Source organism: Podarcis bocagei, assembly GCF_964188305.1.
Source record: "Podarcis bocagei genome assembly, chromosome: 14".
Taxonomy (NCBI): domain Eukaryota; kingdom Metazoa; phylum Chordata; class Lepidosauria; order Squamata; family Lacertidae; genus Podarcis; species Podarcis bocagei.
In genome coordinates, this window is record NC_138139.1 from 24731768 (window position 1) to 24803856 (window position 72089).

The window sequence follows — 72089 nt, forward strand, 5'->3', positions numbered from 1 at the left end:
TGTGGTTTTGTTTAAAGGTAGAGTCTTTGGAGCAAGGGTTACCAAACGCTGGACACTGAGAGCCACCCCACTGATTATAAATATGGGGGGGGGGAATCATTCGGAAGTGCATTCTGCCACAAGGCACAATAACCCTCCTAGCAAGTCTTTCAAATTCTCTTAATCAGGGTCAGAACCGACAAGACATGGACTGCCCTGTGAGTTCAGTGGGGGGAAAATCCATCTTCCTAACATAACCCCTTTCCCTTTTAAACTGACTCACATATACACACTTCGCCCTTTTATATATATATATCCCCCCCCATTTCCCTTTCATTTGGAAGGGACCCCCTCATAAACATGCAGAGCAATTTTCCAGCACATTAACCCAGGATGGGAGAAACCTCGCTCTTCAGGCAAGGGGGAGGCTTAAGAAAATGGAGATGCAGGCTGAGCCGAAGATGGATGAGGCTGGGATATAAGACAGGGTGGTTTTTCCACTGTCCTGCCCGATACACCTAGGACAAAAGCTTCATTGAGTAGGATGCTTGACATCAGCCTCATAAAGTAGTAAGCGGCACAAAAGGACTGACATTTGAAAGTGCCAGGCCCTGCCCTCTCCTCATTGCCGTTCCGTCCAAGGGCTGAGCCTAACAGTTGCAGCCCTTTGTTGTCCCCTATGACAAGAGGTGTAAATAAATAGTGTTGACTTTAATGCAGTCACACAACTTTGCCTTCTCTCACACCCCTCTCCTCTATCCACCCATCCCAACAATAACATTTCCTTCCAGCGGTCACACAATTCAACCACATGCCACCTGATCCCTTATATCTGTAAGGGAGCCAATACACTATTGCCACTCTGGCACAGAACCCACTTGGGGCAAACATGGGCATGCAAGGCCTTCCAAAAGGAGTGGAAAGCTAAAAGAGAAAGGGGAGCTCCTTTCCTTCCTCTGAAGGTGGTTCCTAGGAATGCCAGAAGCTGCTTTACACTGAGGCAGACCATTCACCTGTCAAGCACAATGTTGTCTATTCAGATTGGCGGTGTCTCTATGGGCTTCCAGGCAGGAGATTTTCCCAGCCCTGCACCAGAAATTGAACCTTGGGCCTTCTCCATGCAAGGTCAATGCTCTAACACTGAGCTACAGTCCTGCGCACTTCGCCACACCATTTCTTGCTTTTCTAGGTTTCGTCTTCAAAGTGGGAAACATGAGAATCATGTGGAAACCTGGGACCTAAGAGATAAAAGATACCATTTTCTTTTCTCACCTCACTTTGACAGCTAAAGCCAAATAGACATGGGGTGGGGGAAGGCTGTGAAGTGGGTAAAATTGCCTCTTCCCCAATGCTCCATAAAGCTAGCTGCATCACTGGGCAAAGGTGCTCTATAGATGTGTTTTTCCCATGGCTCTTGGAAGCCCAAATGCAGAACTAAAAATTTGGTAAGGGCATCAGTATTATCATCAGTTCGAGGACATTGACTAGCAGTACAGGGAAAGACCTCTTTGCCCGACACCTTGGAGAGCCTCTGCCACTGAGAACAGAGACTAATGAGCTGGATTGGGATCACTGTGTTGTTCAGCTACAGCATTTATAATCCCTGACCATTTGTGTGGTGAGTTCCCGCCTCCCCCCAGTAGGAATAACGACACAGGACACATTATTTAAGGTTAATGGGCTAAAGTTGGCCACAACTTTATTGGTTACAGGTAAGAGTAGTATTGGCTTAGGCATTGGTCCTAACAGACTATCCGGCTTCAGCCTGCTTGCTTGAAAACCGGGAAGGGTTAACACCAGCAGGGGGAGCCCTGCTGATGCACATCAACTAGGTACTTCCCCGGGGTAACAGAACGGGGGGGGGGTGCGTTAGGCCCTGGCCTCCATAGGCTTCAGACGAGGCAACGCCCCCCGGAATCCTTTACCGGACTACCCTTCAATATTTGGGGGAGGTGATGGCGCTCCCCCCCCCAACACATCTACATAACAATACCCCTACCAATGCCTAACCGCCAAAACCAAGGAGTTGCGACGATTTGCTATGAGGTAGGCGTAAAACCAAATGGCTGGTGCCAATTTGCCAAGTGGAAAAAAATCCTACCAGGCCCCTTAACGGTGACCAACCAGAGTCCATAGCAATGTCAGAAAGGAAACCTTAAAGGGCCACCACACGCGTGCTGGTGGCGTGAGCCCGCAACCCCACCTCCTCCTGATGTCGGAAGTGGCTTTGCCACACTGGCCAGGGCTGATGGGAGTTGGAATCCAACAATATCTGGAAGGCAACTGTGTCTGCCACTTCGGTAGATGGATCAATAGGATGATTCATTTTCAAGCACCTTCACTGGGCATGTGACCTAATGTTGTGGACATTATTCATTTATACGTTGAGTTGATTAATTTATATTCCACTTTTCTTCCAAGCACAGGACCCAAGGTGGCTCACAGCATAGATTAAAACAGCTACAACTAAAATACAGTGGTGCCTCGCAAGACGAAATTAATTCGTTCTGCGAGTTTTTTCATCTTGCGAATTTTTCGTCTTGCGAAGCACGGTTTCCCATAGGAATGCATTGAAACGGTTTCCCATGGGAATGCATTAACGGTTTTAAGAAAAAGGAAACAAACTTGCAAGACGTTTTCATCTTGCGAAGCAAGCCCATAGGGAAATTCGTCTTGCGAAGCAACTCAAAAAACGAAAAACTCTTTCATCTTGCGAGTTTTTCGTCTTGTGAGGCATTCGTCTTGCGAGGTACCATTGTACACAATATTCTTTTTTGTGGGAGAAACCCTGCAAATATGAGTAGCCCTGTTAAAAACAGCACTGAAAACTGTTTTTTCAGTTGGGGCGGGGGGAGACGACCCTGCCACAACAAGCCCGTTAGTAGCCAAGGAATAAAAAAAGTATTTGCCTGGCTGCAAAAGGAAAGGGGAGCTGCCTAGCCTCCAATGGAAGGGAGTTCTACAACTGGGGAGCAGCCACCAAGAAGGCCCTATCTCATGCCCTCACCAAACATACCTGTGATTGTGGTGAGTCTGAGATAAAAAAATCACTTTCTCTTCAAGCAGTGGTTGGGTACTAGGGACCAAATAACAGAACTGTAGAACTGGAAGTAATCCCAAGAGTCATGTAAACCAACCCCCTGGAATGCAGGAGTCACAACTAAATAATCCCTTACAGATGGCCACCCAACTTCTACTTAAAAACCTCCAATGTAGAAGACTCCACCACTCTCCAAGGCAGTCCACTGCACTGTCAAAAAGCTCTTACTGTCATGCTGCCCTCTGTTTGACCCTTGGGACTCTCTCCTACAGACTCTGCTTTACACCCTACTTGCATGTTTTTGCCAGGCACAAACGTCTACTTGAACTCTTTTGCTTGCCTGGATATATGTTATAGAGCGGTGTGTGTGGGGGGGAAAGATTTTATATGAAAGACAGTCTATACATGTTTTGAATAAATAAATAAATTTGCAAGGAGGAGGAGGAGGAGGCAAGGGGAAATGTCTTCTGGAGAAAATGGCCGGTTTATTTATTTATTATTTTAAGTTTTCTAACACCCCCACCCCTAAAAAAAAGGGGGGGAACTGTCAGTTTGCAGAATTTTCTCTGGATATTCTCCACCACTTCTGGGGGGCATTTGCCATTTTCCCCACTGCATTGCCCCAGAATGGCACTGGGGTGCAGAGGATGTTGAATGGTGACCACGCTGCCTAGACAATGACTACTGCTGCCACCACTGCTTGGAAAAAGGAGGACCAGCAGTGGCAACAGCAAGAAAGCAGCAAAATGAACCTTGGGGAAATGAACAAATAAGCTGTGCTCCTATGACTGCTAGTGGTGAACTCCACATCTGAGAAACTACGGCAGGTTTTCTCATCACCTTAGAGGAGTTTGACGAAATCCCATCCCTTGCTTTCTCTGCCCATAAATGGGATAGAAAAGATCATTTGTCCCCGGTTGTAGTGGCAAGGCAGGTGTGGGAAACCTCAGGCCCAGGGGTGGGGGTGCAAAAGCCATGTTCACCCCATATATCTAAAGCACTGTGACCCCAGGTACAACAGCTGTGGGTTCTCCCAAATAATTATGGGAGATCTTGATTTTTCAGGGTGCTGAGAGTTTTGGGGAGGCCCGTGTTCCCCTCCCAGAGCCAGATTTACGTATAAGCTAAACAAGTTATAGCTTAGGGCCACACTCTCTTTGGAGCCCCTCCCCCAAAAAAAATTAAAGGGAAAAAACACACCTGGATGTACATTTTCAAAATATAAGATAAAAAAATGAATAAACTAAAACCTACATACAGCAACAGTGTTTTGTGTTGTGTAGGCTCCTATGATGTAAGTAATGGGTCCCGCCTGCTAGCCTGCTTCCTAAAATATCACTGGTTTGCTCATTTCTATATATAGGGTGCCTACATTCTGTATGGACTGGTTACATGGCATAATGTGCAAACGGCTTTAGATACCTATTAGGTCCATAAATTACCATATAGCATATATTCAACACACACAAAACAGCAGCAATTTGTTGTTGACAAAGGACAGCTGGGCATATAAAGGACCCCATTACCTTCTGTAGCTTAGGGCCCCATCAAACCTAAATCCGGCCCTACCCAGAGCTACAATCAACTGTTTTGGGTTAATAATCATTCCCTCTTCACGGGGAACTTTGGGAATTGTAGCGCTGGGAGAGGAATAGGAGTCTCCTCTCAGCAGCCTCTTAAATGGATGGTATACATGTGGCTCAGGTCTCTCTCTCTCTCCAGCCCTCAGGTTCTTCCTAGGCGACATCCTCACAGCAGTGCTTTGTATCCTCCTTAAGTGTTTTCCTCTAGCCAAAACGGGTTCTTGAACTCCGAGAATGCCTCTTTCTTCCCTGGGTGGAAGTTAGGGAGAGGTATGTGTGCAGAAACCAGCTTACCATTCAAAAGTAAAAATCTACTCACTTCTACCTCACTCTCACAACCTTTCTATTACCTACAGGGTTTTGTTTTTGTTTTTTTGAGGTGGGCATGTGAACTGACAGCCCCTCTTTTTGTGATAGTCTATGGTCTGTAACAGCCTGTGGTTACAAGCAATAAATATTTATCTTATTGCCCCCTCATTTGAAAGAATAGAACCCATAGCTGTGTTGATAATTTGCCTGTGGGGAAAAAAGAAAAGAACTTATGATGCACTGCAGGTACACATCTCGATCCAAATGTTTATTTTTGCTTTCTGCACCTCGGCAGAACATACCGTTTGATTTAGGCCTCCACACGAGTCTGAATTCCATCTTTGCTGAACTCTTTGTTTCTCTTGCCATACTCTAAATGGCTCATGCAAGAAAATGCACTCCATCAAAGGAGAGTCATTTTCTTCCTGATTTGTGTCTGAAACATGAAAACAACGTAACAGCTGCATGCTGCGTTGAATAAAGAACATACACATGCATTTAAATCACTTATATCTTACTTTTTTATGATGCAATTGTGAATTATGTTCTTTTTGCATCTGTAATTAGAGGGCAGAACAGATGGCGAAGGCTTGGTTTAAAGTGATGTGTCCATTAAAATAACCTATGCTGCCAAATGATTGTCGACTATAACAGGGGTGTTCATTCAATACAGCAGGCAGTTTGTTGGGCTGAAACCCATTTGTGGGAAAAAAAAGGCCCCTGGACTTCACACAGCGCTTGTTATTTTTAGGGTTTTTCCTATAAAAAGGATCTGCAGCAACAGGGCTCGCCTCATAACCCCGGAACATATGTTTTACCGTAGCGTTATAATTTTAAATATGACCTTGTGTGTAATGATAAGCATTTATGACTGTAAATAATAGGTTGTGTTTGAGATGACAACATGGAATGAAAAAAAATAAAAATGAAATCATCCGTCCTGTATGGAGCGGGTAAGTAACATGTTTGGTGATCTCAGCTAATCTCCAATGGCCAGTTCTATGCAATCTGCAACATGAAACGATGAACGGTCTTTTACACCCCTCTCTTCCCCCAACCCAGGGAATAATTGATCCAATGGTGAGACAAAGAAGTGTTGCTTGGATGGATGGAGGTAGCCTTGCCAAAAAAGCCTGAGGAGGTTTCAAACCATACCTTGCTGCAGACAGATGGTGGTTTTATAAGCACTAGCATTCCTTAGTAAACTTTTAATAACATTTTTTCTCCCCCTCCTTTTTTTTATTTATTCAGAAAAAGGTGAAAGGATCTCAGGAAGTTGCCTTATGCAGCATTAGACCATTGGTCCATCTACCTCATTATTGTCCACACTGACTGGCAGTCTACACTGGCTGTCCTTTCCAGCCTTGCCTGCAGTTGCCAAGGATTGAACCTGGACAGATGTCATACCCTGTAAGTGTCCCGGAAAAAATGCAATATCCTGTCCGCCCCCCCCCCCCCGCCCCAAGAGAGCATGGCAGCCATTTTGGTCACCATGATCTCGCACAGTTTCACACCAAGCTCTTGCCCTGAAAAAAGAGTGCTTTTTAGGGGGTTGCAATATCGTGTGGTGCCCCAAAACATGACCTTTTGGACACCATGAGAACATGTTCCCCCAAAAAATGTGTCCTTGGGGCTCTCCGATCCAGCTCTGTACAGGAGCATGGATGGGAATATGTATGTCCCAATTTGGGGTTTTGGATGGAGGGTATGCCATGTCTTTTGTTTAGGACAGGGGTAGTCAACCTTTTTATACCTACCGCCCACTAATGCATCTTTCTTGATGGCATAATTTCCTTACCGCCCACCAGTGCTGCACTAACATGTGCCGTGGAACCCCCACCAGGAATCCTGAAACACCCACTAGTGGGTGGTAGGGACCAGGTTGACAACCCCTGGTTTAGGAGCTTGTGAAGCTGCCTTATACTAAGTCAGGAAAAAATGATCCACATAGCTCAGTACTGTCTACATCATGGGTAAGCAAACTAAGGCCCGGGGGCTGGATCCGGCCCAATCACCTTCTAAATCCAGCCCGTGGATGGTCTGGGAATCAGTGTGTTTTTACATGAGTAGAATGTGTCTTTTTATTTAAAATGCATCTCTGGGTTATTTGTGGGGTATAGGAATTTGTTCATTCCCCGCCCCCAAATATAGTCCGGCCTCCCACAAGGTCTGAAGGACAGTGGACCAGCCCCCTGCTGAAAAGGTTTTTTGACCCCTGGTCTACACTGACTGGCAGCAGCTCTCCAGAGTTTCAAATAGGGTTTTTTTCATCCCTACCTTGAGATGCTGAGGATTGAACATGAGACCGTCTGAATGCCAAGATGATGCTCTATCACTGAGCCTTCCCCAAAGGATTTGTGAGTTGAGGCAAATTAGGATTGCACCAAACTGAACTGCTGCAGCAAAAAGGTATCAGTGGGTGAAGTTTTCTTTCCTTAAAAGGGGACTGGCTGTGAGCAGCAAAGGGTCAAATTGTGGTGGAGAAAGGCAAGGAGCTAGTAGCTGAGCAACTCAGGACTCTCATATTTCTTATGATAGCTCCCTACCCCTCCACACACAACACACACACTTGCCAGGACCTGTATTTGACACTGGTTTGGTTTAATGGTGGCCTTGAAATGTAATAAACAAATGACAAAACAGACTGCTTTGCCTATACTAAAGTGAGAGTTTTCTCCCCCATCCCTTCGGCATTTGGATTCCCTTTCATGTAGAATTCGGATGTGCTTAGTTCAGATTAAACAGCCTTGATTGTGCCAGATTGAGGCCAGGAATGGGGACGGGGGAATAAAAGGAAGGAAAAAAGATAATATATCAGGAACAAAATGCAGATTCAGATGTTGATGTTTGCAGGCTTTTTAATGCCTCCATTCCATTCAGGGCCATTGATTGCATATAGTTGTCACTTTATGAAGAAGCTTTATTTTGTGCCCCCCCAGCCCTACCCCACTGCCCACCCAGGTAAGCTTTTCCCTCCTATACAAGTGTGTTAGATGAGACCTTCAGCATTGTTCCATCTGACAATACGAGGAGGTGATGAGTGACATGTTGTTGTTGTTGTTTTCACCGAGGACAGTTTTCGGGTCTTCAGGAGACCTGTTGGAACAAACACGCTGGAGATAATAGCATTGAGGAGGGACAAAAAGCAACATCAGTGTAAAAACACCATCACCCTGAAACATTCTGATGGGCCAGGCAAAGAACAATTGCCACAAACTGTCTAATGTGTTGTGTAAAGATAGCAATAACCCTTAATGGCAACTGTAAAATACAGCATTATGCTCGCCTCCAGAAAGGAAAATGCAAATTGATTCTCTTTCTCACTCTATCTCTCTTTCCTCATAGAGGTTTAAGTGCTTATCAAGGTTAGTAGGTAGGGCAGGGCTGTCAGACCAGAATAATATTGTTCTATTTGTGTAAAAAGGTTTGTTTCTTATTCCCTCCCTCCCCCTGCCCCGTGCTGTTGTTCTCTTCTCCTTCTGGATTACTTTCAAGGCCAGATAATGTTAAAAAGAGGTATTCTCTCCCCCACCGCCTAATTTCCCCTATTGATAAGGCTTGGAGCCAATATGGTGGACAAAATGGTTGTCAGGACAGAAATTTTGCTTATATGCCTCTCTCTCTCTTTCCATTGTTCAGACCCTGCGTTAGTAGGCAAGACAGCATAATCACACATAAGAGGAAGGAATCAGCAGGCTACAGAGGATCTCTCAGTTTTACAGTGGAGGAAGCCTTTGTGGGAACATCCCCCCAAATTTGGGTTAAGCCCCAAAACAGCCCTATGAAGACTGAACATTCTCAGTTTTCATGGCTTGCTGACATAGGATGCCTTCAGACATGGAGAATATTGTGTTAGTTTTCCTAATTATAATATTCATTTCGTACTGCAGCACCTGTTGCATTATGGAATGGTGTTTTTTGATCAATATACTGGCATGCTGTGCTAAGTCTCATCCACAGCAATGGGCATGGTGTGACATAACAACAGATGCCATTGGTCAATGTTGCTACTCCACTCTTTCTGCATAGGTGTGCTTCTGTTCCCCCATGAAAACAGCAGGAAAGAACTATCCGCTGGTATACCACCCCAAATTTCTTCAGGTTTCTCCTGCGATTTCCTGAGTTAAGGGGGCTGCAAAAATATTCTTTTCCTAGAATCAAATAGCACAGAACTGAGTGTTAAAGACTCACTATATTCCATTAGTTTTCTGGAAGTGATTTTCCCCCCATCGTGTGAAAGCTCAAATATAATGTGGAAATTAACAGACAGGGAAATGTTGGGAACATGGAATAACCTGCTGCATCAAAGCAGCCTTAGACTGCATACACACAATAATTTCAAAGCACATTCCCAGCACAACCTTTCCCTCAAAAGGAAAATTCTGGTCATAGTGAATAGCCAGGTAAATAATGCAGGCTTTGGCAGAAGTCGAAGTGTAGCAGAGCAGAAACAGCACTTTGACAAACACAGAATGGGTGGATATTGCATGAAATTTAAATACAAATTTCCATGCACTTTTTTTTTTGGGGGGGGGATAGTGCAGAAATTGGATAAACTGAGCTTATGAATGAACACATACAATAGTGACATAAATAAGCCAATCCATCCATCCCTATTGAATCATATATTGTGTGGATTTTTTCATACAATTTCCAACCTTCTCTTACAGTCCAGGATGGAATGCAGCCTATGTAATCTAGGAAGTCCATGTGGCTAATAGATCTTGTCTGATAGGCATGTGAGCTACTAGGGGCAAGCAAATCTCACTCTGTTCTGGTAACTTGCAAATCAGGCTTCAATGTCATCTCAGTGGGAAATGGTATTTTTGTTGCTATCGTTTTAGAAGCTGAGAGCAGAACAGGCCACTAGGAGACCAATGTTCAGATTCCTTTTCCATTTGAAATGCTGAACTGCCATGCAATTGCCCTCTTCAGTGGAGCTATGTCCTAAATGATAAGGATGATTTGTGTACATGCCGGCAATGATGAAGATAGCTGATAAGCATTGTTTCATAAGCTCTTATGCAGATACAAAATGTTACCTGTCATTCTCTTGGCACATTAAGAAATCAGATAAAACAAGGCTCTACTGAAGTGTAGCGTGCAAAACAGATATATTGCCTTTAGAAAATGCCTCCTGTCATTTCCTGAGTGTGGGGAATAATAATAAACCTTCCATGTAAAGAGTAAAAAAGAAGGGGCTTTAATCAAAATCTTACATTAATCTACAGTTAACACCCCCCACCCCACCCTCACTCTCATTAATAACACTTGCACAAATTTCTATATTTTCCTGGGAAGTGTTGAGAGGTGGTATGATACTGATTTTGGTAGAGAGTGGTTGTTTTAGGATCACTGTTAAGAAGACCAGGAGATCATTAAGCACTGGGAGTCCTCATAATGTATAGGGAAGATGGAAGAGCATTGTTTTGGTGCAAGTGTCTTATGAGGATACAGATGGATAATATTTTGAAAACTAGTTCACTGAGGAGTGCTAAATTTATTTAATTGTAGATTTGAGGGGTCATCCCCGCCCAAAACACTGGATGAATTTCAAAGCGAGCCCAAAGTGTTTCAAGAAAACTAGTGGAACTTCTCAGGAGACACGTCTGCACTGCCAAGTTACAAAGTGCACATATAAACAAACTAACACAGATCCAATGCATGAAACAGAATGTTTATAAGAACATACTAAGATCCCTGCTGGATCAGAACATCCATAGTGCTTGATAAGAGTGGAAAAATCAGTTAATTTCAGCACCCCCCTTAAGTTAAATCCATTGCCTCTCCAGATCTCGGGGGGAAAAGTCCTCACAAAAATTGCCAATACTTTAGTGAGCATTTCCCCTAATATACAAATTTGCAAGCAGTTTTTCCTAATATTTTCTGAGAAAAGATGGGAGAAGCAGCAGTGGAGCGGATGCTACCGTCCCCTGGGGCAGGCATGCAGGATGCACCCCGGGGGGGGGGGGCAGAGGGAACCCACTGCCACCATACCAGCCCAGCCCTCACAGCTGATTCAAGTGCACATTTAGGCTGCCTTGGCAGCCCTGCATGTCTTTGCAAGGCTGGGGTCAGACTCCAGTACTGGGGTTGGCCAATGCTGCTGGTGCTCCTCCTTCTCTGACCCCGGGTCAGGCCTGACCTGGGAGTGGAGCTGCAGTCAGCTGGCAGAAACCCACAAGCAGGATTTGAACACTCTCCTCTTCTGAATACCAGCAGCTGGTATTCAGAAGCACTGCTGCCTCTGACTGTAGAGGCAGAGTAGAGCCACCATGATGGCTACTAGCTCTGTCCTCCATCAATAGTCTTCTCCTCAATCTATCTGCCCTCCCCGCAAAATAAATAAATGAATAAAAAGAAAATAAGAATGGTCAAGGCCAGCCTTCTGCAGTCTGAAGTGTTCCAGCTGTTTTGGACTAGAACTTCCATCACACCAGCCAGCTGGGGCTGATGGGAATTGTGGTCCAAAACAGCTGGAGTGCATCAGGCTGGGGAAGACTATCCTTGACCATTCCTGCATTGCTTTTTTTTGTGCTGATAGAAATGCTGTTTTTAAGCTTTTATATTGCTAGTTGTCTCAGGTGTCCTCAGATTTCAAAATGGACTATAAATTTGCTGAAAGAAATCTATTACCTTGTAGTGGTTTATATATATATTTATATTTAACAAAAATTCTATACCACTTGAATGTAAGAAAACCTCTACGGAGTTTACAAGAAATATTTAAATTATCAGTAAAAGTGGACAAAAACAATAAAAGACACTTGACAATAATTAACGGGGGGGGGATTAAAACACACCACCATCTATGCGTTACTTTAACCTTGGTGAGGCCCAAGAGAATGGGTGATAATTTTGATTTTGTTCTTATTTAAAGGTGAACTTACCTAATTTGTACTTTCTGAAACAATGTACCGATTGAAGCCTAGCCCCATCCTTCGAAATCTGTCACACTTATTCCAATTTTGCAATGCAGCCGACTATATAAAAATGCATATACTAATATTGACATGTGCATTACATTTTGGGAAACTGTTTTGCAAAAGAATTGTGTAATTTGCAATTGCATGCCACCATGTGTATATTAGTAGAAATTCACACTAAAATGCTGGTGAATTTTGAGGTCAAATTTTTTTAATTAAAAAAAATTGCAAACTGATGTAGAAATGTGGAGAACTTAAGGTTGGAAATATGAGAAACAGAGAGAAACTGAAATGGATAATTTCACTCATCCCTACTGGAGATGCCCACCGACAATATCAACCTGGAGCTAAGAGGCTATTGCAAGGCTTTCCCAAGCACCCTCCCTCCCTCCTTCCTTCTCTCTCTTTCCCTGTTTGACAGAAGAACCAGGCAGAGGAACTGATCGACCAGGTAAGAATCCTCACCTTTTCCAGAAGCAACCACCACCTCCGGAGAGTGTGTTTTTTTAATGAGCACCATGTCTTTATTTAGGAAAAGGATGTACAGTTGGCAAGTACAGCACAGTAAGGCGATAGTTCAAACATGCTGATAAAACGTCTAGTTTTACGCCAGACGTGACTTTATCATTTACCAAGGTATATTGTTAGTGTGAAAATGATAGCCATACCATGCCAAAACACAGACAGTGAAATGTATAGGAACAAAATGCTCATCGTGAGGAATTCTATGCTGTTTCGTGTGTGGGTGTATGTGTTTGTATGTATAAACATACAACTTTCCAGTATGGAATAAAAGAAGAAACCATGGGGAAAGACCACAGTGAGCTGGAAATACTAAACCGGTGCTATTGGTCAGCAGTTCTCAACCTGGTGCCCTCCAGATGGTTTGGACTACAACTTGCATTGGCCTCTGCTAGCGAAGCCAGGTTGATGAAGACTGATCTAGACTTCCTACTGACAAATTAGGGGAAGAGTCATAGTTTAGTGGTAGAGGATCAGCTTTGCATGGAGAATGTCCAAGGTTCAATCCCTGATGGCATCTTCAGGTTGGACTTCGAATGTCTTCTGTCTAAAACCCTGGAGAACCAAGCTGGTACCCTCCAGATATTTTGTACTACCACTCTTATGAGCCTCAGCCAACAGGGCCAGTGGTCAGTAAAGATGAGAGTTCAAAACATCTGGAAGTCACCAGGTTGTGCAAGGCTACTTTAGATGTTTGGGGCTAGAAGAAAATAAAGGAGGACAAGAGAGAGGGAGAAGCATTTTTGGTTAAATAATTTGCCAGATATTTTCTTCATCTGAATTTAATATGATACCAACACTCTGGAGCCATATACACACCACACATTGAAAGCACTCGTTGTACCACTTTTAACAGCTATGGTGTCCTCCAAGGAATTTGTTAATGGTGCTGAGAGTTGTCAGGGGACCCCTTTTCCCTGCTCTCAGTCAGCCCCCAGCTCCCTGCCTGTGTGGTTTAGTGCCTGTGTGGTGTAGAGCCAGTGTGGTGTAGTGGTTAAGAGCAGTGGACTCATAATCTGGTGAACGGGTTCGCATCCCCGCTCCTCCACATGCAGCTGCTGGGTGACCTTGGGCTAGTCACACTTCTCTGAAGTCTCTCAGCCCCACTCACCTCACAGAGTGTTTGTTGTGGGGGAGGAAGGGAAAGGAGAATGTTAGCCGCTTTGAGGCTCCTTCGGGTAGTGATAAAGTGGGATATCAAATCCAAACTCTTCTTCTTCTGTCTGCTTTCTTACTTACAGCCCCAAACTAGTGGGTGGTCTTGGTGTCATCTTCCTCCTCCTTAGTCTCAATGCTACCTCTTGTAGAACTCAGGAGGGTGGAGGAGGGGAACACAACTAGAATTAGTTGGATCTGCCTGTCATTGGCTCTGGCTCCGCCAACTATTGACACCACTTCTGCCTACTGTTGGGGTCCTTACCTTTCACCCTACCAGTTCCAATGGGCACCAGCCAACACCAGGGTGGTTTACATGACATAAGAACTCTATACAGGTGAAACTTGTTACTTAAACCTTTAAATACCAGTATAAATATATACCCTGGAACTGATGGGGAACTGAACAGATGGAGAAATCATTATCAGTACATTGACCAAGTTGACTCTAACCACAGCCAATTTCAGTAGCTTCATGGTGTACCAATGCTCATTGACTAGCCTTCAAAAACTGGAACCTTCTAATGAGAAAAGTCGCCATCTCCTCCTACCCCCCGCCAGACTGTCTAGAGTAGGACTGAACTGGAGGCCGTGTGGTTGACAGCAAATAATAATGGACGGGTTGCATCCATTTTCCTTGTGAAAACAGCATAAATTGGAAATTCTCCACCGCTGGGAAGACATTTAATATTTAAAGGTAATTTGACCTGAACATGTGTGTGTCATGAATCTTTGATGTGACCTACAGCAAATGTATTTATATAGCATTATTCCAAGGCTACTTATCTCTTATTCATTTTCTAGGATATTATTTTTCTTTCTTTGACTAATATACATTGGGCCTTCTCATTTCTCCACTCCAATGGAATCAAAGCAATCCTCTTATTTACCCTTATTCCCCATTCTCAAGGTCTGGTAACTAACAGTACAGCCATTTGACCCCCACATTGCTAAAATTATGCTAGAGCTATATCCTTACTGTTATCAAGACGGTCCTTTCCATCTTCTCTTGGTAAACATTTCTCTTTCACTTATTTTTCAAATGGGGTTATCAAAGGAAGTTAAATGCTTATTGGAAACACTTTTGGAAAATTCTGATAACTGAGGAGGTTTAGTGCTACTAGCCACCCCCATCCCCCTTGTCTCCATGTAAAGTAGGCCATCAACATTTCAAATATGCTGATGAGGAACTAGAATGCACAACAACATAGATGCCCCAGAGAGGATAGGCTATGGATTTGGACCCTGCATTCTTCATCTCAGGCCCTTCTCTGTGTGCCTTCTCTGAGGGATGGATGGGGGGAGGCAATGTGGAAACGGGTTTTCTCCTTGGTCGCTCCCCATTTGGGGAATGCTCATCTCAGGGAGGCATGCCTGGTGCCATCACTATCTGCTTTTAGGCACCATGCAAAAACAAGAGCTGTTTGACAGTGGAATAAACGACCTTGGAAAGTGGTGGAATCTCTTTCATTGGAGGTTTTAAGACAGTGTGTGGATGCCAGGGATTCTCTAGCTGTGATTCCTGCACTGCAAGGGGTTGAACTAGATGAGCTTTGGGATCCTTTCCAACTCTACAGGAGTATGATTCTCTGATTCTTATTCACATAGGCCTTTGGATTTTAATATTTTAATCACCACCGCCATCCTCATCTCATATTTGTGTTATGGTAGTCATTGGTAAACAACATGGTTTGCATGTAGGTGGTTCCGGGTACAACCCTTCAATCTCCAGTTAATGTAGCAGGTTATCTGAAAGGACAATGTCTGGGATGCTAGAAAGCTTATGCAAAACAAAAAAGACACTATATTAGGGAAGGGCTACGACTCAGTGGTAAAACATCTACTTTAGATGCAGAAGGTGCCAGGTTCAAGCCCCAGTATCTCCATGTAGGACTGGGAGAGTTGTTGTTGTTGCTGTTTAGTCATTTAGCCATGTCCAACTCTTCGTGACCCCATGGACCAGAGCAAACCATGCACTCCTGTCTTCCACTGCCTCCCACAGTTCGGTCAAACTCATGTTAGTAGCTTTGAGAACACTGTCCAACCATCTTGTCCTCTGTCATCCCCTTCTCCTTGTGCCCTCCATCTTTCCCAACATCAGGGTCTTTTCCAGGGAGTCTTCTCTTCTCATGAGGTGGCCAGAGTATTGGAGCCTCAGCTTCAGGATCTGTCCTTCCAGTGAGCACTCAGGGCTGATTTCCTTAAGAATGGAACCTCAGGGAGCAACCATGGATATGTCTCAACATTATTGAGAGAGATGTAGCAGTGGTCTCACCTGGTAAAAGGCAGCTTCCAATGCTCCCGTGTAGATGGGCAAATGGTCTAACTGATCAGTTTCCCATGCAACTCACCCAATAGACTGCATTCAACTATTTCTAGGACTGTATGTTATCTATTTTTTTTTTCATTTTCAGCTCAAATATGTCAATTTCACTGAAGTAGAACTATTTCCTAAAATACTGTTGGAATAAATATTCATTCTCTCCACCCCAAGTTCTCGTCCAGTATCATGGTTTCCTTTGGGTGTTACTTTCCTTCTGACTGCTGCCACCTTAACCTTCCTGGCTTAGTTACCTGGGCAGTCTAGGCAATCAGGGATCATTTAGCTAACACGGTGAGGTCGCAAATGTATATAGCACAGAGGATGAGGTCACAAATCTGCACAGGCAGATGAAGCTTAGATCAAAAAAAGGGCACTGTAAGCAGATAAGCAAATGTTTATGCAAGGGGTGTCCAAAAACTGCCCAAAACTAATGTGTGGGTTTTTTTTAAGTGCCACTGAAAATATTGGTGGGAAAGTAATGTGATTAGTTTGGGCTCACCGCTGTCTCTTACATATACTTTGTTTTGAAGTTCATTCTCTATACGTAGCCAAAGTAGCCTCCATAGGGTTCCTAGATAGTCTCTCATGCAAACAACTTACTGGAACAGACCTGCTGAGCTATAAAACAGAACTGTATCATCTGCCTCCAAACAAGTGTGAAGGGCTACAGCTTCCCTTAGATCTGGCAGCACATCTATGTATTTTATTTCTTGAAAACCTTGGGTTCTAGCCAAGAAAATCATTACACTCATGCACAACAACTGATGTGAGTAGAGCAGAACTTCCTGTCCCTCTCACCTTTGACCCCAGCCTGCCTCCCAAATCTGGTCCGGAGAGATGTTGTGGGGGGACGGGGCCCAGTGCAGATTGTGGGATATACAGGGAGAGAAGTGGGGAGTTCTGCTGCACTTATGCAAGTTGTTCCATGCGCACAAAGAGTATAAGAACATGGGGGAACCTGCTGGGCCCATGGTCCATCTAGTCTAGCATCCTGTTCTCACAGTAGCCAACCAGATGCCCGTGGGAAGCCCACAAGCTAGACCTGAGCACAAGAGCCAGCTCTTCTCCTGTGGCTTCCAGTAACTGGTATTCAGCAGCATTTAGCTGGATACAACCCGTCATCAAGATTTCTTGTTTGTAAGCCAGCGGCTCTAAGCTTCTGTTTAATGTGATGTAAGAAACTGGCTACATTTTGCTATACCGGGGAAACGTTATAGCTTAATGACATTTTCTCTCTCTCTTTTACTTCTGAGAATTTGCTATTTTCCCATACTTTTGCATCTGCAGATTCCCAGAAACAGGAAATGCTGAGAAACCCTTGAGAGTGATTTAATGAGAAATCTAGGCCAATTTTGACAAAGCCTGCTTTTGATGAGCTATTGTGGATAATGCAATTTCCCCTTTCGATTCTGAATTCCTTGGGCTTCAGTGCCGCCATTCCACTTCTAAATGCGTGACCCATTGATGTAGGATCACAGACATGAATGGATCTGTTTCAAAACAGAGGTGCATACTCATGATGACTTTAAAAGGTTGATACGGCACAGGGCAGTTGCCTGTTGCCGTAGAAGAGACATCACCACCTTAGCACCCTCTAGATGCTTTGGACCACAAAATCCTCAACCAACAGTAGATGGCGGCTGATGGTAAATGTAGTGGGTGCCAAGATGGTAAAAGGTGACATAGGTTTAGACTTCGGTGCAAGCTACCGGTATGTGAAAAACCATACTCCCTCATATGAACTTTCCCTTTGGAAGGAGGCTCTTCTCTTGGTCCCACTACTCTCACAGACACACTTGGTAGGGACACAGGAGAGGGCCTTCTCCTTGGTGGCTCTCAGACTTCAGAACTCCCTAAGGAAGCCAGACTGGCTCCCTCCTAGCTCTCCTTCTGCTCATAGGTGAAGACTTTCTTGTTCCAACAGGCTTTTGGGAACTGACTTCTTTTAATGAAATGGCTGGCGCTGTGCTGTTTTCATTGTAATTCTTGGTATGTTTTAAACAGATTTTATATATGTATATGGTTGTAATTCTATCAGTGTTTAATTGTAGTTTAATGGTTGATTTTTCTACAGTTTTCTACAGTTTTTGTTTTAATCTGTAAGCCACCTTGAGTCCTCTCAGGGGAAAAGACAGGTTACAAATCTACAGGGTACTAATTAATTAATTAATTGATTATTAATAATATAGTCATTTTTTATTTATTCATTTATTTTACCTACACCATGCACCCATTGACTAAAGTTCTCTGAGTAGCTTACAAAAAAGAAGAGAAGAACAGTTGCACACCCTACAACATTTCTCCGATGAAAATAGGGACGTGGGTGGCGCTATGGTCTAATTCACAGGGCCTAGGGCTTGCTGATCAGAAGGTCAGCGGTTCAAATCCCCACAACGGGGTGAGCTCCTGTTGTTCAGTCCCAGCTCCTGCCCACCTAGCAGTTCGAAAGCACGTCAAAGTGCAAGTAGATAAATAGGTACTGCTCCGGCAGGAAGGTAAACAGCGTTTCCATGCGCTGCTCTGGTTCACCAGAAGTGGCTTAGTCATGCTGGCCACATGACCTGGAAGCTGTCTGTGGACAAATGCCGGCTCCCTTGGCCTATAGAGCGAGATGAGCGTGCAACCCCAGAGTTGTCCGCGACTGGACCTAACGGTCAAGGGTATCTTTACCTTTATTCCATAATAATATTTTTACTATTTATGCCCCACCCACTGACTGGGTTGCTCCTGCCACTCTTGGCAGCTTCCAACATAAATATTAACACAATGAAACATTAAACATTTTTTTAAAAAAACTTTCCCATACAGGCTGCCTTCAGATGGCTCTGGGGTCAGATAACTCCATACCCCCCCCCCAACATTTATCCAATGAAAATAGGAAAGTCTTAAGGAAAAGCGGAACATCCTGGGATCAAACCAGAAACTGGGATGACTTCTGTAAATCCAGGACTGTCCCTAGAAAATAGGGACACTTGGAGGGTCTGCAGCTGTATACAAAAATAAAACCATAACATCGCATAAAGCAGAGAACTAGCAACAATAGAACAAAACTCAGTGTGGCCCCAAAGATTCACAGGTCTTAAAACTTCTAGAGTTATCTAAAGGAGCTATAATTCACGAAAAATCTATATATTTAAGAAAGAAAGATCTATGCTGAGTTAGATAGACCAATGGCCTGATGGTCTAAAGCAGCTTTTTATGTCTTTACAAATATCCTTTGGTGGAGGGGGAGGGGCACAGCCCAGTACTTTGCAAGTAAAAAGCTCTCCCAAGTTCAGTGTTTGGCATCTGCAGGTAAGGCTGAGAAAGACTCCTATCTAAAACTCTGCAGAGGTCTCAGAAGAAGTGTGGGCCACTGGGGTGGCTTCATAGTGCTAGGTAAATGTGTTTACTGGAAAGAAAAGCAGACATACACTGTCCTTGACCACCCTGCAAATTAAAGGAATCATAAAGCAGCTTGTGAATATGACAGAAAAATGGAACCTTCTTTCCTAGATAAATATCTAGAAATTGGAGAACATGTTTTGGCACTGTGCTAAACAAACAGGCCAGCTTCATACACCATAACTTGAAGCTGGCTTAACCGATGGTAATGAAATGGCTTAATATAAGAGTAAAAAGGACGTCTCTTTCACAGGGGAAGAAAACTTTCAGGACCTCGGAGACTAGGTCTCAACACAACGCCAAGTAAGCAGCCAACTTCACAAACCATGGTTTGAAGTGGGCTTGTTAACCATAGGTAATGAGATGGCTTAATATAAAAGTAGCCAATCTAACTTTCTATTGATTGGGGCATTTCGCTTGGATGCTCAGTCCATTTCTGCTTTGCCATTTATTGCTGGGTGGATTAGCTAGTTAGTATTTTGGTAAATCTGCCTCTGAGGACTTTCTGTATATACTTCACTGAATCAGGGAAAAAAGAAGATAAAAAACCCCTTGAGATCCAATCTCCTGATACTGAACCTTTAAATAAGCTAAATTCACTTCACTGCATAAATCTACTCCAGCACAAGTGTTGGGTCCCCCCCCCCCTCAGCTTGACTAAAAATACCGATGGACTTGACAAGTCGGACCCCTGATAAGTTCGGCATCTTCTAAATTGCTCTCCCCCTTTTTTCCTCTCCTTCTCTTCCAGCTCATGGAAGCCAAAGCTTTATTATAAAACAGGAGATAAGTATATCAGCATGCCTTGGATGCTAGCGGAGCAGAACACAAGCAATGAGAAGATAAGGGAATTTGGTCAAACACACACAAACCATGGAACCTAACCCGAATAGCATCAGATAAGGCCAGCAGTGAGTTTCTATTAAAATGTAATAAATAAGAGACCTGCTTTTTCAGATACTTTTTGTTGTTTCCTTTACTTCTTCAGAGGTGTAACATGTCTGTTCTTAAGAGATTGTTCTCCCATTAGCTCTTGAAAGAGGTACGGGTCAACCTATGGTAAATGCTTCACAGTCTTCTTAAGGAGCGCTTTATTAAACCTGGATAGTAAAACAACATGTACGATCCCACTTTGCCTACACAGAAATCTTATCATGATGTATATCATCGAGGACAGGCAGTGGGAACCTCTAGCCTGTGTATCTAATCTGGCCTACCAGACTTCTCTGTTTGTCCCCTGACATTCTGCTGGTGCAGTACACAGAGATCTAGTGGTCTGGAGTCATGGGGAGTGGGGTCAAAGACCCTTTACTATTTCTGCAGCATCCTAGAGCCTCCCAATCTGTATGAAAGGGGGGCTTTTTAGCCACTGAGAAGATGTCTTCTCACCTTTTGTGCTGGTTGGAGCCAACCAGCGTGAATGGAGGTGAGTCTTCCACTGAGGATTGGCTCCTGGAGTCACGCTGGAGAAGGCATGCAGGGAGAACACCAAGGAGGAGTTGTTCTGTATGCTCCAGCACAAAGCATTAAGGAACATGGAAAGCACAAGCTGCTCCCATTTCAAGAGAATGGTGTGCAAGTTCTGTCACCTACAATGGAACTTCAAGGAAAACACAATTTAAGTCATTCCAAAGAAGATATTGGAGCACTCCAAATCATTTGCCCATGTACGTGCCCAGAAAATGCATCCCTTAATAACAGTAAGGGATGCATTGCAATGACCATTGCAGATGTCCATGCACTACTTGAAAGGCAGTGCATGGACATCTGCAATGGTCATTGTAATGCATCCCTTACTATTATTAATATATAATTCTAAGATTCCTTTTATAATCTTAGAAGGTTGTATAATCTTTGAAAGGGGTGTGGCTGTAAGGTGTGTGGGTGTGGCTATCAGAAAGGAACCAGGTACTTCTGAACCCAGCACTACACTACTGCCAACATCCCTTCGGTTTAGGACATGCCGGTTCCCTGTTGTCACCTCCTTTCACCAGGCCTACAGATTAGTCGCCATAAAGAAGGCTGATCGCCAAAGAATTGATGCTTTTGAATTGCGGTGCTGGAGGAGACTCTTGAGAGTCCCATGGACTGCAAGAAGATCAAACCTATCCATTCTTAAGGAAATCAGCCCTGAGTGCTCACTGGAAGGACAGATCCTGAAGCTGAGGCTCCAATACTTTGGCCACCTCATGAGAAGAGAAGACTCCCTGGAAAAGACCCTGATGTTCGGAAAGATTGATGGCACAAGGAGAAGGGGATGACAGAGGACGAGATGGTTGGACAGTGTTCTCGAAGCTACCAGCATGAGTTTGACCAAACTGCGGGAGGCAGTGGAAGACAGAAGTCCCTGGCCCATGGGGTCAGAAGTGCCCTGGTCCATGGGGTCACGAAGAGTCGGACACGACTAAACGACTAAACAACAACAACAAACAGATTAGTCCTAATGATGCTGGCAGCCATAGCCTCTTCTGCGGCTCTCACACCACAAGCTGTTTTGATCACAACACTTCGGCAACAATTAGAGCTTCTCTTGCAGCACTCACTGCATCTCCAGCAGGCTCTTGCTGTTCCAGACATGTCCAGCTGCTCTTGTGAGTTTTTAGGAGGGCTTCCCCCACCCCCAGAAAATAGGTCAGGAGAGACAAAGTACAATGGCAACTGAATCCATATGGAGAAGAGATGACACCTCTTCAAGGATCCTTGAGCATATCGAGGTGTCAGTTTCTGAAGTCTTCCCTCAACCCTTGCCCTTCCCAATGGCCATAACTCAGGAGAGGGTCAGTGGCAGAATCCATGCTTTGCAAGCAGAAGGTCCCAGGTTCAATTCTCAGCATCTCCAGGTAGGGCAAGGAGAGACCCCCGGAGAGCTGCTGCCAGTCAATGTACTGTTGACAACACTGAGCTACATGGACCTGTGGTCTGACTAAGTATACAGGTAGCTTCCTGTATTCCAGTAAAGCTGGATCTGGAATGAGTAGGGCCCAAGCCTATTGCATCCTTAAACAATATGGAAATACAGTGGGTTGGATCCCCTGTTGTTCCCCTCCCTTCTTGTTGGTGGTCACACTGGGGTGGGGAAGGCACTTTGTCACTTATTTTCCAAAGGGCAGTTAAGGTTCTCCAACCGTTTAGGTGAAGCCCCCAAAATAGCCTAAGAAAATGGCCTAGACCATGAAAGAACCCAAATGGTAAATAGGATGGATGAATCTGGCAGTTTCGTTTTTTCTAAGTTTCTCCCTTTTTCCTATCTTAAATTCAGTTGGCCATATTTTGACATCAGTTTGCATTTTGTTAAAAATGAAACCTGCTAGTTTCACTAATACATGCATTTTTACCCAGACTTTTTCCTAATATACATACTTCAGAAAAGAAAAGAAAAGAAAAATGGTTGCGGAACTGCATTGCAAATTCTAGAGAAGTGCAAATTTCAAAGGATAACATTTTAATTCACTTTTTTGTGAGGGGAGTGTGAATTAAATAAGTCTGCAGTAATATGTGAACTGCACAAAATATCTCCCCTATCCCTTATGGTGGTGATCAGCTTCGGTAGTTAAGGCTCTTAACGGTTATGGGCCTTGCAGTTCCTTGACTCCACTGATTTCTGGTGCTGCTTTTGGCTGCAAGGGAAAAAATATATAAGCCCATTGAGGACTCTGGTTAGAAGAAGATCAACTGAGAATGTAAATGATATAAGTTGAAGATCATCTGTTCAGTGTCTAGTGGCAATTGTCTGTGTCATAAAACAACAGCAATGGTGTTCTCTTTTTATCCTGCAAATTCAGGCAAGCTTAAGTAGAGCTGTTTATATCTATCTTGGGACAGCCACCAGTGAGAAAATATCACACTGGCTAGCTGATATCTCAGCTATTCTGCTTTATTCTACCCTTTTTTCTTATGAGCCTTCCCTGCTTTCTCAATCTCACACCCCAACAAAAAAAAATATTCAGTTGCATTAAGTGACTTTAAGAATTTATTACTTTTCAGTGAAATGGGCAGGGTGAAAGGAAGGGACATTCATCAGGCATGTTAACAATTTAATTAAAGGGATGTTAAATACAATCTCAATACAGAGAGCTAAGTACATTGTGTCCATGTATCTCCCCCCTCCTTCCCCCCACCTATATTTTACAAGCTCAATTCTTTGCCAAAATCACATTCATAAAAAAGTTAAGAGTTGGCTGTAAAAAAATGATATAAGAAGGGGGGAAATTGCTGGGGAAGGCAGCAGGATTCCAGTGGCACTGGGAGGCCATTTTACTGTCATATGGCTTACATATTTAGACATTATTCCAAGAGATAAGAACAGTGGTGCCATTCACACAGGAGAATCGAAATGAGAGCATATGTGTCGCACCCTTTAAATTCAGGTGGCTTCAAGCTGTGTCATATAATCCCAGCCTCAATTAAACTCCCCAAGGTCACCAGTACCCAACCAGGTCAGTCATAAATAAGATGGGTGATAGTCCTAGCCACAGAAAAGCCATATTTATGCTTTGCCCACAATTCAGAGCTATTAAAGGAAGCCTTCACACACAGAGAGAAAGAGAGAGAGAGAGAGAGAGAGAGAGAGAGAGAGAGAGAGAGAGAGTGAGTGGGGGAGGAAAGGGAGAAAGGGTCTTCATTCCAGCAGTACCATGATGCTTGGCACATTTTTGGATATCGATAAAAATGCACAAACAGCCTTTCTCCTGATTGTAAAAAAATTGTACGATGGTCAGCAAGTGCGGAATGCTGAGCATGATATTATTTATATTATAAAAATAACATATACATAGGATATCAGTCAATACTCAGGGAGAACAGAAGAGTATTTTCCCAAATGAAACACCCTACTTCTGCGGAAAAAATATTAGGAGGGCATCCAAACTCTCCCGCCTGCCCCAAATGACAAATGTCCAAGAGCTGTTTATATGAGGAGTGTGCACATACCCCAAGATTCACCATGAATCTCTCTGTGTATGAATATTCCGGTCTGTTTGTGAGTCGCTCTGTGCATTCTCTGCTTCAGTTTGTGATTCAGCTCCTTGACTGCTCTAAATAAAATGATGTTCTGTGTTCTACCATGCTTTGTAATGGGAAATATAACACCAGCTATAACTTTTCCCCTGGTTCGGTCCCCGGCATCTCCAGGTGGGGTTGCGAGAGAACCCTGCCTGAAATTCAGGAGAGCCACTGCCAGTCAGCCTAGGCCATGGGTAGGCAAACTAAGGCCCGGGGCCCAGATCCGGCCCAATCGCCTTCTAAATCCGGCCCATGGACGGTCTGGGAATCAGTGTGTTTTTACATGAGTAGAATGTGTCTTTTTATTTAAAATGCATCTCTGGATTTTTTGTGGGGCATAGGAATTTGTTCATTCCCCCCCCCTCCAAATATAGTCTGGCCCCACACAAGGTCTGAGGGACAGTAGGCCAGCTCCCTGCTGAAAACGTTTGCTGACCCCTGACCTAGGCAATACAGTGGTACCTCGGGTTAAGTACTTAATTCGTTCCGGAGGTCCATTCTAAACCTGAAACTGTTCTTAACCTGAAGCACCACTTTAGGTAATGGGGCCTCCTGCTGCCGCCGCGCCGCAGGAGCACAATTTCTGTTCTCATCCTGAAGCAAAGTTCTTAACCCGAGGTACTATTTCTGGGTTAGCGGAGTCTGTAACCTGAAGTGTATGTAACCTGAAGTGTATGTAACCCGAGGTACCACTGTACTGAGCTAGATTGGCCAATGGTCTAACTCAGTATAAGGCAGCTTCCTATGTTCCTGATGTGGTGAGACAAAACCTACTCTGCCCCATTTCCCATCATGGTTTAGAGGTTCTAAAATATCATGATGGGTGGGGTTCAATGAAGTCAATTTCCCTGCCTGATTATCACATATTTATTAAACACCGTGGGATTAAATATTTTCTGGCATGTTGATTTCTAAATGTTGACTCTGTTCAGTAGTTTCCATGAAATTCATTCATGTCTGTCCAATCTTGAATCTTAGTCATCTTCTCTTCAATATGGTATAGTTCTTTCAAAGCTATGGTATAATTATGACACAAATCCACCTCTATGAAGGCTTTGAGATGGCTTCTGACTGGGAATCTGAAGCTTATTCTGAATGTACTAAATGATCTACCAAATGTAAGGAAGTTTTTTAAAAAATTACTTCTCAATGAAGCACCCTTGGTGGCCAGATTAATTGGAGAGCCAACTTATCTCCCTCTTTGAGATCTTAGTTTTTACGGGACGGTAACTATCTTAGTTGGTAAGATTAGTCCTGCCTCATTGCCTTTTCTGCACAAATGGTTGGAGTCAAATTCCATGCTGCGCAAAGTGAATTGCAAGGATAGACTGCCAACCTAAGCACATTTTACCAGAAAAGTCCATTGAAAGGAGAGGGACCGACTTTTGAATAAATGTGCTTATTGTCGGGCTGACAGGCTTCTCGTTTTTGTGTAATGCCTCTTTTGAGAAGGATGATGCTTTTCCTTGATGGAACTAATGGAGAAGATTAAGGCTCATTCGAAAAAGTGATTCATAATGTGTGCAAATAAACAGGAGCTGTGTGCAAATGGCCCGATCAAAACTCTCCATCCTATTTGAAGGCAGAGAAATGGTGAGCAGGGAGAGCATTTCATCAAATTTCTCCAGGGACAGGATAAATTCTCAAGAAGTTTCTCCAATAGTTTCCTCAACTGTGGCTAGAGCACAGTTCCTACCCCCTGCCAGGTTTTCTTTTTTTGCTACTAATGCCTGACAACAATTGTGCATCATCTGCAATCTCTAAGACTTAGCTTTTTTTGGAGGACACCATGCAAATATGTGGCAGGGGGGAGATGGGGGCCATTACAAAAATAGTGTGATACATTCTGAGAAAACTCTGCAATGTGGCCTATCCTTTGGAATGGGGTGAGTAAATGAGAGATCTCGAAAGGTTTCTCAGATATTTTTTTTAATCCCCCCCCCTTTATTTAGGGGAGGCTGAGCTCTAAAACAAGCATACTTTGTGTATATGTAGTTATACATAGAAATAAATACAAGAGAAAATGGTATATAAGGATCATAAGTGTGGCTGGTGACCATGGGCAGATCCACCCCATACACTGAAAGCCCATCTGACACATATTTAAAGCACATGACTTCTCCAAAGAATTCTGGGAACTGTAGTCCCCCCCCCATAGAATAGCAATTCACAGTACCTTTAGCAATCTACAGTTCCTAGGATTCTTTAGAGACAGTAATATGCTTTAAATGTGCTTTGGATGGGCCTTAAATGGATGGTGTGGATCTGCCCCGAATATTTGGCTTCACATCTTAGCTCAGCATCAGGACAACACCTCCCAAATTCAGTTCCTCATCTGTAAAATGTGTATTATAAGTTGTTCTAAGGCAAGTGAATGGAAGCATTTTCATCAATGAGAAACGTGCATCACATGTATATTACTCACTTGAGTAGAGGAAATGGTGATTCCTCTTTTGATTATTGCTAGAGCAAACAAGGAAGCAAGATCCTAAAGAAGCATGACAAAGACCTACAGGAATGGACAAGCCCCGTGCCTAAACAGAAATGCCCTCAACAGGAAATCTGCACTATTGTGGCAATGAATCCTCAGATTGGCTGATCTGGTGGGGTGGCATAAGAGTTCACAAGCTTTCCAGCTCCACAGGAAAGACAGTAAGTTTTCTGGAATGTTTACGGTCCAGGATTATCATAGGAAGGAAAACTTGTTGGTTTGGATGGGATTTAACAAAATCACACAGGCCACAGGAACAGGAGTAGATTTGTGGAGCAGGCCAAGGACAGGAAAAGTACTCAGAAAGTAGGGGATCTGAGGGACAGAGAGTCCAGAAAATTGGGTGCAGAAGGAAGGGTACCGTATAGACAATGAATTGACATGCAAAAGGGATATATAAGAAATTTGAGGGGAAAGGCAGAGATGACAGAGGTCTGAGGCAAGAGAGGGCTCTGAAGAAACCGTACAGTACCTTTAGGGATGGAGGCAGGAGAGAAATGTGTGAGCAAAGAACTGGGGTTTGATTTCAACTCTCAAACGCCAGTTCTTTGCTCATTGACTTCAATAACCTCTTGAATGAAGTATATCTGTTGCCTGTTTGCAGGCCCCCAGGAGCAATGTGTAGAAGCAGCCATACCCACCTGAAGGGGATCCACTTATATCTGCTAGACCTACCCAGAGTAAACCCATTGAAATTAATGAGCACAATGAATTGAAGTGTATTGATTTAAGTGGGTCTACTCTGAGTATAACTTATTTGATGCACACCCTTGAAAGAGTTAATTAATGGAAGAGGCCATTATTATTGTGAAAATGTTACTTTTGCAAGCACCTCTGTTCCCTGTAGTCATTGCTGTACACTGTGGCAATGGACGGCTTTGAATTCCAGCAGTGGAATCTAACTGTCCATCTGCATCAGTGTGCATGGGAAATCTCAACAAATGTTTTTCTGAGCATTTTATGTGTTTCTAATCCCCGAGCTAGCTTGCCATCCATAATACACTGTGGGGTAATAGCATGGGCTTGAGGATCGAATGTCCTGCGTGAGGGATTAGACTCACAAAAAGGCTGTGGCAACAATGGAAGGACTTCCGCTTAGACTTTAGCCAAACATCACATTTCTAAAGAAGGGGAGGTGGGAAGCTTACCAAATATCTCTCTCCTTTAGTTCTGTTTCCAAAGCATCTTCCTCTTCCCCTTCACGTATCTAGCTTTGAAATCTGTGCACCACAGCGACCCCTTCTGGCAGGCCCTAAGAAAAACAGCTGTCAGCTGGCCAATGCCAAGAGGGTTTTCTAGGCTGCACTTAGAACTCAAGCTCAGTAGAAGAATTAGCATCCATTCTTTTTTCTGTTTGGAAGAAAAGTGATGTGTTTCTCTGCATTGCTTGGTACGGGCAAACTTTCCCAGAATAAATGGAAAGTGTGTGTGTGTGTGTGTGTGTGTGTGTCAGAGAGAGAGAACATGGCCTGATCTCTACAAAGTATTTAATCTCAAGTCAAAGCAGTCCACCCCTACATCTGGGGGAGCCCTGCTCTTCATTTTTTTTTTACAAGCTTTGTGATAAGACAGATATGTCTGACATGCTTAAGACACCAATTAAGGGATACTGCCCAAGTGCATTTCCCCCCAAGTACAAGCAAGATAAGTTACAACATCCAGAGTTATTCATTAACTGGGAAAGAAAAGGGGAAAGCTAGAGGGAGGAGAGTATACACTTCAACAGTTGTGCGGCATTCATGTCAACTTCAGTTTCCTCCTTCTTCTTTTCTTCAACCCTTTAATCCTTTAAGTCAGTGGAATTGGAGTGAGCAAGCATAAAATCTTTCAACCCCCCCGCCTTTCCAAGGGGATTCCCAGGCCATCCTGGCAAATTGGCTCTTGAGCAGGAGAGCTCTAGTTTCATTTCCATGAACCTTTTTTATTATTATTTTGCAAAACTATGAAGCAAAGTATATCGGGACAGTTTATAGCCAGAGACCGTGATGTGAGTTTATGGGCAGTGTCTGGGAATTGGTGCAGAACAGAGGGCATGCTGGATATTCAGCAAGTGTCTAGTCCTCATGGGTATCCTAAATTACTCTGCAGCATTCCTCTTCTGCTGGCAAAAAGTTTTCCACCAGCAGGCAGTTGTTGTGCAAGAGAATGCCTAAGCCGGTTGCTGGCCACACAATAAACTGTGCCTTCTGTAGTGCAATGGCTATCTGTTGTTTTTAAATTGTTGCAATCCGGCTCGAGACCTTATGGGCAAAGTGCCCATAAGACAACAACAATAATTTTCTTCCCCTTTTGCTTTGTTTAGCACCACTTGCTATCTCAGCCAAAACTTGGAGGAGAATTGCAACTCACATGGAGGAACTACTCCGTTCATTCCTCCCACAAATGACTATGATGGGAGTGCACCGGGGAAATAATTTATTGTGATTAAAAGTTAGACTTGTTAGTCAAAGCAAAATATCCCCTCCCCTGTTTCTCCATCACTTCCCTCTCATCTGCACCCCTCCCCTCTCAAGCTCTGGGTGTTTCCTGAGTCAATATGGTTTTCATTTCTCAAGGTGGGAAAAGGGAAAGGGTGGGAAGGTTGTGTGTAGGGATGGGAGAGATATTTGATTCAGTTCATATTTAAAAGAGAACCTGCCCAACCCACACTTTCTGAAACACTAGGAGAACAGCAAGAACAAAAGTCATCTGTTGATGTTTGCATTTCTCTGAATTTTGCAATGCCAGGTAATAATTTTCCAGCCAGGTAATAGTATTCCTATACTATGGTAAAGTGTCTATATGTATGCCTATACGATGGTAAAGTGCCCATAAAAATGCATATGTTAGTGCAAATAACACAGAAATGGGGGGATGACTTTGCAAAAATGTGCATGTTAGGTAAAATTCACACTAAAATGCAGATGAATTTACAGAGCTACTTAAAAAAATTCTGACATTGAAATATGAAGAACTGAACTTAAGGCTGGAAAAATGAGAAGTTAATAGAAACAAAAAAAAAATGACACTCACCCCTTGTTGTGTTTTTAGCTTTTTGGAAAATCAGAGGCAAAATAACTGCTTTTAAGATTCTCTGGTCTAGACACTTTGTTGATGGCATATTCTGACTTGAGAATATGGGAGTCTTCCCCTAATTATTCAGGGGACACATAGAATGATGAACTTCCCTACTGAAAAGTAGCCTGCACATCATCAGCATTGTCTTCATCTGAAGTTGCCTTTGTAGAATGTCATCTGATCATCCCACACGTAACTGGTTCTTTGCTCCACATTGGCAAACAAGTGGGTAACCATTTATTAAAGCCTTGGTTAATGATTAATTAGTTGTTCATATACTATTGATGAGTGGAACCTATCTGCTGTCACCTGGACCTGGGTAGCGTGCAAAGTTGCTATGCAAAGAGGGCTTTCTATAATGCTTCCTCACTCCCCCTGGCTTGCTGGTCTGGATTCAATGCTTTCATGACAGGCAGGAGCAAGAAAACCAATGTTGCTCTGGCAAGTTTGTTGGAGAAGACAAAATGAGAAGATTGTGTTTAGAGTTACACTGAATTGGATTTGGAGAGTCCTGCTCAGGTGAGACCTCTGATGAATAGAATTGTGATAAGACCAGCAAAAAAGGTAAATTAATTAAAATTAAAAATCCTGTGATTTTTTTTAATGAGGGGTGGTATATAGATTATACAGCCATAGCTATGTTTAGGAAACCCTCCTGGTAGTTCCACCACCCTCAAAAGTTTGGGGTATAATGGCCTGGGAGAGGACATTCCTTCCCCACAGAGCTGTGTCTGGCATCTTATTTAAGTAGTTTTTACTTTAACGTTGTATTTTTACATTGCTGTTATCCACCCTGGGACCTTTCAAGGAATGGGAGGTAAGAAATCATCATCATCATCATCATCATAGTCTAACAATCCACCTATTTATCCATTCATCTTATGAAAGCAACAGTTGCTGTTATTACTTCTAGGTTTCCAGGGCTTATGGCTGGAAGACAACAATCACTTTTTCCACTCATAGGTCAAAACTTGGAATTCTCTTGTACTAGAGCTGGCCTTGAATTTTGCCTAAAGGAAAACGTTCAAGGCAAAGTAGATGTTGACTAGTGATGGAGACATCGGGCGAGTTCAGGATGTGAACTTTTCCAGTTCACAATTCTTCACCCCAGCTTGAGGCAAGCTCAGACTTTGCAGTTTCCCCCCACGCCTAAAGGTGTATTTTACTGAAAAGCAAAATCAGGAGCCTCCTCCTTCACCTCATGTACTTTGGCTCTCAGGCAAGTTATCTGAAGAGTTCTGAAGGAATTTTGGGGCTAATGGGAGATGCAGTCTAAGACAGTTGGAGGGCACCAGTTCTAGAGTTGCAGAAGATGGTGGAGGACAAGGAGATGACCCATTCAGAAGAGGTACACTATATTAGTAATGATATGGAGGATAATAATAATCCATAGGAACACGGAAAGCTGCCTAAGAGCCAGATCATTGATCCATATATGTTCAGTATTGTTGACACTCACTAACAGCTATTCTTCAGAGTTTCAGTCAGATGTCTACCTGGGGAATGAACCTGAGACCTTCTGCATGTAAAGCAGATGTTCTACCACTGAGCCTTCCCTGAAATTTGCACACCACATTTGCAGGCAAAGTGCCCATTTGCTGTAGTGGAGTAGCCCCTACCATGGCTGAGGATTTGGTGAATTGTGTGGAAGAAATATATATATATATATATATATATATATATATATATATATATATATATATATGCAGGTTTTGGTGTCTTCGGGTGTCTTCCCGTGTAAGAGTTGGGGTGTCTAGGCGACGTTTCGACGAGGTCGCCTAGACACCCCAACTCTTACACGGGAAGACACCCGAAGACACCAAACCTGCATTCCTGTACCCGTGAAAATCTACGAAAGCAAATATATATATATATACACACACACACACACACACACACACACACACACACACTGTACAAACATACATACATACAGTACATGTAACAAAAAATTCTACCTGTCTATCGATCTACACATAAATAAATACATGTATAAAAGAAAACAATCTTTAGTTTACCTTTCCATCTTCCCAGGGATAGGAAACTTCATGGCAGGATGAAGAAAATGAGTTTATTAAGTTGACTCTAGCAAACGACTCAGGGATCTGGATGAAGCTCCTTGAGCTATGTCAACATTTTGTTGAAAGATATCAGAGATTATTTGATGTTTACTTTTTTAAGTACGGGTATTTGTAAGTATTTTTTTAGAGAAAAAAATGCCAAGGAGCATTTTATTACATTTTAAAATGTAATTCCTGATCCCAAGGTGCTGTCTATATAAATCTCAACAAACCTACAAAATCGCTATCTATATTAGATCAGCAAATCCTCTCAGGCCCAGCGCTGGGCAGTGTGTTAAGAATAAGAGGCAGAAGTGAAATTCCTTGGTAATAAAACTTCTGAGCCCTGACAAGTGTATGGGAATGCCATTTCGTGCAATGATGCCTGGACTTTCATATCACACCATCCTTTATTCTATCTGTTCTGTTCTTCTTCCCCTTAACCTCGGTTTCTTAACTGCACAGCTCACCAGGATCTCAGGGAAAGGAAATATACTTAATTCAAGGTTCTGGTTTTATCCTATAAAGCGTACAGGGGGGATCTCAAACCCAGCAGCTGAATGTGGCCCTGAAAGACTCTTTATATGGCTCTCAGAACTACTCACCCTATTTTTGCCTGTCCTTGGTGTGTGTCCTTGAACTCTTGCTTGATAGTGGCTCTTGCTTGTCTGGTTGGCAGATAGAGAGGTGCCTGTGTGTGTGTGTGTGTGTGTGTGTGTGTGTGTGTGTGTAGAAACTAGCCTACAATGCAACAGTAAAATTGCCCTGCCCACTTTCTCTTCTGGCCCCACCCACCATTGCCATGTGGCCCTCAGATTGAAAAAGTGACACAGCAAACAATGCTGCTGCTCCGTCCCCTTTCTGCACATGCGTGCTTCTGTTCCTCTACCATTCCCCCATGAAAACTGTATACTGTACCTGGTATACTACCCAAATTTCATGACTTTACTTGGGTGATTTCCTGGGGTTCCAAACAGATCCCCCTCCCCGAAACAATTAACATGGAAATAAGTGCCAAAGTTCCACTAGAATTTTGGAAGTGGATTCTGAAAGCTCAAATATAATGTGTAAATTAAAAGTTTGGGAAAGATCAGAGAAATGGAATAAATCTGCTGTGTGAATGCAGCCTTGTTGACCTCTCCCAATTGGAAAGAGAGTATATGCATAGCCAAAGGGAAGATTCTGTTTTCCCTACCTTTAAATCTTCTTGAACTTTTTGAGCAAAAGAAGAAATGATGGTGCTGGTAGGGCTATGCTCCCCTTATTGGACTTGAGGCCACAGCAAATGGTCAACCTCACCACCCTCTGTAGCCTTCTTCCAGGGAGTGGTGGAAATATTTTTGCAATGCATTGAACACGGTAATTATAAACATGCTGGAAAACGCTCTTCCTATTTTCCTGCAGCTGCCTCTGATTCAAACTGGTGACCTTAGCAAAGTAGCAACACGTGTTTATTGAAGAAGGAAAAAAAAGAAGGAAAGAAAGGGAGGGAGGGAGGGAGGGAGAGAACAGAGGGATCATCTATCGCTGGGATGAAAGACAGAGACAAAATCTCCAATCTGTAATGCAGATTTATTAACAGTCATTCACTGGTTTTCACTGAAATACTCTTCACATAACCTTGACTTTATTAAGTAGTCCTTAAGGTGCATTTTGAAGACAGATAATGAGTTTGGGGAATAGGCTTATCTACATCAAGCTAATCTTTAACAGCTTGGAAAGGAACTTGGAGGAACTTCTTCCACTTCTCGCGGAATCACAGTCATTTTTTTCTTCTTCAAAAAAAATCAAGTGTGTTTAAAAAACCCAAAAAAACTGTCATCTTTAATAGGAAGAGTTTATTGAGCACAACTCTGTTTTTATAGGTCCATACACTGGGGGAAGAGGGAAGAATTAGGAGGAAAAGATGGATGGGTATTGGATTTGTGATAGTGTTAGATATTCCAGCAAAACAGAAAAATGTGGGTAAATACAGACACATGAGCAGTAAGGCACCATACAACCCACAATGTGCAATTCCAAACACTGCAATTGGCAAAGTATATTTTGAACTCTTGGTAATATATAGTAGGATAACAATATTTTTTCCCAGCGTTATTAGCAAAGTCACCTTCTTGCATTCCAAATCAGTGAAGGAGGGCTATGAATTCCACGAATTCCACAAAATGAATTCCACGAAGGACAAATGTAAGGTTCTGTACTTAGGCAGGACTAATCAGATGAACAAATGTAGGATGGGGAACACCTGGTTTGACAGCAGTACATGTGAAAAGGATCTAGAGGTCTTAGTAGACCACAAGCTTAACATGAGTTGACACATATGCATTAAAGAAAGAACATTCATTTAAACCACCTAAGACACATGGGAGCATGTGGAATGATATTTTTTAAAACCAGCAACTGTAGAAATAATTTTTTATTTGATTATATTAGTAATGTAATTACTTGGACGTAGTTGGGGCTGTTGGGGGGGGGGCTAGGGGGATACTTTATTTGCTTGCTTGTATTTGATTATATGTTGTTCTTATATTCAACTAATAAAATATTCAAAAAACAACAACCATGAGTTGACAGTGTTATGCAGCAGCAAAAACTGAATAAGAAACTAACTAACGCAATTCCAGACTGCATCAAGAGAGGTATAATGTCCAGAACTGGACACAATTAAGAAGGATATTGACAAGCTGGAACATATGCAGAGTAGGACAGCCAAGATGATTGAAGGTCTGGAAACCAAGCCTTATGTGGAATGGTTGAAGGAGTTGGGTATGTGTATCCTGGAGAAGAGAAGACTGAGAAGTAATATGATAGCCACCTTCAAATTTCTGAAAGGCTGTCATATGGAAGATGAAGCAAGCTCATTTTGTGTTTCTCCAAAGGGGAGGACCCAAACAATGGATTCAAATTATAAAAAAGAAGATTCTGACTAAATGTTAGGAAGAATTTTCTGATGACAAGAGCTGTTTGACAGTGAGATAGACTACCTTGGAATGTAGTGGACTTTCCTTCATTGGAGGCTTTTAAGCAGAACTCGGATGGCCGTCTGTTAGGGATTATTTAGCTGTGATTTCTGATTGCGAGGGGTGGAATAAATGACCTTTGGGATCACTTCCAAATCTGCAATTCCACAGTTCTACTAGGTATTTTAGGAAGCTGTTTGTTTCTTCTATGCATCTGGAGACCTTTGAAGATGTCTTCACCCAATTTGATGTGATGCTTCCTGAGATCGGGGAGGAGGTATTGGATACCTTTGGGCACTATTTTGAATTAGGATGGCAGACTGAACCTATCAAACCTGTACCAATGTTAATCAAATTTTGTATGCTTGTTCCTGTGATGAAGGAGCAGGGTTTGGATACAATCGGATTCAAAATGGTGGACTGAATTATTCAAAACTGCATGCATTTAGACACCTCTTACAATATCACAACTATTTTTTGTGTAATGGTTCCTGAGATCAAGGAATAGGTTTTCTTCTGTGTTTGGCAACCAGTGGACACCATTTTGAATCAAGATGACAGATTGTACCTTTCTAAACTGCACTGGTCCCCCCTTCCCCGTAATTCCTGATCAGCATTGTTTACAAGGCTGCTAGTAGTTAATTTATAAGCAAAACAGAGCCTTTCCTTCATTTAAAATGGGGTGGGGGGGTGGGGAATAGCTTTTGGGGTGAGAAAAGTCTCTGCATGGAATATTAGCAGTAAAGATGGGCAAAGCTGTTAATTTCACCCCGTTTCAGTCTTGCTGGCACTCTGTCATAGATTGTTCAATCTCCTTGCACTCAGTGCTTTTCCATGTATTTTGTGCACACATACATACATACATAAATGCATATGTATTGCATACTTTTCAATGTTTTTCGATGCATTTGCCTGCAAAGTATGGCTGTTGTGTTAGTTGTTCACAGAAAGTATACATTTTGTGTGCATTTTTTGCACATGAATAGTACATTGAAAAATCCAGAGGAGTGCACAGTCTGACTGGGATTTGCATTCAGGAGTGTGAAATTTGGTTGGCCTGTCCTAGTTAGAAGGAATGAGACAGATGAATAGATCGATGGATAGATGGGCAGATCAAAACAATTCTTTTGCTAGGAAAAAAAGCCTGTGTAAAACCCAGTACATTTTTGCAAATTCCAGGCTAGTTGGCTTTTGAACAGATGTGTCATTTGAAGGCAAAGCCTCATTTGGTCTGGTGAGCTTGCCCTGGTTTTGAATCCCAGCTGCTGGTGTACAAAACCATAAATTGGCTTGGGCTTGCTTGAACGACTCCTGAACTTTTCAGGGAACCTTTTGATGAACCTGCTCTGGATTTTGGGCTGGGGGGGGGGGAGGCGTGCTCAGAAGGCAATCATGAAAGCTAACACCAGGTGAGGTTCACTCAGAGCCAAACGTTTTCATGAGCTATGGGTTGGGAAAGGAAGGAGGGGGGCATCTTTCTAATTAGAAAGCAGAGTCTAAAGCTAAGAGACATTAACAAGCCCTGGCTACTGTCTGACCAGCAGTAAATCCCAGAATTGATTTAGTTCTAAGTTTCTAAAAAGTTTAGTGCACAAGTGCATAGTAGCTTGCTCTTTTTTTGAGACAGAGAGAGAGGGCAGGACAACTTCTTAAAAGCTCAAGGGGAGCAGGGGAAAGGAAGCTCTTGTAAGCAGACCCTCAGAAATGCCATTTTGATTTAACCTTATTGTCCTAGAAAGGAAGGATTGCATCTGCAAACATACCTTTCTTTGCTGCTTTTGTCAATAGCAAAGTTGTTTTGCTAATGGTTATCTGCTAACAAGTCCTTGACCTGCTTGTAAACACTTTTTTTTTTTTTTTTGCCGGAAAACCTCAGGCCGTGGCCTCGGGGCTTTGCGTCAACAACAAGAGATAAAGTGACCACAACTTAACCTGCTCTGGCCTGGAGTGCCCTCTGCTGCCCCTTGACCAAGTGACTTTCTAATCTGTGTCCTTCTGAAAGGAATGGGGAGCTTATAAGGGTGGGCCAGAGACTGGGAAAGATGCATTAGCTAGGAGGAAATCAATTTCCTTCACAGTCTTTCCCACCCTCTTTCAGTGGGAAGCACTTAATTGAAAGTGGTGGGTGATTAAATACCCAAGAGCAGGATGGGGTGTCTATGTTTTGGGGAAAAACACTTCCCAAACACCTTGTTCTTTCATTTACTCCCTCTATATATGAGAACTGCACATGGTGGGATCCACCCAATAGTATAATTTCTGCAACCAGAATCTTCAAGATTCTGCAATCAGAACAAATACAGGGGACTTTTGGAGGAGAAGAATTGGGAGAGGAAAATGAAATGGCAATCAAGGCCAGCCCTACCATGAGGCATTGGGTTTCAAAAGCAAATTGAGAGGGGCAGAAGAACGCTTATCCACTTCCACTTGTTGCCTCCTGCCACTCTACCATTTCCATTCAACCTTTGGAGGCAAACTGACACTCATCTCTGGAATCTCAGCAACAGAGAACTGTCACTTCAAATTCCCCAAATTAAACTTCAAATTCCCCAAATTAAACAAGTAAAAGGATTCCGTAAATTCATGGAGGATGTGGCTTATCAGTGGCCACTAAACCTGATGGATATGTTCTACATCCACTGTATAATGAGCGAAAATAATGGAGGACTTCTGAGAAGTAATGGGGAGATGAAATGGTGGTCAAAGCCTTGATCAAAGGGATGGAGCGATTCCCCTATGAGGAACAGTTTGGGGTTTTGTCGTTTAAGGAAAAGGCGAGTAAGAGGAGGCATGATCATCTAAATTTATGCATGGCATGGAGAAAGTGGATCGAGAAAAGCTTTTCTCCCTCTCTCACAACACTAGATCTCATGGACGTCCAATAAAGCAGAACGTTAAAAGATTCAGGACATATAAAAATGAACTTCTTCATGTACTACATAGTCATTCTGTGGAGCACTCCTGCAGGAGGCAGTGATGGCCCCCAAATTTAAAAGGCTATAAGAAATGATTAGACATATTCATAGAGAATAAGTCTGTAAATTGCTGCCAGCCACAATGGAGGCTATGTTCTGCCTCCACAGTGTGCTTCTGAATGCCAGTTGCTGGCAACTGTAGAGCAGGGAGAATGCTCTTATGTTCAGCTCCTGCTTTGCAGCCTTCTCACTGACATCTGGTCAGCCACTGTGAGAACAGGATGCTGGACTAGATGGGTCATTGGTTTGACCCAACATGCTCTTTTTATGTTCCTTGATGAGAAGAAGCTTCCTTGCTTTGTGGTCGAGCACCTGCTCTGCATGCAGAAGGCCTAAAGATTAATCCCCAAGTAGAACTGGCAAGATTTCTGTCTGAACCCCCAGAGAACTGCTGCCATCTGGGGTTGTCAGTGCTGAGCTAGATGGGTTGACTTTGTCTAAGACAGCTTCCTCTGTTCCTACCATGGAATGAGCCCTTAGGAGCTATATCTTCCATGTATTGAATTGTGGAGTAATGGTGGCATCAGATTAAATTTTCTGTGCATTTTCTCTATCATGGTAAGGTCGGAAGCATAAGCAGAAAATGTGGAGCACCCCAGAGCTTTCTTTGCTAGCAACAAATAAGGAACATTCCACTGGGACTGTAACTGGATTCTCTAAGCATATTCAGGTATTGGAGTATATTTCACTGTTATATTCATATTGTCAATAATGGGACCTTTCTGCGGGAAATGAGGACTCTTTCTGTAAACATAATAATATTTGGAAGAGGGGGAAAAGCACAGCAAATGTTGGACCACCAAAAAAGAAAAAGAAAAAATTAAATTGCTGGAGTATTCCCTGGTCAGCAAAACTTACCCAGGGAATGCTTGGTTTCATTCAGTTTGCTGAATCAGTAGTTTTGCGCTTTTTTTTTTTTAAGCAGTGACTTTTCAGATTCATGAGAGTACGGAAGGCAATCTTCATATTTATAAGGACAAGCTGTCAACTTGTTTTCCATAATTTATAAACTCCTTAAAACAAAAAAAAGGGCTTCACTTTCCTACTGTTGGAATGATGGAAATGACCTGTAAATGCAACAGGGGAGACTTAGGGCAGGACCCAGCCAGATTTAAGGACTTCAAAGACTCTTTAATGTCACTGGAAGGGTTAAGCATGTGCTGAAATCCCTCCTGCGGAGATCAGCTTAAAAGTGCATTGCCATGACAGTATCATGCCTCTGCTTTCAATGATGATGATGAGCCTGCTTTTCTGAAACCCCTTAGAGCAGCTAACATTACAAAACACAATAATCAAAGAATTACAGTTTAAGAGTTTGAACTTAATCAAAGCATAGTGTAGCAACAACAGAGAGAGTCTTTTTGGGTTGTTGGCCTGTGAACATAAGCCCTGCTGGATCGGAACAATGGTCCGTTTCACTCAACATCTTGTTCTCACAGTGGCTGACCAGAAACCTGTGGAAAGTCCAAAAGCAAAAGCTGAGCACAACAGCACTCTGATAGAATCACTGAATTATAGAGTTGCAAGTGATCCCAAGGGTCATCTAGTCCAACCCCCTGCCATGCAGAAATCACAGGTGAAGAATTTCTGACAGATGGTCATCTAACCTCTGTTTAAAGTTCTCCAGTGAAGGAAAAACCATCACCTTCCCAGGCAGTCCACTTTATCAAAGGCCTTACTGAAATCCGGATATGTTGCATCCACAGCATCCCCCTGAGCCACGAAGCTTGTAACATTATATATATAAAAGGAAATAAATAAGATTACTGTGGCATGACTTTTTTTTGAGGAACCTGTGGTGGCTCTTAGTAATCACAGCATCCTTTTCTAAGTGATCATGCATTAGTTTAATTATGTGTTCTAGGACCTTTCCTGATATTGACCTAAACTGACCTCTTCTCCCCACTTTATGAAGCTGGGAACAACATTTGTCCACCTTCAGCCTGCAGGGACTTCACCTGTTCTCCAAGGCTTCTCAAAGATTACAGACAGCTTTCTCAAAGATTATTATCCCCCACCTGCAATCCTCAACATCCTGCCTCTGACAGAGCTGTCCTGATAGGGACGCAATCCTGATGGAAAAGGAAGCTAAAATGGCTACAGTTTGCATGTTTGTCTTTGATCAGGAATAGCAATCAGCCAAGCAAATATGGTATTCATATTCCTGTTTTTAAATCTGTGAATGAATGAGATTACATTGTTTTTACTTTGTTTTCATCTTACTTGATCCAAGTTAAATAGTGGGCAGCAAGACAAATTATGTAGTATTTGGTGGACAATGTGGAATGGAAACGGCCCTGAATGTGATTAATACAGGTATGGACAGAAACAGCTGCCTTCTTGCACCCCTAGTTCTCAGTGAGGTCCACCTGGTGTGGACACTGACATCCTTTTGGCACCAGGTTAGGATTTTCCTCTCTACCCAGGCATTTAATGGAATCTGAAAAGTCTTTAAACTTGATTGTAAGTTGATTAAAGACCTGCTCTGTGTTATGTTTGCACCACCAGAGCACACCAGGAATGCTTTCCAATATTGCAAGTGTTGAAAGAGGACTGGGAAGTCCTAGGTTCAAAACCTCATCCATTCCTGAAGCTCATTGTGTGACTTTAGGCTGAGAGATAGTGACTGGCCTATTCTGCCTCACAGACTGAGAGACAGAGCAGGGATAGAACTACCTATGCAGACTTGGGTTCCTGGGAGAATATATGGGTTGGTAGAGAATAAAAAAAAGTGGATCAAATTAGCAATATTGGTAAAACTTGCAGCTACCTGGCATAATAGAAATCTAGCCTGTTCATAATCCCCATGTGTATTTCAAGCCTTGAGTCTGAGTCACCAACATTGTAATATGTTCATAAATAAAAATAAGATTACAAGTGAATTTCTAATTTTCCCTTTCTTGGCCCCTGCTCATGCTCAGATATTCTTCACCTTAACCCTGTAAGAGTTGTTCCATGTTAACCTAGTCTCGAGGTGGGCAATTGACTTGGCCTGCATGCAGCAGTGCTTGGGGTGGGACACATAAAAGTGGGTGTGGCCAGTGGTGGGTGTGGCCAGTGCTGGCAGTGGGCTGGGTTATTAACACACACATTCAAGTCACTCATTTGAGTCCTAACTTTTCCTGCCACGGAGACAGGAACCTTGGCTGCATTGGGAATGTTATATTCAGTGGATTATGTTGAAACTTACTACAAGCTGAGTTAACATGCCCTCCAACATTTATTCGATGAAAAGAGGGACGTCCCATTCCATAATGATAATTTTACTATTTATACTCCACACATCTTACTGGGTTGCCCCAGCCACTCTGGCCAGCTTCCAGCAAATATAAAAACATAGTAAGACACTAAACATTTAAAAAACTTCCCTATACAGGATTGCCTTCAGACGGCTCGGGGGTCGGATAACTCCACACCCTCCAACATTTCTCCAATGAAAATAGGAAAGTCTTAAGGAAAAGTGGGACATTCCAGGATCAAATCAGAAGCCGGAACGGCTTCTCTAAATCAGGGATGTCCCTGAAAAATAGGGACACTTGGAGGGTCTGGAGTGAATGGTTAACAAACTTTATTTCTGAAGAGGCCTGGGAGTCTGCATAAAGTAGTCATCAACTGATCCTGCCAGGCCACATCTCTGAGTGAGCTCTCCATACCTGTTTCTTTTAAAGGGGACATTTGCCAGATATTTAATTCATAATGCATACATTACATCCCCGTCTGTTTCAATGCAATGAAAATAGCTGTTCCTGCATTGCTATGGTTATCCCCATTTTGCTTCCAAACTGGTAGGAACTCAGCGACCAAAGATCGCTATTAGAGGGGATGGTAGTTCTATTACATTTCTGTAATTTGCAACATGCAACATGCAGAAATGGGATGATTATGATGAACTGCTAAAAATACTCTACATAAATATACCAATCCATCCCCATAGTTAAAATTATCTCAAGTCTTCTATTTTTCTTTGTCTACTTTTCTTTCATTGGCACATGCTTTCCTGCCTACACACCCCAAACAAACATCCGCCATGATTAAGTCAATTCCTTGGGGATAGTAACAGAAATATAGAATGAAATGGCATTTTGAATATCACGTAAAATGTATTTTTAAACTCTCCTCAAGCACAGCAGAGAGTTAGAAATGCATGATTTTTTTTCACCTAAGGACATGTGCTAAGCAGAGACACAACTATTCAGCTAAAGTTAAAGTAATTTTAAGTAGCCTTGATTGAAAGGGTAGAGAATTAAGCACATGCTTAGCTCTCATTAAAATAAATCAGACTGAAAAGGGCTAAACCTTTGGGGTGATCATGTTCTATATCTTCCATGTTATTTTGCTTTTGGATAGCACTTCATCATTTGTAATCGTAACAATATTAGTATAAATAATGATACAGCAAGATAAATAAAGATTTGGATGATACTAATAGAATAATTAGGAATGACCATTTAAGACTCTTAAATTTTGCTCCTTAGCCCAGATTGCTGTGACTAAGGAGAATGGACCACTTTTCCTTTGCTTGTTCAGACCCAGATACCTTCCTCCCAAATAAACACACATTTGACTCAAATTTTAGTTTTGGTTTTTGGCAGAATTTAGGCCACAACTTTATTGATTACAGAAAAGTGAGTGGTTGCATAGGCTCTGGTTCGACTAGCTCCCTGCACCCTTGCAGGTAGCGCTGACCCAGGGCTCCAGCATAGGTCAGCCAAGGGTGAACACCTGAGGTAGGTGAAAAGCCCAGGAACAGACTCTGTTCACTCCCCAGATGCTCCCCTGGACTCAAGCACAGACACAACCCCCTCTCAGGGGTTGACCAAACCAAGTTGGGTCCCTGGATTCCTTTAACGGAATACCCCTCACATAGGGATGGCGAGACCGTTCTCCTGTCCCTATCACCTGAACCAGTGCCTATCCGCAACCTTACAAGTTGTGATGATGTGCTGTGTGGCAGGTGGAACCCAAATGGCAACAGCCAACCAGCCAAGTGGGGGAAATTCCTGCCATGCCCCTGTCCCAATGACAGATGACACATGATGGCATAGCAAAGTCAATCACAAAATGCCCTAAAAGTAGGAAGAGGTGGGCGGGTGTTCCAATGCACAAGCCGAAAGAGGAAGCTCTGGGTCACGTGCATAGGTATATATAGGTCCCTCGGTCCATTTAGACTGCACCCCATTGGCCAGATTAAACCCAGCAACAAGTGTTGTGGCTCTCCAATATACCCACCCACAATCAGGAGGTCAGTCTCCAGGTCTCACTGCAACAGGGAGGACACGATTTCTCCCCCCACCCCAAATCTTTAAGTACTAAGGCCATCATGCATGGGGACTTGGCAGGATATAGAGCATATTTTCACCCACACCAAACCCCTAGTTTTATCTCTCTTTGTTGAACTCCTACAGGTCCTGACTACAGAGCTGTGTGGATTTGCGGGCACAGAATGGCAAACTGGGCTCATCAGCATGCTGCACCATCTGACAGGAGAACCCACCTCCATCTGGGTGACAAAATGCACATTTCCTGGTTGGGACAGAGGGCCATGATGTGGGACAGCTTCAAGCCCTTGGTGACATCTCAGTTTGCATCTTCGGGACCTCAAGGTGTGCTTGTCATACAACACGGAGACAATGAGTTTGGCAAGAGGAAATGAATTCACCTCTGTCCAACAGCTGTTGCCGAACTGAATGCTTTGCTTTCAAAGTACCGCATAGCTGTCAACTTACAGATTTGAAAATAAGGGACTAGCAGCCAAAATAAGGGACCTGCAGCCTCACCTGCTCCAGGCACTCCAGTCTTCCTGTCCTCCTGCAGTCTGGTCAAACTCATGCTGGTAGCTTCGAGAACACTGTCCAACCAACTTTGTAACCAGAGGTTCAACTGAATAGAATCTGAATCACATGCACCACAAGGCCTATGCAGCCTCAACTTAAGATGGCTCCCCGGCCTGGCTTTGCACTGCAAAGTTTGCAGCAGCACGTGCAACAAAATGGCATCCAGCATTCAAAAACCTCCTCAGCTTGCATTAACTAGCCACACACAAGGCATGCAAGCTTCACCCCCCAGTCGTTCTTAGACTTCTTATTGGGTGAGCAACACAGCCAAGTAACACAGTTGGAGCCTCCCTCCTCCCTGGCTGGCAGGGAGGGAGGGAGAGGAGCTGCTTCCTCTGAAATTTAAGGGACATCATTTAAGGGACATCCATCAATAAGGGACAGCAGCGGGACATGGCGCTGGAATAAGGGACTGGCCCTTCAAATAAGGGACACTTGACAGCTATGAAGTACCGTCAAACGTTAATTGTCTGGTTTGAGCTCCTTGAGAGGCAACTTTGGAAGAAGGGCCACAGACAGACCCTGCCCAGGTAAATGGGCCTTGGGAAAAAGTTAACAAGGTGATCTGGTGGAATGTGCAGACACATGACAGTTGGGTGATTCAGCACCCAAAGATTACACACAAAGATGGAAGTGTGCAGGCCAGGCTGAGTACATTCATCAGTGACTAGAAACAGTCACAACTGGTGACTGTGGAACAACAGGTGGACATTAATAATGGCTTGATGGAATGCTTGCAGGTATAATGGGTCTGGGGGCAAGTTGACATGGGTCACCAATGCTAGGGGAGGAAGAGGCATTGGGTTGGGTATTTACAGGGAAACAGGTGGGGTAGGGCCCCTCCTGACCCATTCCATGGGTGATCCCCTTAAGGAATCTCAGAGGGCAGCACTTCCTATCCAGATGCCCAGCTCAGGGGCTGAAGGATCATAGCAGCCCCTACCAGTGATCAATTAGGGATCCTCAGTTGCAGCTTTTGCTATAAGGGGACCAACCCCAAAACCTGGTCCACCCCAACTGTTTGTGGGCTGCCTGTTATCCTTCTCTTGGTCCCGCCACCCTCTCAGGACACTTAGTAGTGATGCAGGAGAGAACCTTCTTGGCACCTGCTCCCAGACTTTGGAACTCCCTTCCTAGGGAAATTAGACTGGCTCCCTCCTTCTTGTCCTTCCATCGAAAATATGAAGACTTTTTTGTTCCAACAGGCTTTTGGGAACGGACTGTTTTTAAGGAAAGGGTTGGTTGGTGCTGTGATTTTTTTATTGTATTTTTCTATTAATGATTAATCATTGTTAAATTATTGCTCCCCCCCCCATATTTTTAGCTATTCCTATTTTATATGTAATCCGCCTTGAGTACCTGTCAGGGGAAAAAGTTGGGTTTTAAATAAATATATAATAATAATATCTGATGTTTCCATTCTGGGCTTTAATGCTGTGAGAATGCTGTTGTGTCCTGGGCTGATAATGGTATGCTTCTTATCATGCCTTCACCATAAAACATGACAGCATGTATGAACATCAGATATTCAAACAGTAAAATGTGTAAAGCTATTTTTCTATAATTGGTCCCAGGGCAAGGGGTTGATCTCACATATAAAAGCCTCCTGATATACTCCTGGACAGCTTTTAATTAGGGGACCGAAAAAGAAATTGAACTTTGGAAACTGTGATGAGACCGTTCCTTTAAATAAAGGGGGGGGGGGAGAAGGAGAAAGAGGACATAATCATATTGACCTTGAACTCCAAAATACCCTGAAATCAACTGATTTTTACTCCTTAAGCTCCTTAACAAGCATGGGGATTAAAGATGAGCTGTGTAGAATGCTTCATATTAGATATAAATGATAGCGGACAATAGAAAATTTATCCAAGGTTCCTGCAGCAGGCATGCGGTGCAAATTCCATTTCCCCAAGATGCAGCGATATAGCATTGCAGTGTAACATGTAACCGCTGACAGCAATATGTCTGCATCAGTTTGCAAGAACTCAACTGAAACAGAGCAAGATTTTGTTTTTTAAAGCCTGCCATTTCTTAACATCATCAGTTCAGTTTAAATTAACAATGTAAAAGTATATCAAACATTTGAGACATAATTCATATTCAAGGACTACAGTAGACTACCAACATCCTGGAGCCCCCCAGATGTTTTGGAACAAAACTCCCATTGCCCACCAGTCCAAAACTACTGGAGGACAGCAGGGTACCGACGGCTGGTGTAGTGACTTGGAGAAGGAACTGTCTTCCTCCTCATAAGAACAGAAGAAGAGTTCTGCTGTGCCAGGCCAGTGGCCCATCTACTCCAGCATCCTGTTCTCACAGTGGCCACCCAGATGGACCTGGAGCTGAGCACAAGAGCAGCTGGCGCTCAGAAGCATAGTGGCTGTTAATAGCTTTATTCTCCATGAATCTGTCCTCTCCCCTTTTACAAAGGATCCCACCAGCCTGCCCATTGGTGGTGATGGTGGCAAAGCAACTTTCTTTTTTATACAAGTGGAAGATTGGGTTACATCAAACAATGTTGCCTCCTGAAGCAGCCATGTGAACACATTCTTTTCCCTGTGCCAAGTTACTTTAAATTCTTCTACCTGGATCTGACCCCCCCCCCCCGCTTCCTCGAGCACATAAAAGAAAGCTATCAAGTTGCTCGATCAATGTTAGTTTATTATTGCTTACCCAAGTGTTTAATAAACCCGTCCCTACCTTGGACGTAGCTTTAAATACTTCATTGACTGTAACAAAGCAGCTTTTCCCACTCAGACCAAAGTGGGCTGTATAAACTATAATTAAACACTCATTACCAGCTCTGCCGGTCAAATAACAGAAGGGAAGGTCCATTATGTGACTGGCGGAACCAGCATTTAAAAGGGGATTATTGTTGTCAGAAAAATCGCTCAAAAACAAACAAAGAAGGAGGGGAAATTAAATAGAGGGGTTTGCAACGGAGTAGGGTATGTTTTGCTCTGTTTGTGAGTCTGGAGTTTCTGCCTTTGTAGACAATTACAAAGGGAAAGAACAGAGACGATGGGAAGGAGAGATGGTGGGTGAGACACCTTGGCATTAAGTTGGTCTATTGGTTGTCAGCATCTAGAGGAGGTGTAAAGTTGGAGAGATGCAGCTGTCACAGGAGCAAATAAGGGCCTAAGGGTTGTAAGAAGGCATTGTTTTCTGTTCCACCCTGCAAACTTTGTTGGCAGTACTGTTTTCATTCCACTGCAGTTCATTCACTGCATAATTTATGTAGTTAATTACATCACCGACATTGTCATTACAGTGGTTCCTCGCAAGACGAATGCCTCGCAAGACGGAAAACGTGCAAGACGAAAGAGTTTTCCGTTTTTTGAGTCGTTCCGCAAGATGAATTTCCCTATGGGCTTGCTTCGCAAGACGAAACGTCTTGCGAGTTCTTGCGAGTTTGTTTCCTTTTTCTTAAAGCCGCTAAACCGCTAAGCCGCTAATAGCCGCTAAGCCGCTAATAGCCGCTAAGCCGCTAATAGCCGTGCTTCGCAAGACGAAAAAACCGCAAGATGAAGAGACTCGCAGAACGGATTAATTTCGTCTTGCGAGGCACCACTGTACATAATTTCACCCCATTCATTTCGGTGCAAAGGAACCACAACTCAAATCAGGGAGGGGAATGTAATCAGTTATGTACTGTTTGTGGGCTGAAAGCAAAAACGATAGAAAATGCTGATTTTATTCGTTGGGTTGAGTTCCATTCCAGACATGGTATGAATAAGCGAGCGCTGGCACGTTCTGCTCCTATTTCCATTTTCAGCTAAATGCTCCAACGTGCCTGATAAAGGACCGCCACAAATCAGACTCATAGGTTGAAGATATCCAGTTTCTGAGCATGGAAGTTATGTTAGTAATAATCGTGGCATATACACATTGCAGGACCCATGCTCCATGAATTTATCTAATCCATGTTTTATAGCAGTACTCTTCAACCAAGGTCCCCAGATGTTGAACTACAACTCCCATGATCCTTGACCATTGGCTAAGCTGGCTGAGGATGGTGGGACTTTTGGTCCAGCTACATCAGGGGTCACAAGGTGGATGAACATTGTTTTACAGCCATTGTAACATCCTACAGGCACTCATACACAATTTATTACTTTATACTTTATTTTTCTTGATATATGTTGAGGTGATATTGCTTGGCTTTCTGAGGAGCTTTCTCAGTTCCAGAAGTATGGGCAGCCAGGGAAACTTAAGTGTGCAGGAAAAATGCTTGCTGGGACATCAGGGGATACACAAAACAGCCTTGGCAACTGTGTAACAGCAAGGTAAGCTCAAAACCCCATACTGACTGGAATTCTAAAGACAGTCTAAAGAATTCTAAAGAAAATCTGACATGCCCTGAATATGAGGAAGAAAAATGAAAACATTTTCTGAAGAGGAAGAAAACTGGAGAGAATTTGGAGGGCGGATTTCAGCACAACGCTACCTAAATCTAAGAGCCTATCACCCTCAGCAAGGTCAGTGAATGGTTCTGCCCACAAACATCCACTGATATCCCTACTACTTCAGATCACGCAACACGGTGGGCTTGCATTTTGCTGGAGACCAGCCTGCAAAAAGGACATATTTAACAGTTTATAACTGTCCCAATGACAGTGTGTTCTAATTTAAAACTCCTGTGTAATACTTGTTGGGAAGTTTTAATATCGAAAGGGCAGCCAAGGTCTTCCATGAGAAATTTCTCGACAGTGAAAGAAACTAATCCTTTTTAGTAATGTTTGGCTCTGGCACTGCAGGAGCTGATCTCTGATTTCATATTTTATATCCATGGTTTTTGTTAATGAAATTTTCTCCTTTAAAGGCTAACCAGGCAGATAGGAAAAGGGGTGGTGGAGGAAATTAGCAGATACTTTGCAGTGAATCTTTGAAGTGAAATTCAAGTAGCAAGCCCGAGGCACACAGTATGTAAAACCCAACTACCAAAGTTTTCAAGAGGGGGGTTTAATCTATTTTTTCCTTCTCAGGGGACTGGTGCTATATTAAATTCTTTGGTTTGGAGGAATCAGTCAACTTGGCATTAGGAATCAACTTAGCAATTTGCATCTTTTGAGAAAGGATTAGTGTATTCAGCTGCTTTCAGGGTGTGTCTGCCAGTTGGCACCAGCAAGGCCTTCAGACCCCAGCCGCTTGCTCTGTTAGTTAGCCTGCACCTTCGTCAGGAAGGTGGGATCCTCTTTGGTACTGTTGCCTCAGGGGAAGAGGGACATTAATGTGGCGACACTGAGGGCAAGTTGTCAAACAACTAAGGATGTAGTTGCCTGCACAAATCTATTTTCTTTTATAGTACGAGGAGGCCTATTGCATCACCCACTATTTTGAGGAGATTTAGATGTTTCTTCAGGGTATGACCTGTTTGCCCTGATCCGCATGCTTCTCTTGCTTCTGGAAGAAACAGTTGCTCCTTCTCCAACTAAAGAAAACAAATGTACTATCAAAGTCAACTGTCTCCTTCCTGGCCAATCCTCATTCTCCTTGTTTTGGTTTAGATGGGAGACATTTTATTTTCCCTGTGGTGACAATCTTTGGAGGAGAGGCCTTAGCTTGGTGATGGAGTATTTGCTTTCCATGCAGAACATTCCAGGTTAAATCTGCAGCTTCTCCAGGTGTGGCTAGGGGAGACCCCTGTCTGAAACTGTGGAGGGCTGCTAGCAGTCAGTGTGGACAATAGTGAGCTTGGTGGGCCAATAGTCTGAGTCAATTCAAGGCAGCTTCCTGAGTTCCTTTGAAGAGTCAGTCTAATAGGTACTTGTGTCCACTGGAAGCATGGTTAATTTGTCAGAAGCTTCTAAAACAAAGCAAAACCAGAGCTGTGTCCCAAGGCAACCTGGCTGGGTTTTGTCTCCCCACATATCTCTGTTTGGTGTCAGGAATGAAACTCACAACAGGCTTGCAAGATGAGAGAAGATTTACATTTAACCTGAAGAACCATCACCTTCCTTTGACCGAAAGGGAGGCAGCAAGAAGATCGGTCTAAATATCCTCTGTGGATTTAATCTTTACCAATCCCAGTATGATCTGACCTGATTTCATGTCCCTGACGAATGAGCAGATCACAGTTCAGTCATTCAACAGTTTCCCCAAATGTTCCAACACAGTTCTGAAAAAGCCAATCAACATGCGTTTCAAAATGTGCATTTAGAGAGACTTGTAAAAGAGCCAGTTCTGTAGACTGAAGCAGTTGAGCAGGCACATATATGATGCAGCAATCTTTCAAGTAAACTGAAGATAAGAAAAAATAATAATACTAAACAATATATATTGGGTTGTGTCCAAAGTGAGCACTACTCAGAGCAGATACATTGAAGTTAATGGACCTTATTCACATGGGTTAATCAGTTTTGGTATAACTCAGTTAAACTATTAATTTCAGCATAACTTTTTTGAATACAACCATTGTTCCTAACATTTCTGGGTGCCAAATTAGATGTTGGAATCCATGTCTGGATATCCTGATTCTTAACATTTGTTTTAAAAGCATTTGTGAGGGCTTCTCAAGTTGACAGATCCATAATGTTGAGAGGAGGGTGTTAATCTTTTGCATCATGCCATTTCACCACTATAAACTGCTTCTCTCCCCACTGTAATTTGCTCCCTTGGGGAAAAAAAATGCATGTACCAGTGGGGCAAAAGGAGCTTGTGTGGTGTTATGGTTAGAGTATTGAGCTAGGACATGGGAGACCAGGGTTCAATTCCCCATTCAGTCATGAAGCTCACTTGTTGACCTTGGGCCAGCCATGGACTTGCAGTTTAACTTACACAATTATTGTGGAGACTGACTGAAGAAGAGGAGAACCATGAAATAATATTTTGGGGGGATGTACATTTTTAAAAATGGCAGAATGGAGGAAGAGTTGATTAATTCCACACCAACTGCCACCATCCAAACCCATTTCAGAAATCCCAAAATTCTTCTAAGAATACTTTGCATGTGATGGGAAATATGTTCAGTGATCTCTGATGTCTTGTCTTGCTTGGCCCCTAGGCTTACAAACTAGCAGAGGAGTTATTGCAAGGTTGGGGTGAAAAGCACGTGATCTTCTGTTCTAATGGAGTAATGAAAAAACCCTCCCCACAATAATTGTGCCAGGAGCTTCATTCTGCTACATGTTTTGATAGACAGGGGGACCCTGGTGACAAGTGGATGGAAAACAGCAGGAGGGCTGGCATGTCCAAGCCTGGAGCATGATGGGAGAGAAGCAAGCAATTGGTACATGGTTTTATCTTTAGAAGATACCACATTCGATACATGCAGATGTAGCACATATGCATTGGATAGAAGCATGTGATATGCTCTGCTTATTCATTCAAGCTTTCTTTCCATGAAATCTAGTGTGTGTGTGTGTGTGTGTGTGTGTGTGTGTGTGTGTGTGTGTGTGTCAAAAACACCTCTGCAATTTGTTTGCAGGAAGCACAGCCTAAGATCAGCAGGGTGTAGAAGTGTTGTAATGACAAGTTCGATACTTTCAGGGAAGTCAGTGGAATCAGGGAGAGAGAGGGGGGGGAAATTCTGGCATGGCCAGGTAAGTTAGGAGTCAGCCAAGAAAGGGTGTGGAAAGAGCCAGAGGCACTGAAATACTTTGGGAAAGAGCCATGAGGTTGAAAATGGAGAAAGAGAGAGAAAGTAAAGATTCCACCATAAGTGGACTGCTGGAGTATATTGGAGCTTAATTTGTACCTTTACACCACTTTCCTGAATCCCCATCCCCAATATGCTATTTGCCCCACCTTTAAAAGAAATATACGAAAGATTTGGTCACTATTCACCCATCATCATTTTTAGTTTGGCCCTTGAGCTGGTTTAATCACACACATGCAAGGAATTCTGAATAATATAGTCCTGTGAGGGAGGGAGGTAGGGCCAACATGTCTGATTTCAGTGGATGGACCAAATATATTTGGGGTGGAAAATATTTCTGTGTCTATGTAGGGATGAACAAATCTATCAAATTTTGTTTCTCTACATTTTTAATTTTTCCAATTTTAAACTCCAAGACCCACATTTCAAAATTTGTTATTTTTTTTTACAGTCCTCATGAAAATTCCACCAGCAATTTAGAGCAAAATTATCCTAATAAACATATGTTTGAGGAGCAATTTCCCCCAGTACAATGCATTTTTGTATGATCTTTCCATTAATACATGCATTTTTATGCACATATTAGCCCAGTACAGTGGTACTTTGGTTTAAGAACAGCTTAGTTTATGAACAACTTGGATTAAGAATGCTGCAAACCCAGAAGTAGGTGTTTTGGTTTGTGAACGTTGCCTTGGAATAAGAACATGTTCTGCTTCCTGTTGAGTGTGTTCCATTTGTAAATTGAGTCCCCTGTTGCTATGGGAAAGCACACCTTGGTTTAAGAACGTTTTGTTTTATGAATGGACTCCGGAACGGATTATGTTCGTAAACCAAGGTACCACTGTATATGCATTTTGTACACATTACTTGGCTTTTTGGAAGCCTGAACTCCTCAGATATTTTATTGGAGGGATGAAGGGACCTCAGTTCCTAAGAATTGGCTCCTTTAGTTGGGTTAATGGACACTGATGGGATGTAAAAGGCAGCCATAATATTATAAGATTTAGACTATGAGATGAACATATAAACACTCCCTTGAATGTGGCATATGTGAAGACCAATGTCACAAATGTAAAATTTTGATTTGCCATTCAGTGATGGGGCATTTGGTTAGAGGGAATTAACTGGCAGGTGCATTTAGAGTAGAGGTGAGGAAACATTTCACCCTAAGGGACACATGCCTTTCTGCACAACCTTGGAGTGGGGGCACATACCAGAGGTGGGGAGGGCCAGAGGACAAATCAATAAATGCTAATTTTGCCTTTTCACAGTGGACTGCTTTCTTCTCACTTGCACACCCCTCTCTACCTTCCATTATGAGACACATTCCAGCCAGGCAAAAAACCTCAAGGAATGTGTGAAGCAAAGCTGGTAAGGTGTGTAGCCTGAGGAGAGTTTGGCTGATGGGAGTGTGGCATGGGACGATGTATGGGCTGGGATGAGTCCTAAAGTTCTGACAGAGAGGCCTGGAGGGCTGTCTTTGTCCTCTGGGCTGTAGGTTCCTGCCCCTGGTTTAGAGAGATGTGACCAATGGCATGTTTGGGAATGACACACGCAGAGCCGGCCCACTGAGGAGGCAGGGTGAAGGACCCACCTCAGACAGCAGAAACACAACAGATGGTGCCCCAACCACCCCTGCTTCCGCCATTTTGTGGAATGCTCCCACCTCTCGCCAAGTTCAGTGAGATGGGGAAGCATTCTGGCGTGTGCCAGAAGTGGGTGTGGGTAGAGCGTGGTAGGGGGCAGCAAGTTCCCATTTTGTCTCAGGTGGTGAAATGGGATTGGCCTCCCTTTGACACATAGCAGTGGTGCTTTTGAAGCAAATGGCATTTTCTTGTCCCTCTGCTGTTCAGCTTCTCGGAGCTGGAAAATCGTGGTGTGCAGCTGCCATGCGTTCTGAGGAACTAAGGACAACCCAAAAGCTTGCATCGTCACAGACGGCTGTCCAAGTAAAAGATAACTTTCATGTTCATGTGGCAACCACCTCATCATCCTAGTTTTTAGAAGACACATACATCCCATCTCTTAATATCTTTGCACATGGCAGCAACCTTTTTTTTTTAAGTTCATAGACAAATATTATTCCATATCTTATTGAATAAAATATATTTTATAAAAGCTGATGGAGACATATTGGCTCAATAAATTCTGATACTCTATTCAGAGGGAAAGTGGCAATAAAAATGCTGATGACGCGACGCCCGGAGAATATTGAATGCCATTAACATGTTATTTCCCCTGTTCTGATATTGCTGTCATGTTCTTCCCCTTGCTCTAATCTGTTGGTTAGGAAATCCCCCCTTTCCCTTCCTTGCTTGCCTGAATGAGAAAAATGGCATTTTTAGTGCTTTAAATTACCCGCTACTGGAGGGATGATCACAGATACAATGTAATGTGCCAAATCGCCAAAATTAAAACAAGGGTTGATATTCAGTTGGAACATAAAAAGCAGTCTTGTATCGAGTAGGACCATTTGTCCATCTACTTCTGCTTTCTCTACACTGACTGGCAGTGACTCTCCTGGGGTTTCAGACAAGGGACCTTCCTAGTCCTATAAGGAAATGCTGGGAATTGAACCTGAGACCTTCTGCATGCCAAGCAGGTGTTCCACCTCTACACTACTGGCGTATATTTGCTTTAAGTGAAGATGAAGCATCTAGATGCTCCTTCATTCACCTCTCATGCCCACCCCCAGGCTCTCAACCAATTAAATAATTTGTAATTGATTAACCAGCTGCCTTTTTGCCACTTGATAATTTGACTGATCACTTAAACTTTGCATAGGACCCAAACATCAGTGGAAATGCTCTTGGCAGTTGTGGGGTTTTTTCCTTGTTGGGTGTGTTTTGAGTTGCTGTTATTTAGTCAGCTTTGGAGCTGCCACACAGCATCACCAAGGAAGAAATGCCATCTTGAATAATTTCTCTTTCTCATGTCTTCTTTCACACCAGAAATAAAATAACCTAAAGCAAAATAAGCAAGGGGGCTTATAACGATTATTTCCTCCTAAGAATATTTTTCTTGGATTAATTAATTAATGAAGGATGGGGCCTTAATTAATTAAGCAATCAATTAAAGGACAGGGCCTTTTTTGTAATGGCATCCCCACTGTGGAAAAACCTCTCCAGGAATTTGCCTGGCGCCTCCTCTATGTTCTTTTTGGTGTCAGATGAATACCTTTAAATAGTGCAATCCTAACCATGTACACTCAGAAGTCCTATTGAATCCAATGGGACTTACTCCCAGGTGAGTGGAGTTAGGATTGCAGGCTTTGGACCCCAAGCTCTTTAGGCTATTATACACACTTCCCTAAGAGTAAGTCCCATTGAACCCAACAGGCTTACCTCTGAGTAAACATGTGAAGGATTGTGCTGATCATTGCATTTTAAATCTGGGCTACCAATTGTTTATCCTGTCTCTGCTGCCATTGTGGTATAGCGGTTGAACTAGGACCTGGGAGACGAGGGTTCAAAGGTCAACTTAGCCATGATGCTCAGTGGGTGAGCTTAGACTACTTACTATCTTTCAGCCTAAGCTACTACACAGGGTTGTTGTGACAGTTAAATCATTCATTGAGGAAGGGGAGGACCATGTCCGCTGCCTTGAGGTACTTTGAGAAAAAGGTGGGATAGAAATGCAGTAATTAAAAGAAATAAGGAAAAGTGTGTGTGTTGTTGTCTTTTATTGCTTTTTCTTGATTTAAGTGTCTGTGTGTGTATGTGATATTCAACATTGTCTCATATATGAGCTGTGCAAGGAAGACTGATCAATGGGAAGCTCTATCAATTAGATAACAAGACAAATACAAAAAAATTAAAAAATTGAAAATCAGTGCAGCAATCAGTGCAACACTGTCACTTCCAAGAAATTGCCCCCTCTATTGCTGATTCCACCCTTTTATTTTATTTTTTTAAATAAAATAAATGTAACTTTAAAGGCTCCACCATCAGATTCTCCACGGCTGAGAGAGGGTGGAAAACTTTCTCCCCCCCCTTCTTTTTCCCGTGGCGCATGGTCCCAGCTGCATGACACCGTTCATGAATATGCATGAAATCAGATATGACATTGCCCCGCTCCCATTAATAATCTTGTCATCTGACTTGTGCGGCATAAAAACACAGCCTGTGGCATCTCAGAGTGAATGCAGCCGGGGGGGGAGCGAAGGGGGGGGGGAGAGAGAGGCTGGTGGAGGGAGAGAACCAGTCTTGTCTCCTCTCTTTAAAAATTGGGATTAAGTGCTTGCAAAATTTGGCAGGAAAATTTAAGAAAGGGGAGGGTGTGGACCAGCGACGGTGGGGGGGGGGAGAGAAGCAAAGTCTCTGTGAATGCACTGGCTTGTTAGACGCCCCAAAGCAGTGGGTGTAATGGAATGTGAGCTGACCTTGACTAGAGCCATGGTGGGTATCTCTCTCTCCCCCCCCCTCCACCCTTTTTTGTCAAAGCAGCACTTGCAGCCGCGGTTTGGATTTCGGGCTTTCCAGTCATCAATCATCTTGGCCTATTCTCTTTCTCTGACAGCTCAGTACAAGGTCTGACATTTGACACTGGGGACCTCAGGCCTTGCGCACATGGTTCAAGAAGGAAGCCAGAGGGAAGAGAGGCTGAAACAGAGTGGGGAGTGACAGTGTTTGTGTGTGTGTGTGTGTGTGTGTGTGTGTGCGCGCGCGCCTGCGGTTTTTGGTTTTGTGTGTGTGTGTGTGTGTGTGTGAGAGAGAGAAGAGCAGCAGCAAAATAAAAGGGACGGCGGAAAACAAAACCAACGTAACCATAACAGGAATTGATCTCTTTTCTAATATGCCAATTTTCATGCTGAAAAGGATGCTTTCTGCAATAGGTCGAGCCAAGAGGGTGGTCTGAGGTGAGGATGACAGCCTATGTTGCAGCCATACCTCTCAATATTATTAACGGTTATTTTTACCATTGCTTTATTAAATGCCTTCTAAACTGCCGCCTCAAGGCAATTTACACATAATTAAAAACAGTTAAATGCAAACAATTAACAACAGTTATTGTATTTAACAGCAGTTAGAGACAAACAATAAACAATGAAATACAAAAGCAGCATAGAAATTTAAAGGCAGACCAAAACCCTAATGAGTGGGCACTCCTGGCAAATACCCATTTATCCAGCTGGGAAAGTCTGTCAGAACAAAAATGTCTTCAGTTGTTTCCAGAAATTGTACATGGTGGGAGCCTGTTGTAACTCTACCGCAATGCAGTTCCACAGAAGAGGGGCAGCCACATTTAAGGCCCTGCTCCAAGCTGCTACAGAGAGGGCTCCTGAAATATTTAGAACTTGCAGGAGACACTCTTCTGCCAATCACTGGGTGTATGAGGGATTAAGGAAGTTTTGCAAGTATTAGGGTTTGTTTATGTTAGTCTGAACCTGTCTTTCTTCATGTGGCTACTAGTCAAGATGGCTGTGTTCTTTCTCAACTCTTGGAAGTAGAATGCCACTGTGTACCAGTTGCTGGGAACTGCAGATGGAAAGAGTGCCGTTGCTTGTGGGTTTCTCCCTAACGGGCATCTGGCTGGCCACTGTGCGAACAAGCTATTGGATTAGATGGGCCCTTGGTCTTACCCAGTGGGACTCTTCTTATACGATGTACCCAAGGTGAGTTACTGACAGCACAATCCTAGCCATATCTACTCAGAAGTAAGACTCATTGAGTTCAGTGGGATCCTCCATATTCAAAGCCTAATAATAATAATAATAATAATAATAATAATAATAATAATAATAATAATATCCTGCCTATCTGGCTGGGTTTCCCCAGCTACTCTGGGAGGCTCCCAACAGAATAATAATAATAATAATAATAATAATAATAATAATAATAATAATAAGTGACAAAACATCAAAAATTTAAAACTTCCCTAAACAGGGCTGCCTTCAGATGTCTTCTAAAAGTCAGGTAGTTGTTTATTTCCTTGGCATCTGATGGGAGGGCGTTCCACAGGGCGGGCGCCACTACCAAGAAGGCCCTCTGCCTGGTTCCCTGTAGCTTTGCTTCTTGTAGTGAGGGAACCACCAGAAGGCCCTTGGAGCTGGACTTCAGTGTCTGGACTGAACAATGGGGGTGGAGATGCTCCTTCAGGTATACTGTGCCAACTGTGCCCCTGGGTAAAAGGTTATCTGCAGTCAGAGCCAAAACAGGCTATTTGGGGATATTCTATTAATGACTAGTGATAAAAAATTCCATTGACAAATTGACTATAAGTAGGTCTACCTAATTCTGGGAAGTTTATTGGAAGGCTCCACCAGCCCTCTCTTGCTATGTGAACATCTTTTTAGTATTAAGGTTTAGACATTCCATTTCCGCTAGGATTTCTGAGAAGTTCTCAAGATGGACTAGGGAACTCTAGCAGGTAATGGTCACAACAATTACCAAAATTCTTTGTTTGGAGCTGGAAGAGTTAACCTCTAAGTTTCTCCTGCATATATCCTAGAAATTATTACCCTCCTCATCAGTTGAGCCTAAATTGACAGGTCTTGGAAGTATGGAAAACAGATTCCATATATATATATATATATATATATATATATACACAACAAGTCTCTGCCATGTGTGTGTGGGGGGAATCATTTTAATTTAAATTCAGCTCCTCCATTTGTGTTAGAAAGGTAATACTGGGGTCAGATTCACCCACTGAATCCATGGAGCCGGTGGAGACTCTAAAGTGAGCTCAGTGTGACTCCTGTAGAAAGTAATAACAAATTAATTCCATTGTAGCCTGGGGCTGTGTGAGTCTGGATGGAATCCCTTCTAGGCAAAATTTTGCTGTAGAGAACATTGATTTATTTGAGACTGATATTCAGCATGACTCATGGAGCTGAAAGCAGGTGACAAGCTTTTGGAAAAGTTCACCCACACCCACACCCACACACACCCCTTGCTCCCCAAGTTTGGAGGCTCAAAAGCAGGGGATTTGGAGCTGGGGTAGAGACATAAAGCACACCCTATTTTCATCCTTAGAAAAGCTGATGATCAACCATTATTTCTATAGCATCATGAATTGGCACTTTGAACACTTGTTTACAATCTTACAATGCTGTGGAAGACAAGAACTAGAGGGTCAAGGGGAATAAGTGATTTTGGTTGGGAGAAAAGGCCAAGCCAGCTTTCCCCAGCTGCTGCTCTCCAAACTGCTGTAGACTACAACTCCCATCAACCCCAGCTAACAAGGCCATCTTGGCTGAAGCTGAAGGGGAGCCTGATGCAAAAGACCTGGGCAAAGGGAAGCAAGCTCAGGGAAGGCTGGATTAAGCCACAGACTTCGCTGGATAAGGTGGGTGTCAGGGGTTTAGGAGCAGAGGCACGGGCAAGGGAGGAAACAGAGAGCGAAGGGGAGGAGGTAGAAGAAAAGATGAGTGATGACGACGACCCGAGATCTCCTAGTCTTTCCAGTGAATCAGAGGATTCACAGAAAGGAGCACCAGTGGCCAGGGCAAGGGGGGCACCCCAGGAAGATAGAGCCAGAAGGGGCTCAGGGGGGAGCAGCTGGAAATCGGGACCAGCGTCACCGCCAGGAAGCAGGGAAGAGGAAGGGAGCCAGGGGGGAAGCGCTGGCAGCTCACCACAGGAGGGAGGGCATGAGTCAGGAGTGGCCACACCTCCATCGGGGAGCGAAGAAACGGTTAAGAGGAAGGTGGAAGGTTGGGCGCGCGCGCCAAGTTCAAATGCAGAGGAAGGCGGCGCAGTAAGCAGCCCCGAAAGGGAACCAGGTCCTAAAGCCCGGCGCAAGGAGGCAGGAGGGTCCGGGTCAGCGTCAGAAGAATCCCGGAAGGAGGAGGCCCCGGGGGGTAGAGGGACCCAGAGGAGGACAGTCAGGCGGAAAAGGTGGAGCAAGGCTAGGATATTAAGTTGGTGCTCACGGGGCGGAGACTCAGACGGAGCTTCGCCGATCTAGCTACTAGACGTAGAGTTTGCGCGCAGCAGCGTGAGAATGGAAACTGTAATTCAATAAAGACTTTTACTTAATGATCGCTGGCTAGCGTGATCCTCTGTGAGCTAGGATCTTCAAGCAGCTCTGACAGTAAGCTCCGTCTCGCCATTGTGGGCATCTACAGCCTCGAGGAGGGGAGAGAAACAGGTGCCTACTAGCGAGCTCACGAACGGCAGACGACATGACGGCTGAGCAGCAGATAGAGGACCTCAGAAAAGCAGTGGCACAACTGAACGCCGAGGTTCTCGCATCCAGGAAGAGAGAGGAGGAGGCAGCTGCCGCCTGCAGGGATCTCCAGGTCAGGTTAGACGTGCTGACAAAGCAGACACCCCGGCAGGAGGGAATTGGGTTGGCGAGACGGACAGGCGGGCTGGTCTCTCACTTCGATGGGAACCTGCAACAGTATCCCAACTTTAGAGCCGACGTACTGTGCGCACTGCAACTGCTGCATAAAGACTTTAGAGATGAACAAGAGAGAGTGGGGTTCATCATGTCCCATCTGCATGGGGATGCGAAAGCATGGCTACGCAATTTATGGAGAGATAAGGATCCGGCGCTCCAGAATGCGGATGCCTTTATTAAAGCGATGGATGGGTGCTTTTTATCAAGTATTGACGTGGATCTTGCACGGAAGGAGGTGCATGGGCTGAGACAAGGGAGGGCCAGCGTCAGGCAGTATCATGCCCGCTTTTTCGCCTTGGTCAGTGCCCTGGAATGGGACAGAGATTCGGCTCCGGTAAGAGACCTCTTTTGGGAGGGGCTGCACAACTCGATTAAAGATGAGATCGCGAGGGGGGAGAGACCCCGAACCACCCAGGAGGTCGTTCAGAGGGCACTGGCAGTGGGGGTGAGGCTGGAAGGACGTCCGTGGAGCAAGGACGAAGGGCGTGGAGGGCGCGAACCAGCCGGGGGCCCCTCCTTCCTTCCCAGAGAAGCAGCGCGGGCGCAATCCACGCCTCCGCCAGGAGGAGGAGCCGAACCTATGGAGGTTGGAGGTGCAAGGGCTCAGTCAGCAACCAGAGCCCTAGCACCGGCAGCAGTGAAAGCGAAGCCTCCTAGAGGGAACAGGAAGTGTTACGTCTGTGAGGAACCAGGGCATATGGCAAAAGAGTGTCCCCAGAGGCCCCACAAGCTCACTGCAGCCTCAGCAATGGTGACTGCAGCAACGCAGCAAGGAGGACCACAGCAGGGAAACGACGCAGTCTGGCTGGAGGAAGAGGCACTGGGGCCCAGCCAGACGTGTTAGTGACGCAGTCCCCAGAGATTTTACAGCCCGTGAACTCCCTCCCGCCCAAACCAGTAGTGAGGCTCACAGCATCTCTCCAGCTGCCCAATGGAATCACCATAGACGTGCCAATCACCATTGACTCAGGCAGCAATGCAGACTTTATAGGGCAGGACTTTGTCGACAGGCACGCTGTGCAGTTGCTGCCGGCTACACTGCCCCTGCAGGTTGTCACGGTGGATGGCAGGGAGCTGCTCGGGGGGCAAGTGGTGAAGCAGACACCGCCAATGGTGATGCGACTTGGGAATCACAGAGAAATCATCAGCTTCAACGTCACTCAACTATCTGACACGCCCGTTGTATTGGGCATGAGTTGGCTGGACAAGCACAGCCCAACGATGGCTTGGTACCAGAGGCAGCTGACCTTCGGCTCTTCCTTTTGTGCTGAACACTGCATCGTGCCCAGGCAGGAAGGAGAGGAAGAGGAGTCACAGCTGCTGCTAGGCACGCTGCAAGCGATTCCCCACAAGTACGCTGAATTTTTGGAAGTTTTCTGCGAGAAGGAGGCAGACAGGCTACCCCCTCACAGACCATATGACTGCAAAATTGACCTGCTGCCGGGGGCGGCGCTGCCTAAAGGGAGACTGTATTCCATGTCAGAGGACGAACTGCAAGAACTCAAGGAGTTCATTGATCATAATTTGCAGCGCGGCTTCATCCGGGAGTCCAAGGCAGTGGGGGGCAGTCCCGTATTCTTTGTTAAGAAGCGGGACACGCCCCAAAAGAGACTCGTAGTGGATTACAGGATTTTGAACAGTGTGACTAGGCCATCGGACTTCCCCATGCCCCGAATTGACGACCTCCTCGCAAAGGTACGGAAGGGCAGAGTGTTCACCAAGTTGGACCTGCGGGGGGCGTACAACCTCATTCGCATGCGGGAGGGTGATGAGTGGAAGACAGCCATGTTCACGCCACTGGGGACCTACGAATATAGAGTTATGCCTTTTGGATTGCAAAATGGCTCCCACGTTTTTCAAGCATTTATGCATCACGTGTTGGCGGGACTTCTCTACAAGACGTGCGTCTGTTTCTTAGATGACATCCTGATCTTTTCGGAGTCGCAGCAGGAGCATGACAAACACGTCAAGGAAGTGCTGAGCAGGCTAAAGCAACATAGGCTCTACGCCAAGCTGGAGAAGTGCCAATTTGACGTGCCGGAGGTGGATTTTCTGGGCTACAAGCTGTCTGACAAGGGGCTCGCCATGGACAGCGCCAAGGTTCGAGCGGTGTTGGATTGGAAGAGCCCGCGCAACCGGAAGGAGGTCCAACGGTTTGTCGGCTTTGCGAACTTCTATCGCAAGTTTATCAAGGGCTTCGCGATGCAGACGGCGGCCATCACTGACACGCTTAGCTCCAAGAAAAAGAAGTTCATTTGGACAGAGCAGGCGGAGCAGTCCTTTCAGGCACTCAAGCGTCTCTTCGCGTCGGAAGAGCAGCTGCTTCATGTCAACCCCAGCAAGCCGATGAGGGTGGAGACAGACGCTTCGGACAGAGCCGTGGGGGCGGTCCTGCTGCAGAAAGACCCGCAGGGGGTGTGGCGACCGGGAGCGTTTTACTCCAGGAAGCTCAGCAAGTCCGAGCAGAACTACACCATATGGGACAGGGAGTTGCTGGCCATTCACGCAGCGTTCAAGGCGTGGAGGCACTTTCTGATCGGCGCCAAGCACACGGTGCAGGTTTGCACGGACCACAAGAATCTAGAGCACTGGCGCACGGCACAGTTCCTGAATCAGAGGCAGATACGTTGGGCTGAGTTCTTTGCGAACTTCGACTTCCGAATTGAGTATGTCCCGGGGGACACCAACATCATGGCAGACGCTCTCTCCCGTAAGCCACAGTATCTGGAGGACGCAACACCAGCGGCCGCCATGCACATCTTCGCACCGACAGTGTGGGCGTGCGCCGCGGCGACCGTGGACCTAGAGGCGGTGCGACGAGCGTTGCAGGGGGACTCCTTCGCACGAGCAAAGATGGCAGAGGTGCAAAGGGGCAAGGCAGCGGCCGACGGTTTCCAGCTAAGAGATGGATTGCTCATCCGTAAAGGGGCCATCTACGTGCCGGGAGACGAACTTCGAGCCAAGGTGCTGCAGCAGCTGCACGACGCGCCCACGGCCGGGCACTTTGGCAAGGAGAAGACGGTGGAATTAGTAGCCAGGGATTTCTGGTGGCCTGGAATGAGAGGGGAGGTCGCAGACTACGTGGCGAGGTGTGACACCTGCCAGAGGGCCAAACCAGTGCACAAACCGCCGGCCGGACTGTTGGAACCGCTGCAAACTCCGGTCGAACCTTGGGAAAGGGTGGCCCTGGACTTTGTCACGGATCTGCCCAGCTCAAGGGGCAAGACGGCAGTGCTGGTGGTGGTGGACCTGTTTTCCAAGATGGCCCATTTCATTCCGTGTGCTAAGGTGGCCACGGCGGAGCAAACCGCCAAACTGTTCATAGACCACGTGTTCAAGGTTCACGGTCTGCCACGGTCTATTCTGTCCGACCGGGGGCGGCAGTTCATCTCGAATTTCTGGCAGAAGCTGATGGGCTTCCTGAACGTCAAGATCAACCTGGCGTCGGCGAGACACCCGCAGACCAACGGGCAAGCGGAGCGGGTCAATGCCATCATGCAGCAGTACCTGAGATGTTATGCAAATCAACAGCCTGCGACGTGGGTGGATTACCTGCCGCTTGCCGAGTTCGCCTACAACAACACGAAGCACGTGTCCACGGGGGTCACGCCGTTCTTCGCCAACAACGGGAGGCACCCCAGAACCTTCCCGGGACTGGAAAGAATGGGGGAGGGGGAGCCGCAGACAGCAGATGCGTTCGCGTCGGAGCTGCAGGAAGTCCACGATCAGCTGAGGCGCCACCTGGAGCTGGCCAAGCACGCATACAAGGTACAAGCAGACAAGCACAGAAGGGTTGGAGAAGAGCTCCACGTGGGAGACTGGGTTTGGTTAGCAGCCCACGCAGTGCCGGCCAGGTCGTTGGCCAAGAAGAAACTAGGGCATAAGCAACTGGGGCCCTACCAAGTCGAAGAGCAGGTCAACCCGGTAGCTTTCAGACTGGCACTTCCGGAGGGTTCCAGGATGCATCCGGTATTCCACAGATCGGTGCTCACTCCCTACAAGGCACCGCACAGGTTCCAGGAACCCGGAACGGCGCCGAGTCCGGCCAGAGACGGGAGTGGCACAGAAGGAGCGCATCAACGAAGTCACGGAGATTTTGGACTCCAGATGGGGGGAAGAGGGGGTAGAATACTTTCTCGCCAAGGAGGGCACCCCGGCCAGTGCGAACAGCTGGGTGCCGGGCTACGCCTTAGACGAACCTCTGCTCAAAGACGAGTTTCATGCCCTCTTCCCACATAGACCTATGCCAGCAGACTTTTTCGACGACTGGCTTTTCACGCCCACGCTTTCGGCCAGCACGTTCCGGGGGTTCGACTCGGACGAGGAACCGACACGAGACGTCCGTTCCCCGGAGGGATCACCCTCGGGATCCGCCTCAGAACCCTCGTATTGGTGGGACGATAGGCCAGAGGAGCAGTTCCGCAGAAAGTGGCTGGAATGCTCAGGACGAGCAACGCCGCCAGGAGGAAGTGAGGGAGAGACGGACATGGACATTTTCGGGGACGACCCTGGTTTCGAGCACGGCGGCACAGAGATGGAAGCGGAGGTGACCGTCGTCGACGAGAGCAGGGAGGAAGAACCGGAAGACTTCAGATGGAGGCCCGCCACGGGAAGCGACCGATATCCGACGTTCGTCCCTTTGCAACAGCAGCCCCCAGCTCCAGCACCGGATGGAGGGGAGGGGGGAATGGGGGGCTTCGAGGGGGGGATGGATGTCAGGGGTTTAGGAGCAGAGGCACGGGCAAGGGAGGAAACAGAGAGCGAAGGGGAGGAGGTAGAAGAAAAGATGAGTGATGACGACGACCCGAGATCTCCTAGTCTTTCCAGTGAATCAGAGGATTCACAGAAAGGAGCACCAGTGGCCAGGGCAAGGGGGGCACCCCAGGAAGATAGAGCCAGAAGGGGCTCAGGGGGGAGCAGCTGGAAATCGGGACCAGCGTCACCGCCAGGAAGCAGGGAAGAGGAAGGGAGCCAGGGGGGAAGCGCTGGCAGCTCACCACAGGAGGGAGGGCATGAGTCAGGAGTGGCCACACCTCCATCGGGGAGCGAAGAAACGGTTAAGAGGAAGGTGGAAGGTTGGGCGCGCGCGCCAAGTTCAAATGCAGAGGAAGGCGGCGCAGTAAGCAGCCCCGAAAGGGAACCAGGTCCTAAAGCCCGGCGCAAGGAGGCAGGAGGGTCCGGGTCAGCGTCAGAAGAATCCCGGAAGGAGGAGGCCCCGGGGGGTAGAGGGACCCAGAGGAGGACAGTCAGGCGGAAAAGGTGGAGCAAGGCTAGGATATTAAGTTGGTGCTCACGGGGCAGAGACTCAGACGGAGCTTCGCCGATCTAGCTACTAGACGTAGAGTTTGCGCGCAGCAGCGTGAGAATGGAAACTGTAATTCAATAAAGACTTTTACTTAATGATCGCTGGCTAGCGTGATCCTCTGTGAGCTAGGATCTTCAAGCAGCTCTGTGTTAGAAAGGTAATACTGGGGTCAGATTCACCCACTGAATCCATGGAGCCGGTGGAGACTCTAAAGTGAGCTCAGTGTGACTCCTGTAGAAAGTAATAACAAATTAATTCCATTGTAGCCTGGGGCTGTGTGAGTCTGGATGGAATCCCTTCTAGGCAAAATTTTGCTGTAGAGAACATTGATTTATTTGAGACTGATATTCAGCATGACTCATGGAGCTGAAAGCAGGTGACAAGCTTTTGGAAAAGTTCACCCACACCCACACCCACACACACCCCTTGCTCCCCAAGTTTGGAGGCTCAAAAGCAGGGGATTTGGAGCTGGGGTAGAGACATAAAGCACACCCTATTTTCATCCTTAGAAAAGCTGATGATCAACCATTATTTCTATAGCATCATGAATTGGCACTTTGAACACTTGTTTACAATCTTACAATGCTGTGGAAGACAAGAACTAGAGGGTCAAGGGGAATAAGTGATTTTGGTTGGGAGAAAAGGCCAAGCCAGCTTTCCCCAGCTGCTGCTCTCCAAACTGCTGTAGACTACAACTCCCATCAACCCCAGCTAACAAGGCCATCTTGGCTGAAGCTGAAGGGGAGCCTGATGCAAAAGACCTGGGCAAAGGGAAGCAAGCTCAGGGAAGGCTGGATTAAGCCACAGACTTCGCTGGATAAGGTGGGTTTTAAGATGGACATGAAATAAGTGAGAGAGGTGGCATTACACAGACATGTATTACTTGTACAAGGAACAGCAGGAAAGATTAAACAACATCTTTTAATGGGGGGACGGACCTGTGGGAGTGCTGGAGTCATAGAGTTCAAGGAACAAAATTCATTAATTTTATTTATGTAATTTTTAAAATGTTGCTCTTCAACTGGCAGTCTTCCAGAGTATTGTGTGTGTGTGTGTTTGTGTGTGTGCGCACGTGTGTGTGCGCGCACACACACACACACACACACACACACACATATATATACACACACACAAACACCATAACTGTCAACTTTCAGATTTGAAAGTAAGGGATCAGCAGCCTCACCTGTCCCGGGGACAGTCTACGGGATATCTAACAATCCGGGGAAGCAGCGGGAAACGGTGCTGGAATACGGGAATTTCCTGCAAAAAAAGGGAAGGTTGACAGCTATCTATCTCTCTCTCTCTCTCTCACACACACACACACACACGCACACACACACACACACACACACACACACAAAAATCCGAAGCAGTCTTTTCCACTCTGGTTCACTCTGGTTCACTCCAGATAGTGTTTTTTTTAAAATAAAATATATATACTGCAGTTCCCATCAGCCGAAACCAGCGTGGCCAATGGTCAAGGATGATGAGAGTTATATTCTGAAATGTGCCAGGGCATGACACAAAAGGAAAACACATCTGGGAGGGATGAGGAAAGAAGCATCTCAGGGACAAATTCTTTAATTGCAAGCTCTTATAATGCCCAGCTCAGGTAGAAAAGTAGGAGGAGAGGGTGTGTCAAATATTTTTGATTTCCTAGCCCCACAAATGGAGTGATGGTGCTTCTCCTTCCCTTTTGTCCAACACAGCAGTGTGATGTTATAGCTACTTCCCAATGAATAATTGGAAATGGTATACAAAGTGTTTGAGCAGAGGCAGATTTTGGGCAGCACTGGTTCCGCTGGGTGCCAAGCCTAGGGGGCACTGCAGGACATTACAACTATGACTTAGTGAATAGAGCAGAACGGAAGGTGAGAGGCGGGGAGTACTGAATTTTGACAGAGGGAGTTGCTGAAATTTGAAAGACTGAGGTCTGCCCAGGTTGGAGCAAGGTCACAAAATGCATATGCTGTGTTATGTACTGAGTTGAATAGGATCCAAAATGCAGCAGTCTGATTGGTCCTAGAACAATAGGATCCAAAATGCAGCAGTCTGATTGGTCCTAGAACAATAGGATTCAGAATGCAGCAGTCTGATTGGTCCTAGAACAATGTAGCAGTATGATTGGTCTGCAGGAGCCACTCAATCCAGCTCCAGATGGAAGTGAATCCACAACCTGATGGGCCTACAGGAGAATTCCGGAATTAGCCAATCACGTGCAGCCCATTGTGTAAATAATGTATATAAAGTAGATACTTTGGGGGAACATTCATTCCTCCTCACCACTATGAGCTGAATAAAGAGCATGAAATCCACTCTCGACTCCGAGTATCTTTCATGCTGAATGGGGGTGCCAATTTTTTTCCACCTCTCCACTCTACACAAGGGCTGGATAGTTCGTTTCTTAACCCAAGTCCAGCATGCAGTGATACTATAACATAGCATTTGATGAAGCAAGAAAAGAATTGTTCATATGAACACTGGTGGGAAAATAAATCAGTGATAAACATCACAATGAATTAACAGCCCAGTATTGTTGATGCATGCATACATCTTAGCCCCCCTGCAGAACAACAAATTATTAGGTCCTTATAAATCAATCTTAACAGTTTTCCCTCCACCAATATGCATAAATAAAATAAAATAAAGGCAAAATGATCAAAGCACATGTTCCCGTGCCAGCTAATTGCCCGAAGGGAGCAGAGCAAAACTTCCACCCTCCTTCCTTCCCCATGTAGAAAACCGACTGAGTGCATTGTGGGTAGTTTGGGTCGTCTTCCACGAGAGTGTCAGGCCTCCTTTTGCCATTGCTGGAGGCCAGAAGTGAACTTGATGAACCAATGGGCTGATTCAGGCTGGCAATTCTTCTCTGTGTATTTTCAAATTTCTCATGCACGTAAAATTAAATAAACCTTGCTCTGCATATGTTTGAAATTTGCCTCGCTGTGAAGATCATATCTGCATATTTTTAAGGAATACACACACACATACACACACACACTGGTTTAGGAGCACGTCCTTGTGTTTTCACCACTACAATTAGGTCACTTCATTTATAATGCTTCTGGGTGTGTTGTGCCCCCCCCCTCCCCGCCGCCTTCTTTCTCTTTTGGCACTCAGGCTAAAAGGGGAAGGTTAGAGGGTAAACATCTGTGTTGCAAGAAAGCTGGTGCTTCCCTCCCTCCTCCTCCTCCTCCCCTCTCCACACCCTTTGGCTTATTATGGACCTTGGAAAATCCCCCCTCCCAGCTCCTTGTATTGCAGACATGATGCTGCTAAAAGGTCTTTTAAGGGGAAAAAAAACCCAGAAGCAGGCACACACACACACAAACATTAGGAGCAAGGAATTTGCAATCTTGGGAAAGAAGTCCCTGTCAATTGGGAAAACCTTTGATCCATAAAATAAAAAGACGCTTCCTTCCTTCCTTTGCTTGGTGTTCATGCGATCGTTTTTCAGAACAGGCTTATTCTCATTCCAAAAGCTCCCACCAGCAAACTTTGGAAATGCCACACAGGCAAATAGAAATGTAAGATGGTATTGCTGTGAATCGAAGTCATGTAGTGTGCCAAGTGGCACATCTCAACCCCTCCTAAAAATGTGGAGGGATTTCCACGCTGGCCTTTTGTGATTTATTTATTTTTAAAATGCCTTGAAAATCCATTAGAACATGTTCCTCTTAATATACATTTTTTTGTTTGCAAGTTGGCTTAATACACACTTTCGTTTTGCAATAAATTTCCTAATACAATGTGATTCAGTATGTTCACATTTTCATTAATACATGCATTTTTATGCACACTTTTCCCCAATGTATACATTTTGGTATACATCTCTTTGTTGGAGAACTTTCAAAGTTCAAAATGTCAAGATTTGGAGATGTGTGGATTTCAAAGCAGAGCTGTTTTTGTGCATTCTTTTAGGAACTACAAATGAGGTAGGTTGGCATTAAAATGTGAACCAAATAATCCCCCCCCAAAAAAATCCTTAAGTGCACGAACCTCTTGCATGATCTGTTTAGGTTACCCAAACCAATTTGCCCCCCACCATCCCTAGTGGTGATGCCAGGGCCGGATTTAGGTTTGATGAGGCCCCTAAGCTACTGAAGGTAATGGGGCCCTTTATATGTCCAACTGTCCTTTGTCAACAACTAATTGTCACTATTTTTGTGTGTTGAATATATAAAAGGTAAAGGGACCCCTGACCATTAGGTCCAGTCGTGGCCGACTCTGGGGTTGCGGCGCTCATCTCGCTTTATTGGCCGAGGGAGCCGGCATACAGCTTCCAGGTCATGTGGCCAGCATGACTAAGCCACTTCTGGCGAACCAGAGCAGTGCACGGAAACACCGTTTACCTTCCTGCCGGAGCAGTACCTATTTATCTACTTGCACTTTGACGTGCTTTCGAACTGCTAGGTTGGCAGGAGCGGGGACCAAGAAATGGGAGCTCACCCCGTCGTGGGGATTCGAACCGCCGACCTTCTGATCGGCAAGTCCTAGGCTCTGTGGTTTAACCCACAGCACCACCCGTGTCCCATGTTGAATATATGCTGTATGGTAATTTATGGACCTAAAAGTTATCTAAAGCCATTTGCACATAACAAAATACATATTTCATCAAAGTAATTGTTGAACTGAAATACAATTAAGAAGAATTATCCAGTGTTTTTTTTCCTTTAAATATTTTTGGGCCCCCAAGAGAGTGGGGCCCTAAGCTATAGCTTGTTTAGCTTATACGTAAATCCAGCACTGCGTGATGCCATCATAAAGTAACAGGTTGATATGAAAGAATCCTAAAAACTGAGGGTTTCTACCATGTTGTAGACCTGAGTAAGGAATTGTGAGCTCCTCCCTGGCTATTATTGGGATTGGTGGCTGTAAAGGAGCTCTGCACCACTGTTCTAGAACTAGGGATCTCTGGGCTGAAGCTGCTTCTTCAGTGTCACTATCCTTCCAGCTGCTCTTTTCTGCTCCTAGTCTAATGGGACCTTCCACCTAATGAATATTCACATGGTAAATAGCTTGATGTTATGACACTGCATGGGTCAGGAAGAGCCAATGTGGTCTCCTCCAGATGTAATTGAACTACAACTCCCATCATCCCCAACCATAGGCCAAGCTGGCAAGGGTTGATGGGAATTGGAGTGAGCTGTGCCTGGCCTAGTCAATCATGATGGGGTCATTGAGGGCAAATAAAGGCATGGAGACTGAGGGAGTTCTTTTTGGACCCCAGCCCAGCCAGGGAAGGCATGGTGAACAGGGTGACATACTGATTCTACATTGGTAATAATAATAATAATAATAATAATAATAATAATAATAATAATAATACTTATAGCCTGCCCACCTGACTGGGTTGCCCCAGACACTCTGGGCAGCTTCCAGTAAAAATACAAGAAACAACAACAACTTCAAACATTAAAAGCTTCTCAAAACAGTGATTACATCACAGAGGACAAATGAGAGAATTGGAAACTGAGAGCTCTGTACACATCCATTTCTTCCCCCCAAATCCCTAGGGAAGGCATTTTTGGGGCACTGCTGAAAATGTTCCCAGACACATGCACGCACACACACACACACACACGTGTGGTGGGAAACCCCTGCATTTTTAAAGATTCCTGAAGAGGTCTTTGCGAGAAAACAGATTTTTCTGAACTCTTTCCTGGGCTGCAGCTTTTACGCACATGCACAAAGTCCCACCCACCCACACAAAGCTCAATTTATGTTTGTAAACAAAAGCATTGATAATATGTTTCCTATCAGACTGGGTGACGTCTTATTCTTTTACATTTTCACCTCTTGACATGGACTGAGGGGTGGGGGCAGTGGGAATGGAAAAGCTCTCCTTTCTCTGCAAGGGCTAGTTAAGATGTATCTTGCTGTTTTGCCATATCTTTAGTATGCAGGGAGCAGAGAGATGGAGATAAAAGGAGAAATGTCTATCTTTGAGTTCTCGGAAATACAGAATAAGTTATCAACCTACTAACATGCATGTCTGAATAGAGTTCCTTTGGCAGCAGGGAGATGTTATCTCTCCTGACATGCGGATTCCTCCCTCATGTCAATCCATGAAAGTACTAAAGAATAAATTCTCTAGTAAAATGAGTGTGGCGCACCACTGGGATTTGGAGAGCAACATATTTCCCCATTGCTAAGTCTTTCTTTTTCCGCTTTAAGAAATCCTCCAACTGAACCCTTGATATCCATATAAATTAGTCACTTGAAAAAATCCATTGCTTCAATCTCCCAGCCTCATGGAAAAGGTGGCGAATTTCTTCAAGGGTTGTGAGCTTGTCATCTTGCCACCACCTTCCCGGCCCGTCTCTCACACACCATCTTGAGCTGGTCAAAGTGCCTTCCTTTGCAACTCAAGAGCCCCCAAATTACGAAGCTGCATCAGACTAAGGAACAACTGTCAGTTATATTTGGAGCTGTGCACAAATAGTAATTCGATTGGGGAGACAATTTCTCTGAATTTCCCCAGGGACCTCTCAGGAGGATGGAGGCTTCTCCTTTTTCAACATGCTTTTGATTCACCTGCTGCTCAGATGTTGGTGGTTTATTCACTGGATCCGCCATTTATTTTTAATCTGCTGCTATTTTAAAAAAGTGTATTGCTTCATTACTCTTTAATTGAGTAAGCTGCTCTGAGTGCTTCCATTTTTGGAAGCAGAAAGGTGGGATCCCTCAAGATCCCTTGGATTCTCAGAGGCCCAGGTTGTCTCTTAACTTCTGAGATCCCCTGGTGGGACCCTTACTTTGATTGTTTAAGTACCCTTTCCATCACAGGACTCTTTCTCTGTTTTTTTCAGTCATGTATTGGTCCCAGCCTGATTCTAAGACCCTGCTTTCTCCACACCTCTTGGCTTGACACTGGGACCCTCCCTGGGCCTTTCCCCCTGGTATGCATTTCAGCCATTGCCTCCTCTGAGGCAAACGAGCTTCTCTCTGGTCCTTCTTGTTCCCCACTTCTCTGCTTTATTTTCCCCCACTCACTAGTGTCCCACCTGCACTTAAAGCAGTGCCTGAAGGAGTGTCTCCACCTCCATCGTTCTGCCTGGACATTGAGGTCCAGTGTGGATTTAATGCTCCACTTTGCGAAGGCAAACCTTGCACCAGACATGCAACAGTATGTCAAGGAGCGTTGTGCCTGCTTTCCTTGACCTTTTGCCTTCTTGGCTAGAAAACAGGGTTTTCCCCCTGACTGTTTGTCCTCTCACAAATTGTTTGCTA

General features: G+C 44.5%; 2 long non-coding RNA genes across 2 annotated transcripts; one reads left to right on the forward strand and one right to left on the reverse strand.

The window, feature by feature from the left end:
- Positions 1–22661: 22661 nt before the first annotated feature.
- On the reverse strand, positions 22662–31950 carry LOC308573920. Its single transcript, XR_014002232.1, has 3 exons — positions 31789–31950; positions 27862–27965; positions 22662–22838 (listed from the first exon to the last, which is right to left on the reverse strand). It is a non-coding gene; the product is annotated as an uncharacterized lncRNA (long non-coding RNA).
- On the forward strand, positions 30067–45005 carry LOC308573907. Its single transcript, XR_014002216.1, has 2 exons — positions 30067–30289; positions 43171–45005. It is a non-coding gene; the product is annotated as an uncharacterized lncRNA (long non-coding RNA).
- The last annotated feature ends 27084 nt before the right edge of the window (positions 45006–72089 follow it).